This window comes from Chiloscyllium plagiosum, unplaced genomic scaffold, assembly GCF_037043375.1.
Source record: "Chiloscyllium plagiosum isolate Xiang-an unplaced genomic scaffold, Cpla_swu_hap1 HiC_scaffold_28, whole genome shotgun sequence".
Taxonomy (NCBI): domain Eukaryota; kingdom Metazoa; phylum Chordata; class Chondrichthyes; order Orectolobiformes; family Hemiscylliidae; genus Chiloscyllium; species Chiloscyllium plagiosum.
Genome location: NW_028270166.1, coordinates 23652517 through 23724605, shown reverse-complemented (window position 1 = coordinate 23724605; position 72089 = coordinate 23652517).

Sequence of the window (72089 nt, the reverse complement as noted above, 5' to 3'; positions counted from 1 at the left end):
AAAAACTTGCTAGCCTCTAGTTTATTTCGCCAGTTACCTTTAATTTGTATGGATAGGGTGCAGAGCCCAGGTCTTTTTTTTGGGATAGGTTTAAGCTGAGAGGGATAAGATTTAAAAGGGACCTAAGTGGTAACTTTTTCACACAGAAGGTGGTGCATGTATGGAATGAGCTGCCAGAGGAATTGGTGGAAACAAAAAACTGCAAATGCTGGAATCCAAAGTAGACTGGTAGAGCATAGCAAGCCAGGCAGCATCAGGAGGTGCAGAAGTCAATGTTTTGGGTGTAATCCTGCTTCAGGAAGTGGAGGAGGCTGGTACAATTACCACATTTAAAAGTAATCTGTATGGGTATATGAATAGGAAAGGTTTAGAGGGATATGGGCCAAATTCTGGCAAATGGGACTAGATTAATTTAGGATATCAGGTCAGCATGGAAGAGTTGGACTGAAGGGCCTGTTTTCATGCTGTACATCTCTCTGCCTTTATTACTCTATTTTGCCACCAGGAACAGTTTTATAAAAATCAGTCTAATCAATTTTTTTTATGAACTGAACAGCACTACTAAATCTACCCATAACTTTCTCTATGGAGAACACCCTCAGCTTTTCTACTTTCCCCACTTAACTAAAGGCCATATCCCTGGTGCTATGTAAATGTGGCTGTAGGAAGTTTTAATTGACAAGATATACACACTGATATGATATTTTTCAAAAGTTATGAATTCTAATGGATAAAGGTCCTCTTCAGTGACTTAATTTGCTAGTGCATATTTGAATGCCCCAGGTCCAAAGTCTTGACCACAAGCTGTGATATAATCAGATCTCAGCAGAAGTTAGCACTTTCAGTGAGCAAACGAGAAAAACAGAGAAACAAACTTTTTTTAAGAATTGAATTGACTTTGCATAATAATTTATTAAATTACTCACAACCACCAGATGTCTCAAAGTGCTTTCCAGAAAATGAAATACATTTTGTGTTGGAATCACTGTTGAAGTGTGGGAAATGTAGCAGTCAATAGGAAATGTGTGCACATAGGAATTAGAAATGACCAGGTAATCTGCTTTTGCGACATTGATGCTGGGATATTGCCAGGACACAGGATCTGCTGGGAAGGCAGTATAGCAGAGACTAATCCAATAGTTCCTTTTGCAATCATACAACTGGTTCTGGACCTCCACACACTACAACAGGGATGACTAGAGCAAAAGCTGCCATTAGCTGCATGCAGTCTGTAGAGGAAGGAGCAGCAGGGCAAGAGCCGTTGTATAAAAGGAGAGCTCTTTCTGGAAACAGAATCTACAAACTAGGTGCACCTATCTGCGAATTAGAGGGAACCATTATAAAGAGGATATCCTAATACCTTGTGTCTCATCTATGCCAGCAGCTGGACAAGAACCTGCAGCCACAGGGACTGGATTACAATTGTATCTGGCTAACCCAAAAGTTAAGATCTGCCCTTCATTTTTTAGGCAGTGGATTTTTTCATGGAGCTACTGTGGTATTTCAGCGATGGGGGAAAGGGGGTGACTGGCTGAGGAGGACATGTAGGAGTCAGGGAAAGCCTCTGAAGTGGAAGATGAAGGTTAGGATCCTGAGATGACTGTTAAACAGGGGAAAATGGGATAATGATTCACCGAGCCCAACCTTATGGTTTTCCCTCCCCCCCAGGGTCACTGAGCAGCATTAAGACATTTTTGTTCTTGTTATCATTTCACTTGCACAGTTGGCGGTCAGCCCTATACTTGCTGTGTTACACATTTCTCAATGATCAAGTACTTTTTCTCTTTGATTTATATCTGCAACAAAATGTTGACTTTGTTTTCCAAATGTGGTTCCAATGCCCTTACCTCTGCGAAAACTAAAAACTGTGCGCAAACTTTATCTTGCACCAATGTTAGCACTAAAGGTGCTGGAATACGGTGTGCACTCCCACTACCTTGCGCTTCTGCAAGTTTGTGCTGAAATGGTCCTTGCACCAAAGACATATGAGTGACATCAGGAAGTCCATTCCCTGGTGAATGCTACTGAGTTATCTCACATCCTGAGGCTGCTGTCTGGGCTTGTAACACACTCCTTCCAGAGTGTAAACAGCATTCACAATACGCTTGTGATGCCTGAATATCCTCACCAACAATGCTACCAGTACAGTGGGCTATGATGGTAGAATTTGTTCCCTCTATTTTGCTTGACACCTTGCATCAAGTTGCATCTGTGTTTTGGTCATTACCTACACCTTTAAATATTGTGATATGACTTTGAAAATACTGGATGGTCTGACATAAACTTGCAACCTTGTAAGGCTGACTCCCCATATCAGGACAATAAATCATAACAAAAACAATCTCAAAAGCTTTTCAAAATTGGAAAGGGCAACACATTGGTAATCTTCGCAAGACATTGCTGTCGGGGCAGTTTAAACTGAAATGGCAGAGAGATAGGAACCTATACAGGGAATAGAAGAAAGTGAAACAAGGGCTAAAACAAAAGACAGAATAAGAAATAGGCATAGAATTCAAGGGCAAGAATCAAACAGTTCCAGAGTGCAAAATAATATGAATGGGACTAAGATTGATTTAAAAAAAACAGGTCTTAAGACCTTTTAACTTAATGTGTGGAACATTTGCAATAAAGTGGATTAATTAGTTGAACAAATAGATATAAACAGGCGTAGTATAGTTGGGATTATGGACATGTGGCTGCAGGGTGATGAGGATGGGAACTGAATATCCAGGGGTATTCAGTTTTAAGGAAGGACAGTCAAAAAGAAAAAGAGGGTGTGGCTGCATTGCTTTGGATTGATTAGAACTATATTCACAGGAGTTTAGAAAAACATGGAGAGGATCTCATAGAAAGCTATAAAATTTTAACAGAAATAGGATAAATTCAGAAAAGATGTGCCTAACGACTGGAGAGTCCAGAGCCAAGGATTCCTGTTTAAAGATACTGGTAGGCCATCTAGGATTGAGATGAGGAAACATTTCTTCACCCAAAGAATGGTGAGCCTATGAAATTCTTTGTCACAGAAAGCGATTGAGGTTAATACTTCAAACAGAAGATAAATCTTTTGAAGGCGAGATAAATCTTTTGGAGGTGTTGGTGTTGGACTGGTGTGGAAAAAGTTAAAAATCACATAACACTAGGTTATAGTCCAACAGGTTTATTTGGAAGCACTAGCTTTTGGAGCGCTACTATAAATTCTGTGTCGTATGATCTTATACTCCACAACCACCTGATTAAGAAGCAGCGCTCCGAAAGTTGGTTCTTCCGAAAAAACCTGTTGGACTATAACCTGGTGTTGTGTAATTTTTAACTCTGAAGATTAGAAAGAGTGCAGGGGCATCCTTAAGAGGGAAATCAGGAGGGTAAAGAGGGGATATGAGCTAGCCTTGGCAGATAAGGTTAAGGTAAAGAGATTTTACAAGTACATTGAGAGAGAAAATACGGCTCCTTAAAGATCAACGAGGCTGTCTATGTGTTGAACTTCAGGAGATAGCAGAAATACTAAAGTAATATTTCGCTTCAGAGAAATGTTAGACATACTGTAGAGAAAGATGGGAATTAGAGAACTTGGGGAAATAAATATTGATGTTTTTAAAACAGTTCACGTTGCAGAAGAGGAAATGCTAGAGGTCTTCGAAAAGATATAGGTGGATAAATCTCTGGGACTTATCAAATGTATCCCATTGTGGGAAGTAAGAAGGAAATTGTGGGGCCTTGGCAGAAATATTTGTATCATCTATAACCACGGGTGAGTGCCGGAGAACTGGAAGGTGGCTAATGTTGTGTCTTTATTTTAAAAACGCTGTAAGGAGAAGCCTGGGAACTTTAGATCTGTGAGCATGTGGTGGGTACATTGTTGGAGGTGATTCTGAAAGATAGGATTTACATGCATTTGGAGAGTAAAAGGAATGATTAAAGATAGTATGGTTTTGTGTGAGGGAAATCATGTCTCACAAACTTGATTGAGTATTTTGAGGAAGTAAACAAAAACGATTGATGAGAGTAGAGCAGTAGATGTTGTTGAAATGAACTTTAGTTAAGCCTTTGACAAGGTTCCGCATGGTAGACTAGTTAGTAAAGTTAGATCACATGGGGTTCAGGGTGAGCTAGCCAATTAGATTAAAAATTGGCTTGACGATAGGAGCAAAGCGTAGTGGTGGAGGGTTTTTTTTTGGTCCAGCAGTCTTCCACAGCGATCGACGCTAGGTCCACTTTTGTTTGTCATTTATATAAATGATTTGGATGAGAATATAGAAGGCATGGTTAGTAAGTTTGCGGATGACACCAACATTTGTGGCATTGTAGACAGTGAAGAAGGTTATCTCAGCTTACAAAGAACCCTTGATCAATTGGATCAATAGGCTGAGAAGTGACAAATGGATTTAATTTGGATAAATGTGAGGTATTACATTCTGGTTAAAAAAAAGGCAGGATTTATATAATTAATGGACAGGCCCTGGATGGTATTGTAGAGACCTAGAGGTTTAGGTACATAATTCTTTGAAATTTATGTCACAAGTAGGCAGAGTAGTCAAGAAGGCATTTAGCACACTTGCCTTCATTACTCAGACCTTTATGTATAGGATTTGGGATGTCACACTAAGGTTGTACTAGACATTGATGCAGCATCTTCTGGAGTACTGTGTCCAATTCTGGTCATCCTGTTACAAAAAGATATTATTAAACTGGAACGAGTTCAGAAAAGATTTCATAGGAATGGATTTGCTGGGAATGGAGGGTTTGAGTTAATAATAAAAAAGGCTAGATAAGCTTGGACTCTTTTTCACTGGACCATAGGAAGTTGAGGGGGTGACCTTAGAGAGGTTTACAAAATCATGAGGGTTACAGATAAGGTGAATGATTCTCATCTTTTCCCGAGGGTGAGGGAGTTCAAAATGAGGGGGCATATGTTTAAGGTGAGAGGAGAAAGTTTTGAAAAGGACACGGGGGATGACTTTTTTACATAGAGAGTGGTTCACGTATGGAATGAAGCACTAAATGAAGAGGTGGATGTAGGTACAGTTACAACACTTAAAAGATATTTGGATAAGTACATGACTAGGAAAGGTTTGGAGGGATATGGGCCAAAAGCAGGCAAGTGGGGCTAGTTTAGTTTGAGAATATGGTTGGTGTGGACTAGTTGGACAGAAGTGTCTGTTTCCATGCTGTATGGTTCAATGATTCCATGACTTGAAGGTAGAAGACAGAGGGTAGTGTGAAGGGTTGCTTTTCGGATGGGAGGCTTGACACCAGTGGTGTGCAACAAGGATCGGTGCTGGGTCCACTACTTTTCATCATTTATATAAATGATTTGGATGTGAATATAGGAGGTATAGTTAGTAACTTTATAAATGACACCAAATTGGAAATGTAGTGGACAGCAAAGAAGATTACCTCAGAATACAATGGGACCTTGATCAGATGGGCCAATGGGCTGAGGAGTGGCAGATAGAGTTTAATTCAGATAAATGCGAGGTGCTGCATTTTGGAAAGACAAATAGGACAAGGACTTATACACTTAATGGTAAGATCCTGGGGAGTGTTGCTGAACAAAGAGACTTTAGAGTGCAGGTTCATAGTTCCTTGAAAAGTGGAGTTGCAGGTAGATATGACTGTGAAGAAGGCATTTGGCATGCTTTCTTTTATTGGACAGAGCATTGAATATAGGAGTTGGGAGGTCATGTACAGGACCTTAGTTAGATCACTTTTGGAATATTGTGTGCAATTCTAGTCTCCCTCCCACAGGAATGATGTTGTGAAACTTGAAAGGGTTCAGAAAAGATTTACAAGCATGTTGCCAGGGTTGGAGGATTTGAGCTATTGGGAGAGGCTGAATAGGCTGGGGCTGTTTTCTCTGGAGAGTCAGAGGCTGAGGGGTGACCTTATAGATGTTTATAAAATCATGAAGGGCATGGATAGGATAAATAGACAAAGTCTTTTCCCTGTGGTGGGGGAGTCCAGAACTAGACGGCATACGTTTAGGGTGAGAGGGGAAAGATTTAAGAGAGACCTTAGGGGAAAGTTTTTCATGCAGAGGGTGGTGCATGTATGGAATGAGCTGCCAGAGGAAGTGGTGGAGGTGAGTACAATTACAACATTTAAAAGGCATCTGGATGGGCATATGAATAGGAAAGGTTTAGAGGGAAATGGGCCAAATGCTGGCTAATTGGACTAGATTATGTTAGGATATTTGGTCAGCATGGAGGAGTTGGACCGAAGGGTCTGTTTCCATGTTTGTACATCTCTATGACTCTATGACCTGATATGGTTCTTAGGGCAAAAGTGATCAAAGTGTATGGGGAGAAAATGAGAATAGGACACTGAGACACATTGAATTGCAGTGCAGGCTTGAAGGGCTCAATAGCCTACTCCTGCCCTTAATTTCTATGTTTCCATTTACAATATATTGAATAGAATAGAAGAAGTAAATCTAAAATGCTATATAAAACAAAATCACAGCAATTCGATAAGAAAGCATGGCTTCATGCTAAGATGGACATTTAAGCTTTGGAATGTTTCTACGATGACCTTTTTTCACTCAGAAGGTGACCCAAAAAATGGAACAGTTAGAATTATGTTTTTAAGGTTCTTGGGTAGCAATGGTGATGGTGGGACAATATGGGCTATTACTGGGGAAAAGGATATGATTTAACTGAGATCAGTCAAGTAGCCTCATCTTGTGATCATGTTACTTAGCTGAACACCTTCAGTAAAATGTTAACTCAATTCACTGATAGTTTGGAGTTGTTTTTTTTCCCAAAAATATGTGGGATATAGTGATGGTAGATGTTCACTTTTTTTGAGAACTGTTTACGATAGAAAGACTTTTCAACACTCAGAGCAATTGACTAACCTTCTTTACTATATAGGAACTGTGATCGATGGAAGGACAGATCAGAGATTGGGCTGGAGGAGTATAACACCACTTCTCTGAATCCTATTGTCTTTAGCACAGTTCTTAACTTGGAGTGCCTCAGAAATTCATCTTTATTTAATCTCTTTGCATTGGCTTTTCAATGGTCTGCCTCAGTTATGCACTGAATAACACAACTGAGACATCTGACTTCTCTTTCAAGAGTATAAAGACTGTATAAATTGAAACAGCCATGGGGTGAATAAGTCTTTTATGTTCCCTCCAGGACTGATGTAAATGTCAGGATTACTCTGACTGGCCAGCTTTTTTTTATGTGTGTGAAATATGACTTTAAAATTTAATGAATTTTCAGCAACTTGAATAGTTAGTGGTCATAGAATCATACAGCATGGAAACAGGCCCTTTCGTCCAACTAGTCCACACCAGCCATGCAGTATTAAATATGAACATATAGGAGATTAGCTTTGAATGCATTTGAGTCTGGGAGCTTCTTCACTTCCTAGTCAGTAGGTTGGAAATTAAATCAAGCTATGCCTGAATGGCATTGTTTGCAATGAAATGAACCATGAGATGTGACCATCCTGACTATTCTATGGACAAACACCACAACCTATTGAACAGTGTTTCCAGCAGATAAAATTCTGCAGTTTTGGAAGCAGTTGCCTCTCTCATCCATCTGATCATGATAGATGTTTAACCCATGGTACATTAAAGTGCGTTGACATACCTGAGCTGCAGTAACATCTTCCAATAGTCATCTCAAGTCTCAGAGTTTTCTTACTAGCTATATAACAAACATTGGTTAGATACATAAATTATTGTAGTTGACTAACACCAATGCTCTGTCTGAAACTGGATTCTGAATAAAATTGAAGAGAAACTATTCCATTTCCAAGATTACTCTTTCTATATTTATCTCTTTGCTGAAACAACATACTTTCTCACTTGTTGAGCACATTTGAGCACTGATGAAGAGTCATCTAGACTCAAAACATTAGCTTGTTCTCTCTGTATGGATGCTGTCTGACCCACTGTAATTTCTTGACTTCAGTACAGATTCCAGCATCTGCCATAATTTGCCTATTTTTGTATCAACTCCATATAAAGGTTTTTCCTACAATTGGAATTATTACTATAATAAACCATCAATATCTTCAAGTATCACTGCATGGATTTGAATGGATGGGAAACACATACCTGCATAATCCTGCCCAATGGTTTCAGCATAATTATCTTCTGGTACATGCTCCAACTCCTTTCTCTGAGAAGTTAGTTTAATGAGAAGGATTGTTAACCTCTGGCAGAATAAAAGTTAAAAAAAATATCAAATATGGAAAAACCAGCAATGCAGCAAGATAGCCCTATGAAAACATACATTCATTTAAGGTGACGTTTAAAGGGAACCACAACTGCAGCTTGTCATGAAACTTCAAACTAACATGCTAAGTTGGAGTAGCAAGTACTTCCATTGTACAATTTAAATACCGTTGAGTTATTTTGTCTACTTTATAGTGAATATTAGTAGCTTATGCAGGCAAAAAGCATGGTGCCCAGTGTCAGTGTTTTATCTTAAACATATCATACTTAACCTATTACTCCAGCCACTAAATATTTAGTGGAAGGAATGTTAGGGCTTTTCACACAACCTGCAATGACCTTAGACCTGCATAGACCAGACATAAACATGAGCTACATCCAGGTCTGCAGTGCCCAACTGCTGTCTATTAGTAACTTTATTTGAACTGTTAAATTTGGAGCTGTTGGATATAGATTCATATTATCGATCTATTGACATACATTATTTTTGGTGAACCATTCTTGTTTAAAGATCTATTTTATTTTGCCTGAATCTTTTATAGCCTTTCATTCACCTGTACAGTTTTTTTCTGTTTTCTTATGGTTGCTGTCAATGTAGAACAACAAACTAATGCAGAGCATCATAAGTAGTGGGCTGGATCCTTTACGTGGTGTGAACCAGACATTAAGCTGTGATATGTTGTCTGGTCTTTTCTGATGAACAAAGTCAAACACTGGAGAACTTTTGCTTTTCCGTTTGTGCACAAAGTATCTGGATTTTCTGTAGCTTATATGACCCAAGGTGGCCCATGCACTTCATGGAAGATCAAGGCCAGGCATTTTCTGCTGAGGAGGTATCTGCTTCTGATTTCTTATAAAATTCATTCAGCTTTCTACATACTATCAGGACTGGAGTTCTGGAGCTGAAGGTCAAGGGTATGGGTTCAAGTAGGTTTGTGAGACTTTGTTGAGTATTTTCTCCTTGAGTCACTATAGTTTACAGAAGGTTATGGTTATTCTATATGTATCTTGAATTTGAGACAGTTTACCAGCACTGTGTGTGTATTTAATGTTACAACATGACTGGTAGTTCTTTACAGTTGTGCAAGCTGCACACACATTAACATTATCAGTTTGTTTGGTGTTATGTTTGTTTCATAGATTATAATGTGTTTTACTGTTTTCACTAAACTAACCCATAGAGTAATCAATCCCTGGTGAGTAATTGAATATTAGTTATTATTGTTAACGTGACATGGTGAACGACAGTGGAAAATATTGTTCACATGAGGCCTATCATGCTTGAACGCAGGTTAATCTGCAGGTCAAAGCATGGCCGACAGTCTTAATTTTGCTAAAGTGACAGAGATAACCCTGAATATCTTTAGTCATTACAGTGTCAGAGATTTTTAAAGGCACAGTTTGCTGGTAAACACATAAATGCTTACTAAGAAGCCAGTTTAACTCTTTTGAGAAAGGCAAGTGATCAGGGTCTGATCATGATTATTAACAAATATGGAATGTTCATACTGCGTTTTGTCAAAATGCCCATAAAATTCCCTAATTTAAATTGGAAAACAACAGACCTCCTAACAAAATTTAAACACTTTAAACAATGTTCAGAGCTAGGTAGGTAGATTTAGGTGTGTGCAATGCAGACAAGCAAGCCATTAAGATTTGCAAAAATTGAGAACTGGGGTCTACACAGACTTGACAAGTCAGGGTTAACAGTCATAGAGATAAAAGATACTCAAGTGATATGAACTACATTCAAAGATAATCAGCATCAGATTAAACTTCTGTATTCATCAACTAGAATTCATTTCATTGACACAGAAGCCAAAAGAATCCATGGACCATTTTCTGTAATTTCCCATTCTGTAATTTTTCAGATGGGAAGCTGGCAAATAGAATTATTGTATTGGTGATTGCACCCACTCACATGGAAGCTTCCAGAAAAGATTTTGCCAGCCAAACCAAAATCTTAAATAAAGTTGAGAAGTTACTGAAGTGTGAACGTAAGTACAAAGTGATCCTTATACGTCAATGTGGATTACATGTTCTAAGTACAAACACAACAGTTGACACAATTACTAGAATAGGAGAAAGTGAGGTCTGCAGATGTTGGAGATCAGAGCTGAGAATGTGTTGCTGGAAAAGCGCAGCAGGTCAGGCAGCATCCAGGGAACAGGAAAGAAGGGCTTATGCCCGAAACGTCGATTCTCCTGTTCCCTGGATGCTGCCTGACCTGCTGCGCTTTTCCAGCAACACATTTTCAGCCACAATTACTAGAATACCCAAACATAGCAAAAGCTATGGCGGGCGTGAATTCCTGCATGCATCTAAGGAAATGCCCAGCTTTCAATCAATTTTGCAAGGCATGTGGCAGAATTGGCCATTAACGGAGGCAGGACATTACAGCAAAGACTGATGCAGATACAAAGATCCGTACTCTCACCTATCGAGAGAAAGTGCAAGGAGTATCTTTCAGCTACAACAAAGAACATCTGGTATCCATCCAGAGGTATGCAGTGCAGTGATTGACAAACCAGAATCTGATGATATACACCATGAAACAAAGCGTAATGAACATGTTTCTCACAATCCCATGAGAAATATTAATATTATCACACCATTCAAAGTGTTCGCAAAATTTCAAATGTTCTTTTCCCAGAAAACTGCAGGCTCTTCATTATTAGCTAAGATTAACACAGAAGCAAGTGCCAATATCCTATCCCTCTGTAAATTCTAAAATATAAGTACTGCACAGTTATTCCTCCGTATGGGTAAGGGGTCCAGTTCTGAGAACCCTGCAGATGATGAAATTCATGAGTGTGATGCTTGATAAAAATACACATTAAAAATTATAGCTAAGTGAGTTTCCCCGCGATGTCGAAGTTCGTTGCCGTTCATGTTTATGATTTCATGGACATAGAGGATTCACTGTAGCCACAGCCATGGGAAACTATTACAAAATTTATGAACGTCAAATATTCAGTGTACAACAGTACACCATTCCCATATGCAGGATCAATAGTGCAGTGTACAAATACTATTAATCTGCTTGGACATTGTAGATGTTCTACCATCATTGGACCAGCAATTGCCAGTAAACTAGCATAGGAGAAAGTGAGGACTGCAGATGCTGGAGATCAGAGTCTAAAAGTGTGGTGCTGGAAAAGCACAACAGGTCAGGTCGCATCCAGGGAACAGGAAAATCGATGTTTCGGGCACCGCCTAACCATATAGTGGTCACCATCCATGGAATCATTCAGGCATCAGAGACACAACAGACCCTTCAGCAGACTATTCAAGTAACTTTTGAAGAACTAAATATGAAAGCGATTCAACACATTTCACTTACCTTTGATTTAGTGGAGATATGCTCTGCTGTGGAGAGAATTAAACCTCAAGAGAAAAACAATTGGCTCAGGGTATATCCAAAGTGGAGAAAACCGAACAATATTTGCAGTGCTCTTCACAATACAAGTCTCATTACCTTCTTGAGATCCTTTCTTTTCCCTATTGTCCATGTGTTTCCTGAACATTGACAGATATATTTCAGAATCTTATGGTAATAATTCTACTGTGTGTGTCTGTAACTTTAGCTTTGAAGTTATCCATTCCATTTTCTATAATCACTGCACACTTTATTTAGGACCCAGTCAATTGCCACTTTCCTTGGTAAAGCTTTAATAATTGAAATGGTGTTGCTTTCTATTTGAGATATGTGGTCTCCAATTTTCTTCTTCTGTTTCATAAACTCATCATTCTAAATTGTGATCAATTGTTTCCTGTGAGAGATACATGCTAACTCGATACTTCTGTGGAATACGGGGCATTGTTACTGAAACAAACATTATTGCCTGTCCCTCATTGCCACCTTATTGAGAAGGTGGTGGTGAGCTGCCTTCTTGAACTGCTGCTTTGTTTGGGGTATAGGTACACCTGTGGTGCTGCTAGGAAGTAATTTTCAGGAGTTTCACCCACAGTGAAGGAGTGGTAATATTGTTCCAAGTTGTGATGATATGTGACTTAGAGGAGAACTTACAGATGGTGGTGTTTCAATGTATCTCCTTCTCTTGCTCTCCAAGGTGGTGGAAGTCATGAATGTGGAAGATAATGTGTAAGGACTTGGTGAGTTTACTGCAGTGAATCTTGTACATAAAGTGCACTGTTGTACTGTGCTTTGCTGATGCAAGGACTGCATGTTGAAAGTTGTAGATGTGATGGCAATGAAGCAGGATGCTTTGTCCTGGATGATGTTCAGCTTCTTGAGAGTTGCTTGAATTACATTCATCCAGAGAAGTGATGAGTATTCCATCACACTTCTGACTTGTGCCTTATAGCTGGTGAATAGGCTCTGGGGAGATATTTGCTAGAGAATTTCTATCCTCTGACCGGCTCTCTGGCCACAGTATTTATACAGCTGGCACAGTTCAGCTTCTGGTCAAGGTAACCTTGTGAATGTTAGTGGTTGGTAATTCAGCAATGGTAATGCCACCAAATTTCAAAGTGGAATGAGTAAATACTCTCTTTTTGGAGATAGCCATTGTTTGATATTTGTATGTGCAGATGTTACTTGCCACTTGCTCGAGATTGAATGCTACAGGTTTTGCTGCATATAAAGGCTGACTTCTGCACTATCTGAAGACCTGCATGTGGGCTGAACATCGTGCAATCACCGGAGAACATTTTCATATATGACTTTGTGGTGGAGGGAAGGCAATTGATATTGCACTCAGTCACATGTTGCTTTGAGATCAAGTGCAGTCATTCTCATATCACCTCTGGAGTCCAGCTCTCTTGTCCACGTTTGGATCATAACTATAATGAGATTAGGGGGATTATTTGGCACTGTGAGAGCACACAATGCGAGCCAGTGAGCTAGTTATTGTTGAGTAAGTGCAGATAGCTCTGTCAATTAAACCTCCTATCACTCTGATGATCAAGAATGGACTGATAGGGCAACAAATAGCCAGGTTGGATTTGTCCGGATTTTTGCTAGGTAGATGTCTGTTTTTCATTTATACTGAAACAGCTTTGCTTGGTGTGTGGCTAGTTCTAGAGCACAAGTCTTCAGTACTACTTCCAGAATGTTGTTAGGGGCCATTGCCTTTACTGTATCAAGCACATTCAACTGTTTCTTGACATCATGTGGAGTGAGTTGAATTGTCGGAAGAATTGCATTGATAATGTTGTGAATCTCAGAAGGGAGGCCAAGATGGATTATCTAATTCGCATTTCTGGCCAAAGACTGCTGCAAATGCCTCAGTCTTGTCATTTACACTGATACATTGAGCTTCCCCATCATTGAGGATGGGAATATTTGTGAAGCATCCTCCTCCAGTGAACTTTTTCATTGGCCACTACTACTCATGACTAGATGTAGCAAGACAACTGAGCTTAGATCTGATCCGTTAGTTGTGGAATTGCTTCAACCTGTCTATCACTGGCTACTTACTCTGCTTCACAGGTAAATCTTCCCGTTGTGTAGCTTCACAAGGTTATAATTCAATTTTGAGCTATGCCTGGTGCTGCTGCTGGAATGCCCTTCTGCATTTTTCATTGAATTAGGTTTGATCACACAGCGTAATGTAAGTGATAGAATAGGCAATGTGCTAAGCCATAAAGTTACAGATTGATTTGAATACAATTCTGCTGCTGCTGGCTTATGAGTTTCTAGATATGTTCGAAATCTATCCTAGTTGGCTTGGTACTAATGCCACTGAACATTCAATATGAAGGTGGGACTATGTCTCCACAATGACTAAGTGGTGATCACTCCTTCCAGTACTGACATTAATTGGTGACAGGATAGTTTGCTGAGTGTTGTGACTATTACCTCCAGTGTGTATTTTACTTCATGTACCAATAGTTATATTGTCTCTCATAAAGAAACTAGGCATGGATATTGTGGTATTGAAGCATTCAACAGACATTTATTACAACCAAATATTGTACAAAAACATTACATTCAAAGCACATCAGTTGACATTGACTAAGTTATACAGTGGCTTGCTTTTACAGCATGTCATAATTCAGGTGATCCAAGTTAGGATGGTCACATGATATGATACAGCGGTGATGTCATTTGCATGTTTCTTAAAGATATATTGATGATGTTTCTCTTAAAAATGTATGACATACTGATCATGAGACATTGCACTTCAATGAAGGTAAAGTCAAATAGGGAGTTTTTCCTCTTGCTAGTTCCCTCACAAATTGCCTCATACCAAATCTAGCAGAGTTGCCCTTTAGGACTTGGCCAACTTGGTCAATAGTGGTACCACTTAACCCTTATGAGTGATAGGCATTGAAGCATCTCACCAGAATACATTTTGTGCATTTGCCACCCTCAGTGCTTCCTCTAAGTAATGTTTAACATAGAAAAGTATTGATTTATCACTAAAGGAGGGGTATTTTGTTTTGAAACATAAGCAAGAAATGTTGTTACCTATGTTTCAACTGATATCAAGACAATACATGAATCTAGATTCAATGTTGAGGATTGTCTTCTCTTAGCATACACCCAGCCTTGGTCACAACCATTTCTTTCTCATTTGCTAATCAACCTGTTCAGAGATGTTAGCACACACCCTCTGGAATAAGTGGGACTTGAAATCAGGCCTCATAATCTAGAGATAGAGCCAGTACCACTGCACCAGAAGAGTCCTTCACACCTAATTATCCCTCAATGAATATATAACCATCATCTGTTCCCAGTTCCAATTGGCCTCAGACATGCCTCTCAGAGCCTACCAGATATTAAGACTTTGCTGAGAAAGTGAAGGTAGTTAGCAAATGATTCATCGTTCAAAGGAAAACTTGGTTTTCCTCTCTAGTACTCATGCTTACAAGAATATTCAATGCAATATAGACATTTTTCCCCTCCTTTAACCTTTTCTGTCCTGTTTTTCTACTGCTTGTCATTCAAATTCATCACAGCATCGTCTACTTGATTTGCTCCACCTGATAGCTCTGCCAGTTGAAAAAACTCCATTCAAGACCATCTTTCTGTGAAACACATTGGTCCAACTTCTTTGAAGATCAGCATTCAATAGCTTGCTTTTGAAGTTCAAAATCCACACTCTGCAATCTATTTTAATTTGATTGCTAACTATGTTGGCCATACATAAACCTGGCTCTCTATATCTCTTGCAGATTATTGATAAACAAGTGCTTTGTAGATAGGTTTTGAACGTGAAATGCCACTGGCACAATTATTATTCTCCAATACCCCCTGTTTTCCCCCTCCCCAGCATACTCAACACCCACTTCACTATTTAGAGCATCAAAAATCTCTTCATACACAGCCTCATCAGCTGTCAAGCCATCTTCTTCTAATTGTGGTCTCTATTAAATGCAGACTTTGTCCCTCCAAGTTTTTGGTCAGTAGTCTGAAGCTGAGAATGCTCATCAAATATAGGAAGGGTAAAGGAATCATTGATTCCATTCTAGCCACAGGCACACAGGTTATTTATATTTTTAACATCCAACCTGAGTGCTTTTGTAAACTCATGTCACCTGTGTTACACTGAGTTCTGAATAAAACAGAGAAAAGCTATTCCTTTTTGCTAAGCCAACGTTTGTGACTTTATCTTTAGTTTCAGAAGAACATTTTCTAACTGACCACATGCAACTTAGCCACGATATGAAAACATTACCTTTATGTGTTGTACACATCTGAGCCAGGTTAATTTAAAGAATTCAAAGTTATCACAGCAATTAAAGCTATAGGTCAGGAGAATACAACTTAGAGGGCTTTTGTCCTGCAGTGGTAGTGTCCCTACCTCTGAGCCTGTAGGTCTGGATTCAAATCCCACCTACTCCAGAGATGTGTAGTTACACCTCTGAACAGGTTGATTAGAAAATATCTCCAAGTCCACTTTTGCATCCAAGATAATATCATGCACATGTCACCAGTATGACCATGGGACAAACATGGATTTCAGATCACATTTCCTGAGAATGGAATAGGATCACCACTGCTCACTTATTCATCACAAATACCTTTGTCTTTAATATTCAGTGATATTATCACTGGCCTGTTAATCCAGAGACCCAATTAATGTTCTGGGGACCTGGGTTCAAATTTCGCCACAGCAGATGGTAGAATTTTAATTCAATAAGAAAAAAAGTCTGGAATTAAGAGTCTAATAATCATCATGAATCTGTTGTCAATTGTTGAGGAAAAGCCCATCTGGTTCACTAATGTCCTTTGGGGATGAAAGTTGCCATCCATTCTTACCTGGTCTGGTCTGCATGTGACTCCAGAGTGTAGTTCACCCTTAACTCTGGGTACATTAGGGATGGACATTAAATGCAGCCTAGCCATGAATAAGACCATAAGGCATTAAGACCATAAGACATAGGAGTGGAAGTAAGGCCATTTGGCCCATCGAGTCCACTCCACCATTCAATCATGGCTGATGGGCATTTCAACTCCACTTACCCGCATTGTCTCCGTAGCCCTTAATTCCTTGTGACATCAAGAATTTATCAATCTCTGCCTTGAAGACATTTAGCGTCCCGGCCCCCACTGCACTCCGCGGCAATGAATTCCACAGGCCCACTACTCTCTGGCTGAAGAAATGTCTCCGCATTTCTGTTCTGAATTTACCCCCTCCAATTCTAAGGCTGTGTCCACGGGTCCTAGTCTCCTCGCCTAAAGGAAACAATTTCCTAGCGTCCACCCTTTCCAAGCCATGTATTATCTTGTAAGTTTCTATGAGGTCTCCCCTTAATCTTCTAAACTCCAATGAATACAATCCCAGGATCCTCAGCCGTTCCTCGTATGTTAGACCTACCATTCCAAAGATCATCCGTGTGAATCTCCGCTGGACACGCTCTAATGCCAGTATGTCCTTCCTGAGGTGTGGGGACCAAAACTGGACACAGTATCCCAAATGGGGCCTAACCAGAGCTTTATAAAGTCTCAGTAGCACAATGGTGCTTTTATATTCCAACCCTCTTGAGATAAATGACAACATTGCATTCGCTTTCTTAATCACGGATTCAACCTGCATGTTTACCTTTAGAGAATCTTCGACTAGCACTCCCAGATCCCTTTGTACTTTGGCTTTATGAATTTCCTCACCGTTTAAAAAGTAGTCCATGCTTGTATTCTTTTTTCCAAAGTGCAAGACCTCGCATTTGCTTACATTGAATTCCATCAGCCATTTCCTGGACCACTCTCCCAAACTGTCTAGATCCTTCTGTAGCCTCCCCACTTCCTCAGTACTCACTGCCTGTCCACCTAATTTTGTATCATTGGCAAACTTCGCTAGAATGCCCCCAGTCCCTTCATCCAGATCATTAATATATAACGTGAACAGCTGCGGCCCCAACACTGAACCCTGCGGGACACCGCTTGTCACCGGCTGCCATTCCGAGAAAGAACCTTTTATCCCAACTCTCTGCCTTCTGTCAGACGGCCAATCCTCAATCCATACCAGTAGCTCACCTCGAACACCATGGGCCCTCACCTTACTCAGCAGCCTCCCGTGTGGCACCTTATCAAAGGCCTTTTGAAAGTCTAGATAGACCACATCCACTGGATGATTAGTCTAACCTACTTGTCACCTCTTCAAAGAATTCCAACAGGTTTGTCAGGCACGACCTCCCCTTACTAAATCCATGATTCGGAGATGCCGGTGTTGGACTGGGGTGTACAAAGTTAAAAATCACACAACACCAGGTTATCGTCCAACAGGTTTAATTGGAAGCACACTAGCTTTCGGAGTGGACCTGATGAAGGAGCGTCGCTCCGAAAGCTAGTGTGCTTCCAATTAAACCTGTTGGACTATAACCTGGTGTTGTGTGATTTTTAACTTACTAAATCCATGTTGACTTGTTCTAATCCGACCCTGCTCTTCCAAGAATTTAGAAACCTCATCCTTAATGATGGATTCTAGAATTTTACCAACAACCAAGGTTAGACTAATTGGCCTTTAATTTTCCATCTTTTGCCTTGATCCGTTCTTGAACAAGGGGGTTACAACAGCGATCTTCCAATCATCCAGGGCTTTCCCTGACTCCAGTGACTTTTGAAAGAACTCAACCAACGCCTCCACTATTTCCTCAGCCACCTCCCTCTGAACTCTAGGATGTAGCCCATTGGAGCCCGGAGATTTATCAATTTTAAGACCTTTTAGTTTTTCTAGCACTTTCTCTTTTGTAATGGCAATCATACTCAACTCAGCCTCCTGACTCCCTTTAATTGTTGGGATATTACTCATGTCTTCCACTGTGAAGACTGATGCAAAGTACTTATTAAGTTCTCCAGCTATTTCCTTATCTCCCATCACTAGGCTTCCAGCATCAGTTTGAAGTGGCCCATTGTCTACTTTTGCCTGTCGTTTGTTTCTTATGTATTGAAAGAAACTTTTACTATCATTTCTAATATTACTGGCTAGCCTACCTTCATATTTGATCCTCTCCTTCCGTATTTCTCTCTTTGTTATCCTCTGTTTGTTTTTGTAGCCTTCCCAATCTTCTGATTTCCCAGTGCTCTTGGCCACTTAATAGGATCTCTCTTTTTCTTTAATACATTTCCTGACTTCCTTTGTCAGCCATGGCTGTCTCATCCCTCCGTGGATAATCTTTCTTTTCTTGGGGATGAACCTCTGTACAGTGTCCCCTTTTATACCCACAACCTCCTGCCATTTTTGCTCTATTGTCTTCCCCTCTAGGCTCTGCTTCCAGTCTATTTTCGTCAGTTCCTCTCTCATGCCCTCATAATTACCTTTATTTAACTGTAACACTATTACATCCAATTTTGCCTTCTCTCTTTCAAACTGCAGACTGAACTCTACCATATTATGATCACTGCTTCCTAAGTATTCCCTTACTTTAAGATTTTTTATAAAGTCTGGTTCATTACACAGCACTAGGTCCAGAATAGCCTGCTTCCTTGTGGGCTCCATGACAAGCTGTTTCAAAAAGCCATCCCGTAAGCATTCCATGAATTCCCTTTCTTTGGATCCACTGGCAACATTATTTACCCAGTCCACCTGCATATTGAAGTCTCCCATGATCACCGTGACCTTGCCTTTCTGACATGCCTTCTCTATTTCCCGGTACATGTTGTGCCCCTGGTCCTGACCACTGTTAGGAGGTCTGTACATAACTCCCATTATGTTTTTTTTGCCTTTGTGGTTCCTCAATTCCATCCACACAGACTCCACATCATCCGCGCTATGTCATTCAGTGCCATACATTTAATTTTGTTCTTAACTAACAAGGCAACCCCGCCGCCTCTGCCCGCCTCCCTGTCTTTTCGATAAGTTGAAAATCCTTGGATGTTTAACTGCCAGTCCTGACCCCACCGTAACCTCGTCTCTGTGATGCCTACCAAATCATAATCATTCACGATGATCTGTGCCATTAGTTCGTCTGCTTTGTTACGAATGCTATGAGCATTCAGGTAAAGTGCCTTAATGCTAACTTTCTTATCATTAGAGATATTGGAAGTCATAAGATGTCCTAAGTTATCCTTCCTTTTTGCTGCATTCCCAGTCTGCCTCAAGTTTAAATCCGCCTGCACACCTGCTATCCTGCTGCTTATCTTTCCATTTAAGTCCATACTCCCTGTTGCTTTCACTTTCCCTTCCCTCCAACTCAGAAGTTTAAAGTCCTACTGACCACCCTATTTATCCTCTTCGCTAGAACATTGGTACCTGATCGGTTCAGGTGGAGACCGTCCCAACGGTACAGTTCCCCCCGGTTCCAAAACTGATGCCAATGCCACATGAAGTGGAATCCCTCTTTCCCACACCAATCCCTTAGCCACCAATCCCTTAGTGTTTACTTCCCTAATTTTCTTATCCCTATGCCAATTGGCACGTGGCTCGGGCAGTAATCTGGAGATTATGACCTTTGAGGACCTGTACTTCAATTTCCTTCCTAGTGCTTGATAATCCCCAAACAGGTCCTCCACCCTAATGCCTATATCCTGTGAATGAATTGAAAAATCTGCTGCTTCATATACAATATATGTGATAAGTCCTTTCTTCTACACCCTAATCTTCAGATTTTTCCAAGAGATTAAATTGCCACAATTGCTTTGAAAGTTTAGGGCCAATAGCTGATATTATTGAATATGATCTGTTGCAACATTATTCATTCACCTACTGATATAGCAATTTACTTCATATAAGGTGAAATCACATGCAATCAAGTGTCTAATCCAGTTCATGTTCATTTGTACTTTGTCCTTCATGTATTGACCATTAGAATTCTCTAAGTTACCTCTGTAAATGCTTTATAGAAAGCTTTATAAAAGGCATCAGTCACTAGCAACAACTAGGTATCGTTCAAAATGTCATCAGGTTCTCTAAGCTCTGTAATTAAAAAAAGCACATTATCAAACAAATGTAAACCTTAATGTTTTATTCTTCACTAAATGTACTATGTCTCTTAGGCACCAAATAAATTGGAACAATTTAGATTGCTTTAAAAGGATAACCCATCCAATGAAAAAACAAGGACTAAGAAATTAATCAGCACTTGCACAATAGATAGTGCAGGATTTGTTTTTAATTTTAGCTCTAGCTCAGAGGAACTTTTGTGAAATAACACGACTCCTCATCTCTTTGTCAAAATGTATTGCTTCAAGTACATGCATAACTCAGTTCTCATTAGTTAAGAACTGATGCCAATCTCAACAGGATGGTGATGCTCTGATTAGGAGCTGTACTTTGTGAGTTCATCTCTTTGTGTAATTATTCAGGCAGTTTCACATTCAGCTTTTACAAATCTACATCGCCAGTATCCTGCTTGAAGCTGGACTCACAACAAAGGGAGACAATGTGAACTCATTCATTTTAATTCTTATCACCATTTGTCACTGGCACATATTTCCAACTAGAAAATCAATGAAGGCTAAATACATACTACAGGATGTTGCTGCTAGACTGGGCCTGTGGCAGGTGATGAGTAAACTAACAAGAGGAAAAACATATTTGCCTCTGTCCTCACTAGTCTACCTGTTGCAGATACATCTGTCTGTGACATTATTAGTAAGAGTGGTCACTGCACAGTCTTCATAGAAATACAGTCTTACCTTCACATTGAATATGCCCTTTTTCACGTTGTGTGGCACTACCAATGTGCTGAATGGGATGGATTTTGAACAGATTTAGCAACTCAAGACTAGGTACCCAAGAGGCACTTTGAGCCTTCAGGAGCTTTAGAGTTATATTCAATCACCATCTATAACATCATGACCCTACTCTACCATTGCCATCAAACCAAGGAATCAACCTTAGTTCAATGAAGATTGTAAGAGGGCCTGTTAGGAGTACAGCAGCCATACTTAAAAATGAGGTGTCAGTCCAGTGAAGTTAAAGTACAGCGGAATACAGTGTAATAAGCATGCAACAAAGAGAGTTAAATGATCCCACAACAATCAGATCAAATCTAAATCTAAAAACTCCTCGATATTTGACCTGGAAACTTGGTTACTGAATTTGGTAGCTGAAAAGTATGGTGCTGGAAAAGCACAACATATCAGGCAGCACTGGAGGAGCAAGAGTATCAATGTTTTGGGCAGGAATGTGGTGGGGTGGGGGTTTGAAGGAAAGGGGTGGCTGAGAGATAAATCGAAGGGTGGGGCTGGGGGCAAGGTAGCTGGGAAGGTGATAGGTAGATGCAGGTGGGGGTATTAGGTCAGAAGAGAAGGTGAAGAGGATAGGTGGGAAGGAAGATGGACAGGTAGGTCAGTTGAAGAGGTCGGTACTGAGTTAAATGGTTGGATCTGGGATGAGGTGGAGGGATGGGAGATGGGGAAACTGATGAATTCAACATTGATGCTGTGTATTTGGAGGGTCCCAAGGTAGAAGATGAGAAGTTCTTCCTCCAGACTTCGGGTGGATAGAATTTGGCGGTGGAGGAGGCCCAGGACTTGCATGTCCTTAGTGGAATGGGATATTTCAGGGAACAGCTCCAGGACACACACACCAAACAACCCCATCCCCTGTGGCTGACCACTTCAACGCTCCCTCCCACTCTACCAAGGACATGCAAGTCCTGGGCCTCCTCCAATGCCAAATCCTAGCCACCTGATGTTTGGGGAAGAACTCCTCATTTTCCACCTTGGGACCCTCCAATCACTAGTTTCCTCATCTCCTCTCCCCCCACCTCATCCCAGATCCAACCCTCCAACACAGCAGTGCCCTCTTCAACTGTCCTACCAGTCCTACTTCCTTCCCACCTATCCTCTTCAACCTCCTCTCTGACCTATCACCATCAACCCCCCAGCTGCGTCTACCGATCACCTTCCCATCCCCACCCTCCTATTTATCTCTCTGCCCCCTTCCCCCCTGCTCCCACCACATTCCTGATGAAGGGCTTATGCCCAAAACGTCGATTGTCCTGCTCCCCTGATGCTGCCTGACCTGCTGTGCTTTTCCAGTGCCACACTTTTGACTCTGATCTCCAGCATCTGGGGTCCTCACTCTCTCCTTTTCACTTTGGTAGAAAAGCAAACAGAAAGGTAGTGTAATTCTTAAACAGGGAGAGATTAGAGTTTGTGTGAAGATTTGTAGCTCGGGAGAGATTAGGAAGAGTTCACGCCTAAAGGGTGCTGGGTGTCCTTGATCTGAGTCATTAGGATGCAGGTACAGTAAACAATCAAGAAGACAAATGCTATTTTGACTCTCGTTGCAAAGGGATTTGAGCTCAGGAGTAAAAATGTCTTGCAGCAGTTACATAAAGTCTTCATGGAATCCTGTGTATAGCTTTGGTCTCCTTAGCCAAGAAATGGTGTACTTGCCATAAAGGGTGTGTGATGGAAGATAAGCAGACAGTTTCTTGTGATGACAGGATTGTCTTATGAGGAGAGATCGAAGAAACTGGGTCTGAATTCTTTAAATCTTTGATGAATGAGAGACGATTTGGTTGGAAATTACAAAGTTCTTATTATAATAGGGTGGATATGAATAGGATGTTTTACCCGGCTGTTGAGTCTAGCATCAGGAGACAGAGCCTCTGAATAAGGGACAGGCCATTTAAGACAGAGTTGAAGAGGAATCTTTTTCACTCAGAGCATTATGAATCTTTGGAATCTCTACCCCAGAATTAGGGAAGGTTAATATGTTCAAGCCAAAAATCAATATATGTCTAGTTATTAATGATATCGAAGGATATGGGGAAAATGGGGAGAAATGTGTAGAGGTAGATGATCAGGCATGCCCGAACTGAATAACAGTTATTTATTATATTCCTATACAGTCATGTTAGCAGCTCACAATCTTGGAGCTTTGAGTTAAAAAGACTTGCTGGAAAAACATGTTCGACATCTAACTAAGTTCCTTCCATATTATTTGTCCGTGATAATGAAATTTCTGTCCGATTTAGAGAGATGGAACCTTTCAGCCATTTTCTGTGCTGGGAGAAATGCAGATCATGTGCAGAGGAAAGGCAGTATGGATTGCATCTCTTTCTTAGCACCATTATTCACCATGAACTGATACACACAGGGTGCTCACAAGATTAAAAACAGCTTCGGGAGCACACAAATCACATCAGATCCTCCATTATTAAGCTGCGTCAGTTTCTTATGTCTTCTACAATCTTAAGATTGTGCAGCAAATGCACTTGTCAAAACAGCAAATAAGAAAGCTGGTATACAGAAACAAATGGAAAAAATAGCATTTATTCTAAAATATCAGCAATGTATGGAAGTATCTTTAATACAGTAAGACACTTAAAGGGTTTGAACGACTGGATAAACTGCTCAGTCTCAGTTTATAATGCCATTTTAAGCCAGTCAAGTGTGTTATAGCCTTGTAAAATGTTCCCAGCCATTTATTATTCTCTGTATAAAATGACACAAGTTTTAACTTATTGATTGCACAAAACACTGCAAAAAGCACTGCAATTGTTAAAGTCATTGTAGCAGCATTTTATTCAAGTCCATAAGTGGAGATAGCATGTTGAAGACAGAAAAAAATCATTGGAGAAAATAAACTACCTGATAATGCAGGTCTATTTCACAACTATTATAGCAGTTTAACAGCAAACCACACAATGGGCAGAATCTTATGGAAGGAGTCTCTGCCACTGGCTGGAGAACAGTGAAAGCCTTGCATTGTCTGTTTAATGAGATATCTATATTCTTGTTGCAGTCAGGCTAGTGTGGGCCTTCCTTCAGGATGCAAGTGGGCACTTGATTAAGGATCTCAAATGCACGAAGGACAACTGGGCTGTCCACACAACACACCCCATCTCAAAATCCTATACAGAGGAGGGCAAAGGTTTTTGTTCAGTGTGTACTGTATATTGCATGGCCCAGAGTGTTTGCTTAAACAAAAATAGTATTGTGTTATGTATAAGACTTTCCTGCCATCCCATGTCACATAGAGATTGAGTGCTGATGAGTTGGCATTATTTTTGCTGCTATTGTTGGGTCAATTGATTTGGATTCAGTATGTGATTGTGGGAGCCTGTGGTCAATCTGTGAATCTGTATAAGATTAGCCCAAAATAGGAAGGATAACAGTTGGGAAGGAATGAAGAGCAGGAAATATAAGATCTGGAAAAGAATAAGAGAGGAACAGATCAGAGAGAAGTTGGAAAGATAAGCTGGAGGAAAGCCAGATTGCAAATAACTTGCTTGTGACTTGATGATGCAGGATTTGGTAATGCTTTACCAGAACTCCGAGAGCAGATTAAGGCTACACCCTTCTAGTGAAACATACTGAGTAAACCCTCCCTTGCATAGTGTGAATTTGCTAATGCCAATAAACAGTTTTAGTAGATAGTACGAAAATATGATTTATCAAAGTTCTGACACACAGCTAGATACAGTAAAAGAACCCGCAGCAGCTAATCAATGCATTGCCTTGGCAACATACATTGCCAATAAAATACATGCTGTAATATTATTATCAGTATAATCTACTAAATGAAAGGTGCGAGTATCAGAATAGAAAATTGGGTAATGAACTGAATTAAAGCCTCCAGAGAGATTTATTTTCTTGGAGTTCATCCCAAAAGGGTCTAGGACAGAAATCAAATTTGTTTGGCCATTTTCCATCAAGTCCTTAATGTTTATTTTGTTGATTGAAATATAAATAAAGCAGCTGGTAATTATACTATTTTCTGATGTAGTGCCATATCTGATCTGACGTGCAGAGCCTACTCACAGAGAAGTTCTCTACTGGGGCCAGAACACAATTCTTTGCAAACTTTTCAAAGACAACGTTCTTTTCTTTTGATGGTTTGGTTTCATAGAGATACAGTGGAGCAATCAGGAATAAAGGAGAAAAGAAAGCAACATTGAGAATATCCATGAGGTATCCAGGTGAATTTCATAATGAAATTAATTGTTACAAACCAGGCTCCTCACACAGATAGCAAGGCTATATAAAATGAAACATAACCTTAATGTGCTAAAGAAGGGCTGAAAAAAACAGACTTAAAATGCTTGCGGCAATCAGCTGACCACAGGTTGAGCCAGCTCATGAAACTATTAATAGACAAGAACTAATCTGAACTGAAATTAACCTCAGTACCAAAAGCCATCAAAATTCATATCTTTATCTCCTGTTTGACTTAGAAATTTATGGACACGTTTTACATATTGGAATGAAAGACTTGTCTACAAATGATTCAGCTTATATAAAATAATAAAGCCAGAAATGGGAACGCACAAATGGGCTATATTTTAAGCAGCTGTTTTGGCAGAGTAACAGAGAGGGAAGAGAATATTTTGTAGCAGCAAAACTACAAGACTTGTGCTCTCCCAGCTTTCACTCAGCCTGCCAAAAGATAATGTGCATTGATAAAGCAAATTGGAGAAACATCCATCCAAATCTATCTGCAATATTTGTTCCTGCTGAGGATTCTAAACATCAATTAAACAACTATTGTTACATGACCAAATGTAACACGTCAGGGATTCAAATCAAAAGGTAACTTCATTATTAAGACAAGGAATGACACAGAAGCATCAGAATTTCCTTTGCTGATATCATAAATGGTAATTTGTAGACTTTTGATACATGAAAAGTTTATCCAACATTAATTCATAGAGTCATACAGCACAGAAACAGATCCTTCAGTCCAACCAGTCTATGCCGATCATAATCCCGAACAAAACTAGCCCACCTGTCCATGCTTGGCCCTTGAAACATTTGTTATTCATCTACTTATCTAAATGTCTTCTAAACATTGTAACTGTCCCCACATCCACCACTTCCTCTTCATTTTAACCATTTCTCTAAAATTCTGCACAGGATCAAACGGTTTTATATGAATAGAGTCAGATGAATGCTTTTTGGCTCATTAGACAATGTGTTTTAAATGGAATAATGGCTGCTGAAAATTCTTCATAAAAATGTAAAGTACATGCATCAAATGCACTTGAATTTTTTTCTGTTCAGAATATATGGTTGTTCACGACAGCACCACATAACATGTAAATCCCTCAGAGAATGCCTCTGAAGTGTTCTCACTTTCAGTTTGGTTGGGAATTTTCTCAAAACTGCTCCAGCCTTTCTGCTGTAGCTTAGCCAGATGTGTTTTATTTATGTGTGATGGATTATAATTATTAGGAAAGACTGATCAGACTAGAGTGATTTTCAATGGTAAAGAGATATCTGAATGGGATTTAATAGTGTTCCTTAAAGTGGACCAGGGAGATATAGACACGATGTTTCCATGACAGAATGCATGGCTAGGACCCACAACCATAAAATAGTCTTTACTAATTGCCATGGTGTGGAGGTGCTGGTGTTAGACTATAATCAGGTGCCATATGATTTTTGACTTTAATAATTACAATCAGGAATTAAGGAGAAACCTCCTTGTAAGGCAATCATTGAAATGGGGAATATGGAGCAGCTGTGTTGAATTGCCGAGCTAAGGAAAAGCTAGATACATGAGTATGAGATAAAGTAAATTAGAAAGAGCTGAATGGCCATTTTGTGCTGTAGGTTCTATGTCATTATATGTATATGTGGTGTCTGCAACACAAAGGGGTGATGTTACAGCTCAGAAGAAATTCTAGTCATTATTTCATTTCACTTCCCCTTCCTGGATTATCATTGGGTTCCATGAACAATGGTACTTTTGGTCTCATAATGTACAGTGTACAATCAACCTTCTCAGTCAACAGCAGGAAATACTAGTGGAGTATTATAAGGAAGGTAATGATCACTAAGCGGTTATTCTAAATTTCCCCTTTACCTCAGTATAAGGACCAGATCGATAGGAGTCTTCCCTTATCCCTGTTTCATTGAGTAACAAGTGATGGGACCCTTGCATACAATGAGAATCAGTAATTTCAGTCCTTTTCAGAATATTGGAACTACAAAATCCTGCAATAGTACAATGAATTTGCTTGCTTTATGTTTATAAGCTGATTTAAAAAATACAATTAACAGCTAGCACCGACAGTACAATTCTTATTTTCAGAGACACACCTTTCTGCTCCATTTCTGTTTCAATATTATGCAGCTGCACTTCAACATCCACACTATTGTGAAGTCACATCGTTGCCATTTAGATATTCAATATTGTTTGAGTGACCTTCTAAATGGGGTCATTGTGTCATATTTGCAGATTATGGCAGGTATGGATTTTACAACAGTGCATTAATATTGCAATAATTATAAATATTCACTGCTGATTAACTGCAAGCTGCAATCAATTATTATATCTAGAGTGTCTTTTAGCCCTTTCCCCTCTCAAATAAAATTATCATATCAGCTGGTTTGCCTCTCCCTGCTGGCCCATTTTTACAAATAAAACAATGTCATGAGTGCCGCTTAAGGCATTTTCAATGACATTGAGAGCTGCTTGCTGCTTTCTTTGAGTTTATCCAATTTTTTTCAGTTAAGTTGCAAACCATTAAACATTATCCTTAACATTCTTATTAGTCTGAGCTTGCTGGCTTACCTAAAATCTTTTATTTTCCATAAATTGAAAGTAGAATATCTGTCATGGTATCCCAGTGAGGGAAAATGATCATTCAGACAGTCTCCATTTTAATGGTTATTACTTGTGAGGAGATTGAACACTGAGGTATAAAAAACTGTCCAAACAAGGTGGCTGCCATCATTATTAGGCAATTAATAGCGAGCGCCTCATAAGGAATACATCTGAAAAATGATCAATTTTCCACTGTAAGTACTTACTACTAAACAATCTTAGTTAAGGTAAAAATACTGTATAACGTATTATCTTGAATTATCTTCAGTCATCACCTTTGTTAAATATGCCATAGAACATCTGAGGTCTTATTGTGATTTATTTAAAATGATCCCAACAATTCATCTCATTCTTAATCTGTGAAAAGGTGATCCTCACTTCATCAAAATAACATTGGCATTAAAACTGGAAAAGCCTGCCAAAATATTTGTTCCCCTTGCGCTTTTGTGAATAATTCATTGGAAAGATTAGTTTTTCACGGACATGTATCACTGCCATTATCATCAAGTGAGTCAGCCAGAATTTAGTTTGCTTTTGACCCTTTGTGGAAATGCAAGGAAGAAAATTGTTCATTTGTCTGCCTGGGCTGACTCCAGAACAGACGAACAAATGTCCTCCCATCTAATTTGAAGTAAAATCTAAACTGTTACAAACATTACCCTTCACCCTCACCCTCCAAATTAAATGATGAAGTGAAAACTTGGCTTTCTTCCAACTTTCCACTTCAGAAGTTGAATTGAGGTCAAATCTTAATAATCGATGCAAATACAGACAGAAATCTAACTTTCTTTTGAATACTCATAGGTCACCAGCATCGTTGTTCAAGAGACTTAAAAGCTACACAACTCCTGCCCCATTTTCTAATTTGTTCAATAAGGTGAAAACAATGACTGCAGATGCTGGAAACCAGATTTTGGATTAGTGGTGCTGGAAGAGCACAGCAGTTCAGGCAGCATCCAAGGAGCTTCGAAATCGACGTTTCGGGCAAAAGCCCTTCATCAGGAGTAAAGGCAGTGAGCCTGAAGCGTGGAGAGATAGGCTAGAGGAGGGTGGGGGTGGGGAGAAAGTAGCATAGAGTACAATGGGTGAGTGGGGGAGGGGATGAAGGTGATAGGTCAGGGAGGAGAGGGTGGAGTGGATAGGTGGAAAGGAGATAGGCAGGGTAGGACAAGTCCGGACAAGTCATGGGGACTGTGCTGAGCTGGAAGTTTAGAACCAGGGTGAGGTGGGATGAGGAAACTGTTAAAGTTCACATTGATGCCCTGGAGTTGAAGTGTTCCGAGGCGGAAGATGAGGCGTTCTTCCTCCAGGTGTCTGGTGGTGAGGGAGTGGCGGTGAAGGAGGCCCAGGACCTCCATGTCCTTGGCAGAGTGGGAGGGGGAGTTGAAACGTTGGGCCACAGGGCGGTGTGGTTGATTGGTGCGGGTGTCCCGGAGATGTTCCCTAAAGCGCTCTGCTAGGAGGCGCCCAGTCTCCCCAATGTAGAGGAGACCGCATCGGGAGCAACAGATACAATAAATGATATTAGTGGATGTGCAAGTAGAACTTTGATGGATGTGGAAGGCTCCTTTAGGGCCTTGGATAGAGGTGAGGGAGGAGGTGTGGGCGCAGGTTTTACAGTTCCTGCGGTGGCAGGGGAAAGTGCCAGGATGGGAGGGTGGTTGTAGGGGGGGTGGACCTGACCAGGTAGTCACAGAGGGAGCGGTCTTTGCGGAAGGCGGAAAGGGGTAGGGAGAGAAATATATTCCTGGTGGTGGGGTCTGTTTGGAGGTGGCGGAAATGTCGGCGGATGATTTGATTTATGCGAAGGTTGGTAGGGTGGAAGGTGAGCACCAGGGGCGTTCTGTCCTTGTTACGGTTGGAGGGGTGGGGTCTGAAGGCGGAGGTGTGGGATGTGGACGAGATGCGTTGGAGGGCATCTTTAACCATGTGGGAAGGGAAATTGCGGTCTCTAAAGAAGGAGGCCATCTGGTGTGTTCTGTGGTGGAACTGGTCCTCCTGGGAGCAGATACGGCGGAGGCGGAGGAATTGGGAATACGGGATGGCATTTTTGCAAGAGATAGGGTGGGAAGAGGTGGGACTGTGGGAGTCGGGAATACCCTCTCAAGCCCAAGGATGTTTAGCCTGCAAACCCCACATCTTCTTAAAAGCAAGCATAAGCCTCAATACATGGGAAGTGGAACGTTGAGGCCCCAAATTTACTATTGAGGCAGAGGAATGAAGTAGAAAGCCAAGTTCAAGGCACGTTGGAGAAGACTTGCTCAAAAAAAGTTTCTATCCAACTGCATGTCCAATTTTAGCTAGGTCTGAGTGAGGGGATCAGATCAAATCAGATCACTGACCATAAATTAACAAAGGGATATTGCTTAGGTTTAAAGATGTAGAAATAAAAGTACAACTTGAGGATGATAAGAAATTGAAGGTAGGTGTTAGTTCAAGGAGCTGTATTGATGTACAGAGGATGCTGTGTAGTGCAATTGTTTTTGAAATCCTTAAAGATGGTATGATTCTGAGGAGGTAGCTAAGGAATTTAAAATGGCTAGGCAAAATTTATCCAACAGATTAATGGTAGCCAAAATAGCAAAATGAATATATGAAAACATATATTCCATGAATGGTGTTGGAATAGATAAAAAGATACAAAGTTAAAGATCACACAACACCAGGTTATAATCTAATAGGTTTATGTGGAAGCAGTATCTTTCAGAGTGGTGCTCGTTCATCAGATGGTTCATTCCTGATGAAGGGCTTTTGCCCAAAACGTCGATTCTCCGCCTGCTTCTCGGATGCTGCCTGACCTGCTGTGCTTTTCCAGCACCACACTCTCAATCCTTAAACTATAGTATTGCACCCAGTTCTTGTTATTGACACAATAGAAACACTACACCTTAGTATGAGAGCAGATTAGGGAAACTTGGATGTTTCACAGATTACTGAGATGTGTAATTCTAAAACAATGTCTGCACTTGAATTATGTCTGAATCTGAGTCCAAAGATGTACAGGTTTGATGGATTTGGTCATGCTAAGTTGTCTGTAGTGTCCAGAGATGTGCAGAAGAGATGGATTAGCCATGGGAAATGCAGAGTTGTACAGATAGAGTGGAGGGCTAGGTTTGGGTGGGATCTTTGTTGGAGGGTCGTTGCAGACTTAATGGGCTGAGCGGCCTTTTCCTGCACTTCAGGGATTCTGTAATTCTGTGAATTTGGGCATTCAGCTCTGAAACTTGCTCTACCATTCAGTTAGAATGCTGTGGGTTTGTACCTTAACTCTATTTAGCCACTGAGATATATTAAAAACTCTCTCAATTTTAGTTTGAAGGCTCCAATTAACCCAGCCTCCATAAATCCATGATGCTTTGAGTAAAAGGTTGTCACGCAATATTACGCCCATTGAAAAATATTCAGCGTTTAGCTTTTTAACTTGTCACATAGCAACTGTAATGGTGTCACAATTGTTAGCCCTACTTTGCATATTTAACCACGGAATGTTAGCAGTGAGTATGCCGTCTATCATTGGCATAAAACAGAATTAAAGTAGTTCAAAAACTAAGACAGTTTCTAAAGAATAACAGATACCTTACAATCTAGTGTTAGGGTTCAGATGAATCTTTGTAAAACTGATTTAGCCACAACTAGAATATTGCTCAAATCTGAGCATTGCCCCCTTGGAAGGATGCAAAGACAATAGAAAAGGTGCAGAAATAAATTTCTAGAATAATAAACCTGAGGAACAAGGCTTCAGTTGTGACAATAGATTTGAGTAATTGAAGCTGCCCTCCTTGGAGAATAAAATGTTGAGAGAAGATTGAATAGAGTTGTGCAAGTTATGTGAAGCCTGGACAGAAGGATCCAGGTGGGCCGAAGGGCCTGTTGGTGGGTCAGAGGGCTTGTTCCTGTGCTATTCTAATTAGAGGACAAGCCCGGGAACAAAGGACTGAATGGTCTTGACTACGCTGTATCTGTGGGATGATTCTATGGTGGACATAAAGCACTCGGCTTTCACTCTTCACATTGATGATGTCATCCGGATTGGATTATTACTTTTAAAACATTCCCTGATGTCCATTAATCTAGATATAAATCATGTTTTTTTTACTGTATTCCTCACTTCCTAGCTACAGGCCAGTCTTGTGCCAGCATCACTGGGAGAAACAGAAGACACCATCGTAATGGCTTTCAAAACTCTCCCTGCCATTACTTGGAACAAATGGTTCACTGGAGTTCGAAATATTGAAATCCTATCGTTCAAACACTTCAATAGTTTAATTATGCGCGGCATACTCACGTCAGCCAATACTGCAGCCTGATTTATAATCATTAGATGAGGGTTTTACTGAATTAAAGCAGCATCATCCTCCAATGGTCCTTAATCACTTCTCGAGTGTTTCTCAAACTTTCTTCCTTTCTCTTTTAAAAGGGCGTTATAGATAAATAAGTAATTCTTAATTAATACACTGTTTGTGGTCATGGCATATCACAGGCTTTACATTATATCTCATGCATATTTCTATCAAGGCTTAGAAAATATAAACAAAGTGCACATTTGGAATTTACGGTTGGTGTTTGTGAAACTTACCAACAATAGCATCCGAATTTGCCACAGGATCTGGCTAACAGCAATCAATCTCTAAGTGACCTCAACTTGAATCTATAAAACAATTATAGCCATGCCCTTGAAGCTTTGGTTATGCACAGCTCCACTTTAACAGAAGTATATCCAGTATTGTGTGTTAAATGGTAAAGTGATCCAGTCCTTGGCACTAAAGCTAATCCTTTGATTTCCATGGGCACTTCTCTGGAAAGCCAATTAGATCTGATGTCATCTATTGATCGGTTAGCCATGTGGTTAGAATCAGGCATTAATTTCGCTACCTTTACTTTGACTTACAAATTAAAAGTCACCACAATTGACATAAGCAAGTCTGAATAGTTAATTGGTAGCATTTGTTTCTAAGTTAGTATTACTTTCTCTCAATAGAAGTAACTAAAGCTCACTATTTGAATAGCTTTGGAGATGGAGTTGATGGGAAGAGGAGAGGAAGCTGTGGTGGGGAGATTACCTGGACTGCCTGGAGATGTGAAGACAACTTAAATATAAATGAATACACCAGGGCTGATTTTTCAGGCTCACCATTATTTTGTCAGTGATGGCGTCGGCCTCCAACATGTGGAGAGGCTTCCAACTCAGTAAGGGAAAACCCCCTGAGGCAGATTGCGATGAGGAGGCCATTGGAGTTATTGGGTCTCTGCAACCCCAATAATTCTCCAGGAGGCCCTACCACATGATACTCTCCCCATTCTGCATTACCACTTTAAATTCATGTCTCCATGGAAGGCTTCACACTATGATACCCTCTCATCTTCCAACCTCAGCAACACCCACCTTTCCTCCTGGTCTTTCTAAACACCCAGAGACAGCATCAAGGACCCTCCCTCTATGTTTAAAAGGGTAGAGAGTGTTATTGTAGAACATAATATAGAACAGTACAGCACACCTGCAGGCCCTTCAGCCCACAGTTGTGCTGAACATGGCACCAAGTTAAACTAGTCCCTTCTGCCTGTACATAATCCTTATCACTCCATTCCTTATTTATTCATGTGCTTATCTAAAAGCCCCTTAAATGCTTCTATTGTATCTGCCTCCACCACTACCCCTGGCAGCATGTTCCAGGCATGTAACACTCACTGTGTAAAGAACTTGCCCTTCACACCTCCTTTGACTTTCCCCCTCTGACCTTAAATGCATGCCCTGTAGTATCAGACATTTCAATAGTCATGTGTCCCCAGTGAATGAGTATGAAATACAGAGGGCAGAAAGGGTTAGTAATGTGGGAGGATGAAGTGGGTGAGAGCCATTGAATGGACATGACGCATAGCAAAGTGAGAGGTGTAGTCTGTGGTGGGAAGCACTTGTAAGGACAGAGTTGGGTGAATGATGACCCTGTAAATGTGAAATAGCAGACAGAAATGATGGCATTTGCCCATGTGGAGAGTAGAAGATCATTGATCTTCTTCCTGTACTGCTGGTCATCGCATTTCACTAGGGAGACAGCACTGATTCGGCGTACAATCTCTGCCCAGGCTGGCTGGAAAAAGGACCACCTTTCTCTCCTCGTCATTCACCAACACCTCCAAGACCCTGGCTCCAAGCAGGGGGTGAGCTTTCTTATCCTCTGGACCAACCATTGAATGTACAGGCTAGAGTACCACAGAGTGGGAGGCAGTTCCAGGCTTGCAGGGTCTGGGGTGGTGTGCAGCTTCCCTTTAAACATGGCGCTGGAGCGGTGAAAGCTGGAGGGTTTCAGCAATGACAACCACTTCCAGCTCCTGCATGGTTCCCAGGGAAAGTTGCCTAAGAGTCCACTTGCACAATGGCTGAAGTGAAGAGTGAAAGATTGTGTGAGAAAAGTCACTGAGTCACCACAGACTGGGTAACATGAATCTTACTCCGTAAAACTCTTTAACAGAAAATGGGAAAATTCAGCTTGTAGAATCACAGCATAGAGACAGGCCATTCGGCCCAACTGGTCAGTGATGAGCAGAGATGGGTACTGCAGATGCTGGATATTAGAGTCAAGATTAGAGTGGTGCTGGAAAAGCACAACAGGTCAGGCAGTATCCAAGGAGCAGGAAAATCGATGTTTCGGGCAAAAGCCCTTCATCTGGAATGGTTCCTGATGAAGGGCTTTTGTCTGAAACATCGATTTTCCTGGTCCTCGGATGCTGTCTAGTCTGTGATGGTATTTGTGTACCATGCAAACCTCTCCCCACTTTCAACATTTATTCTATCATAGGATATGGGTATCACTAGCAGGCCATGCCTAGTTGCCCTTGAACAGAGTGTCTCACTCGGCCAGTTCAGTGTGCAGTTAAAAGTCAATCACATTGCTGTGGGTCTGAAAGCACACGTAGGCCAGTCCAGGCAAGGATGGCTGATTTCCTTGCCCAAAGGACATTAGTGATTGTTTCATGCTCACTATTAGTCAGGGTAGCTTTCAATTCCTCACGTATTAATTGAATTTTAATTCCACCACCAATTTGTTTGGACTTTAGCCTAGGCCTCTGGTGTATTAGTCCCAAAACATTACAACTGCACCACCACCATTTCCCTGTGCATTCTGTCATCACATCCCTGACTCCCTGATTCCCTAACATTTACATCAGATTTCCCTTTACATGTGTCAACACAACTTAGACATTCGGACCAATCTTTTAAATATGAAAAAAATCTTTCCTAAATTCTTTCTTTAATCTATTTGTGCCTGCCTCATATTTACGGCTCCTTGTTACTGACAAAGCAAACGCTTCCTACACCATTTTTATGAAATATAATTTAGAAAACATTTATTTGCTTTCACTTACAAACAAACAATCTGATGTGAATCTTATCAAATTTCATCCTGTACGCCAAGTGTCACAGTAATGAAAATTGTGCAGCATTTTCCTAGTGCCTCTCCCATAGCTGACAACAAAGGGTCAGAGACACCATTGTTAGAAAATATTTCTCAATGCCTTATTCCTAATAACAATAAAGATCTACAGCAGATGCAGTTGTTTCTAATACACATTTGATTGCAGAGAACATCTGTTCATATCAATAGATGCCAATTTTTAGTACAGATTTTTATTTTTTTCCATTTTTCATAAAATTAATCATGTTAAAACATTTCTGCTGCTATGAAGGAGCATGAACTTCTGAAGCAGTTCAGTAAACAATGACAAAAGGCATCATCTTATCTCTCATGTTATGTATTTTATTTTCTCTGATGTTAGAACAAAAGCAGGTTTGTGAAATATTTCTTTTATGCTCCTTTATATAGCTGGGTTTTTATGAGCCTTTGTCATCAGCTCATCCTCAATTGTCCCATTTTGAGCAGATTCCTCAGCTTCAATCTATTTTTTTGAAAAGAATCAGGGAAATTTAAGTTGAATTTTACCTCACATTTCAGGTTAGCTGTTCATGTTAAAACAATTCATAGAATGGCAAACTTGACAACTTCTAAAAACTAGAAATAGAGAATAAACATGTTGCAAAAAAATCTCAAGCCAGTGAATTATTGAAATCATGAAAGAAATGCAACGATAATTCAGTCTGCTTGTATCCAGTTTTTTTTTTCTCTGCAGCAGCCTGCACACTAATTCAATTTCCCCAAATCCCGATTTGCAGTCTTGTTTGACAGGGGTGGCACCTGAATCAGTGCAGTAAACAAAGCAACCCACAGGGCTTTAGGCAGCAGTACTGCTGGGGTAGCACAGGAGGATTGCTCCCACTGCTGCATCGATTTGCCCTTCATCTGTTTGAACAATGAATAGCTGTGTTGCCCTTTTGCTCCCTTATCTTCGCACTGCCTCTGTTAGCGATCCAGCTATAGTTACTTCAGAGACACAACCTCACCCTTGTTACTATAGTGATAACAACAAAGCTGAGGAAGTCACATTCCGTTTGATCTCTGCCTCGAAACGAGGGTGTTGCTAGCAGAGATCAGGATTGCAATGATTCTGACCTTGATTGGCTGATGCCAAGTCTTGGAACTTTAGTAAATAAAGTTGTGTCAGGCGATTTGTTGGTTAAGCTATTACTGATCACTAATGAGACAGGATGACAAGAACTAAGGACTGGTGGCCCGAGGGCTTTAGAAATGTTTTGCTGTAAAAACAATTAAGTACAGTGTTCTTACTTTTTCTTGGGTGCTTTCACTGTGCTATTTTTCTACAACTTGTTTGAATTTAGAATTTTCTTTTACAGATCCTAGATATTAATTTAACTCAGAGCTATTTCTGAATTTGCTGTATTGCGTAGGTACAGATTTAGCTACTCAGTGCACATCTCTCCTTGTTTTCAATTCCAGTGAAACAAGTGGAATAAAAACAGAAAGTGCTAGTGGACCTCAGCAGGTTCTGGGAATGTCTGCAGAAAGAGGAACAGTGATAATATCCCAGTCCAAATGACTCTTCTTTGGATAACAAATCTTGATTGCAACAGTAATACGCATGCAAAAGGTGTAAAATGTCTGGTCTAATTCTATACCTTAACCCATGATTAAAGTGATGCATATTGTGTCTTATTAAGGAAGCTCTACCGTTTTTCCTAACGATCTTCCCTTGAGATTTACTAGATGTTGCACACTATAAGTGAAATTTAGTTAAGATAACTGGAGTGGGGAAGATTGTGTGCAAGCATGGCATTTCAGGTGGGAAGCCCTGGTTCTGATTCCTGTTACAGCAAAACTGTCCCACATTAAGTCAATAGGAGGAAGAAGCTAAAGCAGGATATATGCCCCAAAATGACAAGGGGATAGTAATGCTCAATAATGAACTGTTTAAATCTAATTATCCCTCTGCCTGACAGGTTACAATGGTGGCTCCTTGTTCTTTTGCTTGTACTTTCGATGCATGCTCCTGATCTTTCATTACCTGGCTGAGAGGAGCTAGGCAAGTCCTTATGATCCGCTCCTGGTCCCGGACAAAGTAGCAATCACCAAGTCCAGGCAGTAGGCTGTGGAAGGGGTCATAGATCCCTGACCATCTTCTGTGGCTACACTCATGCCTGGGTGTCCTTAGAGAGGGAGAATGCAGTGACAACCAATACTGTCAAAGCTTTTAGAGACATGCGAGGACCATAGGGTTTGGAGTGTGCAATTCCCTTTCCATTTCCGTTTTAATTTCATCCCCTCTATGATAGCACTGTGGATTTAAGAGATGTATTTTGTCCTGGTTTTGTTATGAAGAAAGGTTGAAACAGAGGTGAAGAGCAATAGAGCCAATAGAGTAAACATCTTGTGAGGCCTAAGGTTTTTCTTTAAAGTGGGAACAATAGAAGCAGCCTGAATGGGTGGGGGCAAGCTCCCACAGACCCAGGATTTTTAGTTTTAGTTTTCAACAGTTCCTGGGGTCTGGATGTGGAAGCTCTTATTCCTCTCTCTGTTACAGCTGGGGTTTTCTTCCTGCTGCTGGAATTGCATGTGAGACAATCTATTTTTACCAAGTCTGTCTTTATGAGATGTTACTATACTGGAGCAATTAATTAGTAGTAGTTTATATATATGGTTCAACATTTCAATAGAGTTACAGCTAAGCCAGTTCTTTTTTTTTATTTTGCCCATATTTTAACTGTAGTGTAAAAATAATGTGCGATTTGCTTAAAATTGATAGTTTGACCAATCAAATTGCATTTGGAATGCAATGCCTTACACTTACCTTTAAAGTAAGAAAAAGTTAGGGTCGAAAATATTTTGAGGGGATTTGGTTTGGTCCATATCACCTCCCTCTTTTCCTACTCCCACTATACAGAGGAACCTCAATTATCCAAAAACCAATTATCCGAAAATCGAATTATCCGAAGGAGATCTCGAGGTCCCAATAGAAACACTACATCAAAGATGTGTTTCCAACAGTGATCGCATCTTTTGTTCACAGTGATTAAACAGGCACCGTCTCCAAATGACTGTCTGCCCGCCCTCTCTCTCTTCCCCCCCAAAACACTTCCCTTGGAGTTCTACACAGGGATGTACCCTAAACCCCCCACCACATAATCTCTCCAAGAAACAGCAGTCTTGTTGTCGGTATCCAGTCCGGCTGCCTCCGAGAAAGGGCAGTTGTGTAAGGGGTTGGTTGGGAAGGGGCGGGGGTGTTGGACGGGGTCTGAGGTGGGGTTGATGTTGGGGGAAGGGGACAGTGTTGGATTGGGTCAGGAGCAGATGGCTGTGTTGGACGGGATTGGGGTCAGGATTGGTGTTGGACATGGTCGAGAGCGGGGGACGGTGTTGGGGGCAGGGGGCAGTGTTGGAGGCAGGGGGTGGTGTTGGACGGGGTTGGGAGCGGGGCTGCGGGGCCTCACATGCTGTGTGCTGCTGCAGTCTCCTGAATGGGGAGCAGACATTAAAAACTCCGAGCCCCAGAGGAAAGGCATTTAATCAATTAACCAGATAATCGATTATCTGAACAAAATAGTGCCCGCCCATCACTTTTGGATAATCGAAGTTCCCCTGTATTTGTTCTTGTTGTTGCGCTGTCCCTAGTAGGTAGCGTTTGTTAATTGGTATTTTAATTAGAACTTGGAATTCCCACCCTAAGGCCATTGTGTGTCTACCTACAGTGCATGGCCTGCAGTTCTAAAAAGGTGTTCCCCACCTTCTCAAGGACAACTGGGGTCAGAGAGTAAATGCTGGCCAGCCAGCGGTGTCTATGTCCCACAAGTAAATAAAAAATAACCAACGACAAGGGTGATTTGGTGGTGGGTTATAAAAAAAATGAAGAATGTAATGGTGGCTTGGGGTTCTTGTGGTACAGTGATAGTGTCTGTACCTCTGGGCCAGGAGGCCTGGGTTCAAGTTTCAGTTACTCCAAAGGCGTGCAATAACATCTCTGAACAGGTTGATTGAAAATATCTATAAATATAGGTCGGGGTTCTGAGGTGAAAAATGAACAATGGTTGCAAGAGGTGACTTTCTGCTGAGAGGGGAAATATAGTCAGCCCTCTCACTTGTTTCTTCCTGATCTTTATCCCTCAGTTTGAAGTTCCTGACACACTATAGGTGCATCATTCCACTGGTCCCACACAAAAATTTGCATTTCGAGTCTTTTTTTAAACATTCTTTAGAAGACACGTTGGAATACAAAGTTCAAAATGTTGATAAGGATTCTGATCTGACATTATTATAGGAAAATACCATAATCTAAGACCCCAACTGCCTCCTTGGATGGATTTGAAAGATGCCACTATTTCAAAGAAGAGTAGAGAAGTTATTCCTGGCCAATAGTTATCCCTCAGTCAACATCACAAGACGTTTTAGTCATTATGGCACTGTTGCTTATGAGAGTTTGTTGAGCACACATTGACTGCTGCATCACTAACATAGCAATAGTGTCTACACCTCAAGGAGTGCTTCACTGGATGTAAGGGCTTTAGGACATAGAGCAATCCTGTGTAGTGCTAAATAAATGCAATGATAAGCAAGCAAAGAGAGGTGTGGGATCAGGCAATTTGAATGTCTTTGTGGGGCCAGCTGCATGTAAATTTGTTTTTATGCTTGCCTATTTGCCAGAGTTTGAAAAAAAGTAGTTCACAACTGTGAAGTGTTTGGATTTTCTGAGGATTTATATAAATGAGTGTCCCTTCATTACGTATTTCATTGCAACACTTAGTGTTTCTCTCTTCCTCTACTCCTTCACTGTGCTGACTGCTCTATTCCATTGCAATGCATGCTGTCCTGTAAAAATGGGCACACTGCCCATTCTTCATGGAGATCACTTACAAAATAAAATGCCCCATCACAGCTGGCAACTGGCATATTTACTCCTCCCACAGAGAATAGAAATGTGGGTGATTCTTTCTGACTATTTTCCAGCTACAATTTCTATCATTGCAATTCAATGGAAATTGTTCCTGTTTTCACGACCATGAGGTATAAAGGAAGGTGACAATTCTACTAGTTGATGTCCCTTCTCTGACATATCAGTCTCAAAGATCTGTGAGCCCATGAACCATGGCCTCATTACTGACCATTTAAAACCAACTGATCCTGATGATATTGTCCAATGTCTGAAGATTGAAATGAATATTTGGTGAAACCCTGTACCAGTATTGCTGCCTCACATGCATAAAGTTCATATTCGTGGGCACACTTCCACTCATTTCAATAGATAGAAAATCAAGTTTAGTGTGGCTGTACTGGTGATACAGGGTAAAATGTTCTCTTGTCACTAGATGGTCAATAATATGTATTTGAGGGTATATCAAAGTTTTGTGTCAATTAGAATCCCTACAGTGTGGAATTCAACCCACACTGACCCTACAAAGAGCATCCTACCCAGAACCTTCTCCCTACGTTGTCATCCCTGTACTTTGCCATGGCTAATCCATGGGCAATTTAACATCGCAAATCCACCTAATTTGCATATCTTTGGGCTGTGGGAGGAAACCTGAGCACCCAGAGGAAACCCATACAGACCCAGAGAGAAGGTGCAAACTGTACACAGGCAGTCGCACTCGGCTGGAATCGAATTCAGGTTCCTGACGCTGTGATACAGCAGCGCCAACCACTGAGCCACCATGTCGTCTTCTTCGTTATGGCTGGCGTATTAAGGTTGACATGCTAAATAAATCTTACGGTGAAATTGAATTAAGTTGTATTTTATTCTTATAATTTGTCTATCTACTCTGATCTACTCTATGCCAATTAAAACTTAATACATTAACAGTTAAAGGGTGAAGAACTACCTTCAGTACTTTGGTGTACAGTGCAGCATTGTAATCTCCAGGAACCAATAATCCACTCAAAGTTTCTCCTCCATCTCCCCGAAGGCACCTTTATCCCACGGACTAGATCTGAGGAAACAGGGCATCTCTTTCCTTTAATCTCCCTCCATTAACTGCTGCCTGACAGGTTGCAGTCCTCTTAATGATTGTGAGGAACCCGTGTTCTTTTGAAGCGGCCCTCTGCTACTTGTTTTGGTTTTTACTTCCCAAGAGAATATCTTGGCCTCAGCCTTCTATTATCATTGCCTTGTGGTCTTACTAAGCTGTACATGCTGCAGGTTCCATTGCAGTTTAACAAAATAAAGCAGAAAAAAAGTGCAAAACAGCCTCATTTCATTCAATACACACATGATGGAATGGTAATTGTGTGAAGCTAAATGTGTGATTTTGTGTAATTGCCTTCTGATTTGGATCAAGTCAGCTAAATATTACGTGATTTCAAGTAAAAATAAAACAGTATGTAAGGTTAATGTAGGATTAACCTGCAAGTCTTGGGAGAGGGTCCACTGCCCAATTCGGTGCCCATCCTCCCTCTGGTGCTAAGTAAACTTTTATTTCTACCTCCAATGTATAATGTTATAATTTTAACTTTCATTTCAACTATCTCCTCCAATTGCAATAGTTTATTTTCTCCTTTTAAATTGGATTAAGATCTAATTTGATTTGGTGTTAATATAGTGGGATGTTTCAGTGTATATTCTCTGAGGGGATGGTGGCATTGTAGTAATGTCAGATGAACTATAGGTTCCATTCACACACCAGCATCAAGGGAATTTAAATACAATTAAATAAACCTGTAATGGTTACCGTAGTTGATTTTAGAGGGTTTCGAGATCACAGTTACCTAACATAGGCAGGCGATGAATTGTAGCAACTTTCTGATAGTTTATTGAGTGTGTTTAGAAACAGTAGTTTAGATTAGTGGTACATTAGTTAATTAGAGAAAGGAAGTACACAGCCAGGACAGATGGGAATGCTTTCCAGGTCTGTACAATGGAGGAGCGGGGACCTGTTACCAATATCCAATGTAGAGATAGGGGTTAATTAATATGTAGATGAGCCTCTGAGGTGAGTTGTAATGAAGATATATACTGCATTTAAATTAACCCCTTTAGCCTGTTCTGACTATTGAGTCGATTTGATTACTCCACATTCCCCCCACCCACAAAAACTTTTCATTCTCTTCTTCATGAAGAATGTATTGACCCCTGCCTAAAAAATATTCAAAGAGTCTGTTTCCACAGACTTTTGAAGAAGTGGGTTCCAAAGATTGACAACTCTCCATGGGAGAAAAACAAATACTCCTCATTTCTGTTTTAGATGGGCACCCTTTGTTTTTTAAGAATTGTTAGATTCTTCCACAAGGGATTTTTCTTCCCCATATACAACCTGTCAAGTTCCCTCAGGGTATGATATGTTCCAACCATTATCAGCTCTTCTCCAGTGGATACAAGGCCAGCCTGTCTAACCTTTATTTATAAAATAATCCAACCATTGCATGTATTAGTCTAGTAACTTTGTCTACATTGCTTTCTACTCATTTACATATTTCCTAAAATAAGAAGTTATTTCGATCAGAGCTGACGGGCTGTCTAGTAACTGCTCTACTCCCACTATTCCATGGAGCACACCATAAAATAAAATACTTTTCCCACTTTCTAAGATGGCCAATTAAATCACTTATCCATATCAGGTATTAAGTAAATGAGTCCATCAACCAGGTTTACTCAATAAATGCAATAATTGATTTATTTGCAAAGCAAAACATATTCAATGAAGCTGCAATAACTAATTAAGGTTCATAGTCAGTAATAAAGAAGTATAAATGTTTATCCTTCTAACCACACAAAAAAGACTAGCGCATACTTCAGAAACAGAGAGAGAAATTATTTTTTCTCCTCAGAGGTTCACTTTAAAGAAAACACTTTCTGGCCATTAGGGTATTTCTTGAAAACAAAAAGCTCAGGGCAACAAAATGTTGCAAAGTCTGTTGCTGTGGTGTTCTGGCATGTGTAGTCAAGTCACTAATCAGGCACAGATGTCTCTGAGTCTTGGAAAATTCAGCTTACTGAGGAGATACAATATTGAGAAGTTCCTTCACCACTAAGAAATGCACATTCATAAAACATAGGAGCAGAAACGGAACATTCAGCTCCACCCATTCAATGAAATCAAGATTGGTCTGTTTGGAGTTCAACTTCCACATTTCCATCTACTTTGATTATTCTTACCTAAAAAAATTTAATCTACATCTGTCTTAAAAATATTTACTGGCCACTACATTCATCACCTTCGTAAGCACAGAGGTCCAAAGTTGAACAACTCTCTGAGAGGGAACAATACCCCTCATCTCTGTTCCAAAATGGTGACTCTTAATTTTAAAATGGTGCTGCTGAGTTCTGGGAGAAAGGGCGAACACTTCTGGGACACCCGGACCAACCAACCCAACCACCCCGTGGCTCAACACTTCAACTCCCCCTCCCACTCCACCAAGGACATGCAGGTCCTTGGACTCCTCCATCGCCAGACCACAGCAACACGACGGTTGGAGGAAGAGCGCCTCATCTTCCGCCTAGGAACCCTCCAACCACAAGGGATGAACTCAGATTTCTCCAGTTTCCTCATTTCCCCTCCCCCCACCTTGTCTCAGTCAAATCCCTCGAACTCAGCACCGCCTTCCTAACCTGCAATCTTCTTCCTGACCTCTCCGCCCCCACCCCACTCCGGCCTATCACCCTCACCTTGACCTCCTTCCACCTATCCCATTTCCAACACCCCTCCCCCAAGTCCCTCCTCCCTACCTTTTACCTTAGCCTGCTGGACACACCTTCCTCATTCCTGGAGAAGGGCTTATGCCCGAAACGTCGATTCTCCTGCTCCTTGGATGCTGCCTGACCTGCTGCGCTTTTCCAGCAACAAATTTTCAGCTCTGATCTCCAGCATCTGCAGTCCTCACTTTCTCCTCAAAGATTTTAACCTATTGCAAATCCTCTTGCAAGCATGCCTTCCTTGAAGAAGCTCTCCTCCTCCCTCTACAAGGATCTCAGTGAGTCCCTCTCTCACTGTACACCCCAGGTCATCTCCTCTGCGCAGAAGCTCTTCAGCCACATTCTCAAACAGACTCGCTACCACAGCCACATCTCCTTCCTCAGCACCTGCCTACGGAACCGACTGATCCCGCACGGACTCCGGACTACGTTCCGACCAACAAAATTTGGACCCAACCAGGACAGCCAGTCCCTACAACAAATCCGAAGCCTCCAGCAACAGACCTCCCTCCGGATCTTCCGCTCCACGCTTGCAGCCATGCGCCGCTACCTACATTCCCTGCAGTCAGCCCTTCCCCAGCTCAGGACAACACTCTCACAGACCTGCAAAGGACCTCTACTGTTCTTCATCCACAGAAGAATCCATACACTAAACAAACACTTCTTCCTAGCCATATCGGAAATTAAAGACTAAGTACCAAAAACTTTCATGTACTTACCCCCACACTCTGGGTTCCTCAACTATTCCAGAATCTTCCATCGGCCTGCGAAATCAGTCGTGCGCCATTAACCACGCGGCCGCTACAGCGCCCGCGGCAACAACCGCCGCCGCAGACCATGACGTCACTTCTGCCCCCACCGACCTCGCAGCCTCCGCGATCGCCGCCCAGACAACCGCCTCCACGATCGCCAGGAAGACCATCGCCGACAGATTCATGGCCTCCGCAGCTATCGGGAATAACACTGTTTCTGTCATCGCCACAGCCACTTCCGCCCCCTGGGTTGCTGTCGCCGCAGCCACTTCCGCCCCCAGTGACATCACTAGCCTGCATGACCACCACGCCGCATGTGTCTCGGCCCCCACGCTGATCTCCGTTACCACGCTTAACTCCACCCCCACGCTGATCTCTGTCACCATGCCTAACCCCGCCCCCACGCCAATCTCCGTCACCACGCCTAACCCCGCCCCCACACCGATCTCCGTCCCCGCCCCCCATGCCCAACTCTGTCCCCACGCCGATCTCCATCCCCGCCCCCACTCCCAGCTCCAGCCCCACACCAGGTCCTAGTTCCCAGCCCTGCCGTGTTTTCACCATCCCTCTAGAACTACCCCTCTCTGAGGATGAAAGATCAGTCCTCAGCAGAGGCCTCACCTTCATTCCCCTACGCTCCCGGATTAACCAGTTCAACACGCGGCGTGACATCGAACAATTCTTCCGCCGCCTTCGCCTCCGTGCCTACTTCTTCAACCAGGATTCCCGCCCACCCTCTGACAACCCCTTCTCCCGCCTCCAACACTCCCCATCCACCTGGACACCCCATGCTGGCCTCTTACTCGCCCTCGATCTTTTCATAGCCAACTGCCGCTGCGACATTAATCGCCTCAACTTCTCCCCCCCTCCCATTCCAACTTCTCACCCTCGGAACATGCAGCCTCCACTCCCTCCGTTCCAACCCCAACCTCACTATCAAACCGGCAGACAAGGGAGGCGCGGTAGTAGTTTGGCACACCGACCTTTACACCACTGAGGCTAAATGCCAGCTCGCGGACACCTCCTCCTACTGCCCCCTTGACCATGACCCCACCTCCCAGCACCAAACCATCATCTCCCAGACCATCCATAACCTCGTCACCTCAGGAGATCTCCCATCCACCGCCTCCAACCTCATAGTCCCACAACCCCGCACCGCCTGTTTCTACCTCCTGCCCAAAATCCACAAACCTGACTGCCCCGGCCGAACTCATCTCTGCATACCTCGACACGGTCCTGTTCCCCTTAGTCCAAGAACTCCCCACCCATGCCCTCCACCTCCTCCATGATTTTCGCTTCCCCAGTCCCCAACGCCTTATCTTCACCATGGACATCCAGTCCCTGTACACCTCCATCCCCCATCACGAAGGACTCAAAGCCCTCCGCTTCTTCCTTTCCCGCCGTACCAACCAGTACCCTTCCACAGGCACCATCCTTCGACTGACTGAACTGGTCCTTACTCTTAACAACTTCTCTTTCCAATCCTCCCACTTCCTCCAAACCAAAGGATTAGCCATGGGCACCAGCATGGGCCTCAGCTATGCCTGCCTCTTCATAGGATATGTGGAACAGTCCATCTTCCGCAGCTACATTGGCACCACCCCCCACCTTTTCCTCCGCTACATCGATGACTGTATCGGCGCTGCCTCGTGCTCCCACGAGGAGGTTGAACAGTTCATCCACTTTACCAACACCTTCCACCCCGACCTCAAATTCACCTGGACCATCTCAGACTCCTCCCTCCCCTTCCGAGACCTTTCCATTTCTATCTCGGGCGACGGAATCAACATGGACATTTACTATAAACCGATCGACTCCCACAGCTACCTAGACTACACCTCCTCCCACCCTGCCCCCTGTAAAAACGCCATCCCATATTCCCAATTCCTTCGTCTCCGCCACATCTGCTCCCAGGAGGACCAGTTCCAATACCATACAACCCAGATGGCCTGCTTCTTCAAAGACCGCAATTTCCCCACAGACGTGGTCGACGATGCCCTCCACCACATCTCCTCCACTTCCCGCTCCTCTGCCCTTGAGCCCCGCCCCTTCAACCGCCACCAGGACAGAACCCCACTGGTCCTCACCTACCACCCCACCAAACTCCATATACAGCGTATCATCCGCCGTCATTTCCGCCACCTCCAAATGGACCCCACCACCAGGAATATATTTCCCTCCCCTCCCCTATCAGCGTTCCAAAAAGACCATTCCCTCCGTGACTCCCTCGTCAGGTCCACACCCCCCCACCAACCCAACCTCCACTCCCGGCACCTTCTCCTGCAACCGCAAGAAATGCAAAACTTGCGCCCACACCTCCCCCCTTACTTCCCTCCAAGGCCCCAACGGATACTTCCATATCCACCACAAATTCACTTGCACCTCCACACACATCATTTATTGCATCCGCTGCACCCGATGTGGCCTCCTCTATATTGGGGAGACAGGCTGCCTACTTGCGGAACGTGTCACCTCTGGGACACTCGGACCAACCAACCCAACCACCCCGTGGCTCAACCCTTCAATTCCCCCTTCCACTCCACCAAGGACATGCAGGTCCTTGGACTCCTCCATCGCCAGACCATAGCAACATGATGGTTGGAGGAAGAGCGCCTCATCTTCCGCCTAGGAACCCTCCAAACACAAGGGATGAACTCAGATTTCTCCAGTTTCCTCATTTCCCCTCCCCCCACCTTGTCTCAGTCAAATCCCTCGAACTCAGCACTGCCTTCCTAACCTGCAATCTTCTTCCTGACCTCTCCGCCCCCACCCCACTCTGGCCTATCACCCTCACCTTGACCTCCTTCCACCTATCGCATTTCCAACGCCCCTCCCCCAAGTCCCTCCTCCCTACCTTTTATCTTAGCCTGCTGGGCACACCTTCCTCATTCCTGAAGAAGGGCTTATGCCCGAAACGTCGATTCTCCTGCTCTTTGGATGCTGCCTGACCTGCTGCGCTTTTCCGGCAACACATTTTCAGCTGTTGAGTTCTGGACTCACCCATGAGAAAGAACATCCTTTTCACATCCACCTTATCAAGACTATTCAGGGTCTTATACACCTCAATCAAGTCACCTCTCACTCTTTTAAATGTCAATGGAAACAAGTCCAGCCTCTCCAATCTATCCTCAGAAGACAATATGCTCTTTTAGGTATCAATCTAATAAACCTCTTCTGAATCACCTCTTACGCCTTTCCCTCTCTCTTTAAATAATGAGGCCAAAACTACGTGCACTGTTCTAGATATGATCTCACCAATTCCATATATAACTGAAGCATGACAATTTACTTTAATGATCAATTTCTCTCACAATAAAGGATGCTATTCCATTAGCTCCCTTGATTACATGCTGTACCTGAATACTAACTTGTTGTGACTCATGCATAGCAATATTTGGATTTCTGCAATCATTTTTTGTTTAAGTAATACACAGCTTCTTTATTCTTCTTGCCATAGTGAACAACTTCATATTTTCTCATATTATATGCATCATTTGCTATATTTTTGCCCACTCACTCAACCTGTCCATATCAATCTGAAAGCTTCTTATGTCTTCATAAGATACTTTTCTAACTATCTTTGTGTCATCTAAGTTTACCTACCATGCCTTCACTCCCCTTATCTAAGTAATTGATGTAAATTACAAAATGTTAAAGACAGAGCATTGATCCACTCATTGGTCTGCCATCAAGAAAATGACTCATTATTGCCTGCTCTCTGTTCCTTGGAGAAAGTGAGGACTGCAGATGCTGGAGATCAGAGTCGAGAGTGTGGTGCTGGAAAAGCACGGCAGGTCAGGCAGCTTCCGAGGAGCAGGAGAATCAATGTTTCGGGTATGTAAGCCCTTCCTGATGAAGGGCTTATGCCGAAACACTGATTCGCCTGCTCCTCAGATGGTGCCTGACCTGCTGTGCTTTTCCAGCACCACACGTTCAATTGGTCTCTGTTTCTTGTTCACAAGCCAACCTTCTCTCCATGCAATACCATAAAGTTTTATTTTCCACAATAAACTTTGATGTAACAACTTATCAAATGCCTTCCAAGTACATAATATGCCAGTTCATCTTTACTCCCAGTACATATTACTTCTTCAATAAACTTCAAAGAACTTAGTTGAACATTCACTAAACCATGTTAACTCTGTCCGATTACCTTAAACCTTTCCAAATGCCATGCCATAACATCATTTCATAACAGCTTCTAACATTTTCTCTATGATATTAAGCCAACTGCTTTCTGACTTCCTTCCTTTTTGAATAACAGAGTTGTATTCATTATTTTCTAATCGAATGAAACCTTCCCTGAATCTAGGGGACTTTATAAAATTAAATCCGACGTTTCAACTCCCTTACTAGCAACTTCTTTTCAGACCTGAGAATGAAGTTCAGCTGGATCCGGTCACTTGTCAACCTAAAGCTCCAGCACTTAGCTTGGTGACCTCAGTAGTTATGTGTTCACCTGCTAAGAAGTTGGGACCTGTATAGCACAGAACATGCTGCTCTGTAGCCTTATGGACATGTATAGACAGATCATAAATATTGTTTCAAACTAATCCAGAAGTCTGGCCTAAGCTCATAAGAAGACCCAAAGAACTGATACCTAGGACACCAACTTCCGATGTAAGGGTTTTAAAAAAAAAGTTATACGTTTCTCAAGCTAACAGTGGGAATAGGGAGAAAGTAAGCACTGTCAGAAACGTCAACTCTCCTGCTCCTCAGTTGCTGCCTGACCTACTGTGCTTTTCCAGACACTAATAGTCAGAATACCTCTGCTACATCAATTGCAGGGACTCACAATCACCTTCAACTCACCAACAAACCACATCTCTTTAATGAAGTAAAAATCTGAGCTGTCAACTATCAACTTGTACAAGAAGTATTTTTTCCCTTTTATTACCAGCTGTAGGATCAAATTGGGCTTGAATTATGTCAACTTATTACTTGAGGTTGTGTTCATGGCACACAATGTTAGTCAAGCTCTTTAATGCCAATATGGAAACAAATTTCACCCTGAATTGTAAATCATCCATTGCCATTTTATACTACACTGAGATGATGTGGTGTAATGTACACTCTCTGGAACAAGCCACTCAGAACGTCTACTAAAGTCAGTAAAACCTTCATACAATGCCTTCCCATATATGGAGACAGACTAGGGAAGCTGGTGAGAACACCACAATATTAGCGCTCACATTGCAAGGGGAGAATGAAACCTCCAAACACTGTGACAGGTGCCTTGATACCCTGCTGTACCTATGTACGAAATGATTTGTCTGGTTAACACACAAAACAAACTTTTCACTGGAGCTCAATACATAAGACAATTATAAATCACATCAAGTCAAATTATCTTGTTACTCAGCTTTTGATCCTATGGACCCAGGAAAGAATGTGAATAATTTCTATTTCTAATAACAGTGTAAAATAAACAATATAAGATTGCCATTGAAGTCAATAGCAACTAAAACTGGTAGAGAATACTAACTGGTGGCTTATCTCTTGTCCATTTTATTTCATCCATCCATATTAGACTTAACTCCAGTGAGTGTAATATTACTTAAAGCACTGGGGTGGTCCTCTCAAAAACTGTAAATGTGTATAACATTGAAAGGTTCTGAGGAAGGGTCACCAGACATGAAACACTAACTCTGATTTCTCTTCACAAATGCTGACAGACCTATTCAGCTTTTCCAGAAACTTCTGTTTTTGTTTAACATTGAAATGAGTAACAGAACAGTGAAATGAACAAATTTATCTCAAAATTGAATTTATTTGATGTATTTCCTTTAAATGGAGACCAATCTGCACACTGAAAGCCAATAAGTGATTGAATCTTGTCAGGAATTATCCATACAGCAGTTTGTCTTTTGAGATTTTTTTTGCAATAGCACCTCACACTGCAAGTAGCAATCTATGTTACAAAGTGATACATCTTCACCGATTCAACAAACCAGAGCATAGGTTATCAGGGATGATTTTAACCATGAGGGTAATTTGGAAGATGGTCACTCATGCATTCACATCATCCAAGATCACTAGCCAGCAGCCTGAGCCATTTTGAGCACTGGAGCTCATTTCCATCATCCCATTGAGTATTGTTCCAGTCGGAGAGGCCAAACTGAAAATATTCTTACTGACAAAGTAGGAGATAATCATGTGGAAGAGGTCAAGAAATGAAGGATGGTGGAGGAGATAATCGTCTTTGCTTTGTTCTTAGAATGTGCGCATCTCTGACAAAGCCAACATTTATTGTCCATTCTTGAGCAAGTGGTGGTGAACTACCTAAAACTGAAAGGCTTACTATGCCACTTCAGAGAGTAGTTAAAAACTGAATGGATCTGGAGTCACAGACACCAGGCAAGGACAGCAGAGATTCTCACCAAATGATATTAGTGAATCAGATAGCCTTTTAAAATGAATGGCTGGCTATATGATTATTTAAATTTAAATCCTTCCAGCTGCTGTAGTGGGATTTGAACACATGTCTCTAGAGCTTTGGTCCTAGCTACTGGCATCCTACTTCAGTAACATTACTCTGTGCTACAATCACCCAGCTGCCAGGGCCAAGAGGAATCTGCATTAGGGTAGTAACTGAATTGAATAACACATACAATTACAGCTTAATTGTTTTGTGACAAAAAATGTAGACACTAACAGTCATGACGCACTGAGCAAAGAAGAGGAGGTGAGATATCCAAACCTGACTTCTATTCAAAGATTAATAAATGAATCCCAAAATGGACATTTGATAAGACAGTGCTATTCATTGAGTGCACACATTACTAACCATAGTTTCTCTGAAAATATTTACTATGTATATCAACTTAGACCTCCGACCTATGCCCCTTGAAACGATATCCTCATTGTATATTGAATTTTAAAGCAATTCCATTTATTTAACTGTAATTCTTGATGACAAGGATCTGAAGGTGGTATTTTTAGAAACATTTTGGAAGGGTTGACAGACTGTTTTCCTATTCTGCAATCTCATTTATACTTGGCAACTTTGCACTACCCAGTAGCAATCTATGTAACCAATGGTACCTGCAGTACCATAACATGGCAGTTTTAGTGCTAACAATGTTAACCTGTGAATTCTCCAAGATAGGTGCTGTTTTCTTTAATATTTTATATTTTCAGCAGTATGTGAACTCCCTCTTTGCTTGCTTTCTAATTGTCTTTCAATAAGTTTGTACCCTGATGATGCTCGTGTTGAATTGTAACACCAACAGTATGATTAGTCAAGTATTCTCCACAACAAGGAGTCACCTGATGTCTGCCTGGTGTCTGACTGGCCATGGTTAATCAATCATTGACGTTGAAACGGTTCATTAATATTTGGGCTAAATCATCATTTGACCACATTGTTTGATCATAATTGATGTTATTAATCAATAAATAGTGCCACCACATTTCAGTCCTGAATATCTATGTGACCTATAGAAAAATCATAACACTATTATCAATATTAGAACAACTAAAACCAATCTGCTTCATATCTAAATGAGCTAAAATGAGACTATGAAATTACAGAAATGTAATTTTTCTGTATGGATTTGGTGAAGCATTTATTACACCCCTCTTGCTTACTTTTGAAGAAAATACCTTCAACATTTTCATTCTGCAATAACATCAATAAACAAAACGTAGGATTTCATTCCCATCACAATAGACGAGTTTATAACCAAGCATGGTTGGTTTGTAAGTCAGAAAATTCAAGGTGCAGTCATCATAAGTTGATGACCTACTGGCCATTTGCAGCTGCAAGCAGATGTCACATTTTATCCCAATTATATTCACCATCACAAAGATATGTTTGAGACACGTTCAACACTTCAGAGTGAAGCAAATGTTGAAAAGAACATACATTGGCACAAAGGAGTTGAATTTTACCGTTTATATTACATATCACCATTTCCATCTCACATTCCAATCAAAACCATTTTCTGATAAGTAACTATTAAAATAGTTGTTGCTGAAATCAGTATATACTCCATTCACCTGTCTAAAAACTCAGTTTGTTATTTATACATGGGCAGAGTCAATAAAACTTACTCCAGTATTCAACACTTTTGGGAAACTCCCCATTGGTCACAAGTTAAACTGTGAATCACTTGCCCAGCATGCTCCTGGTTTCAAGCAACATTAATACTAACATTCTCTGTCATTAGCCTTGCAACCTATCAACTATTTTCAAATCAAGTTTGCTCTTTCCTTGTGTGAGGCTCAGTTTGCTTAAATGCAAGTCAAGTTGTTGGGTTTCGCACTTACTCAGAAATAAGTATTCGCTTAAAAGGGATACAACTAACCCAAATGATAATAGTTTCCTCATCACCACAATCATTAACCCTCCACCACCAAATCTCAAAAGTTTGTCACTAAAATCTTCTATTATAAACCACTTTTTTCATTCCCTATCAAATCTCTATCAAAGTCAGTAAGTTCAATAAGATGAATTGCTGATAAAAGGGAAGACTTTCTTAGTCTGTAAAGTTTCCACAATGAGGTTTGCCTTATTCTATAATATCAAAATAATCTTTCCACTTAACAGATAGCCATATTCTAGTATTTGTTAAATATTTACTGTTTAGTTCAAAACAGCGATTGTGGAAATATGGTCCAATTGAGAGTTCTGAAATGCACTAACTAATGAAACTGGTAATGGCAACAAATAATTCACAAACAGCTAGGCAGCCATCTGTGGTATATCTCAAGGGAGTAAAAACCAAGTATCATCTTCAGATGAAGGAGTGTTCTGAGGGAGGGGATGTCATGCCATTTCCCTAGGCCACATCGACAAATTTCACTCATATTATAAAATCATACATGTTGTCCTTTTCAAACTGATACTTTGATTTTTTATTATTCTTGATAGTTGGATAGTAAAATAATTTAAAAAGAGAGATAGAGATGGTTAAAACATACAAGATACTCCATAGTAAGGGTTGAGGAGCTAGAAGGTGGAAAACTAAGGCATTACATTACCACGACCATGAAAAGGTGTCATTATAGTGTGACAAGTTTCCATAGCCAGTTTTCCTTATAAATGTAAACATCAGAACTCAAAATGGTCAATGTTCACAGAAGTAAACTCAGATATAAGATGCTAATAGGCTATCAGTATTGCTAAGTTTAATGTGCAATTACATCCAAGCCATAAAAATGCAGTTATTGAACGAATATGAATTGGTCAATGGTTTAAGGAACAAGTATACAAGTCCCTTGAGGAAAAATGGCATTGGAGCTTAGATTTGTCAGGAGCTAGTGATGCATTCTGTCCAGTTTTCTTTCCTGTTAATTTCCAATGAGAATTTAAATATTTACCTTACATAACACTTGTTCATTAACTGAAGAGGTGTATACTTCATTAAACTAATTTAATTAATAAAACTAAAGATGTGGGAGCCATTGGTAAAGAAAATATTTATTGCTTGTTGCCTTGAGAAGGTGATGAGTGTGCCTTCTTTTTAAACCTGTATATTTTCAAAGTACGATCAGTGGTAAGTTAAAAGATTTTGACCCAGTGATGGTGAAGAAATGTTTCCAATTCTGCATGGTGTGTGTATTGGAAAGGAAACTTGAGATGATGGTGTTTCTTATCTTCCTGAGTGGTAGAGACCAGAAGTAGTCTTAGAAGTTAAGAATTGGATGTTAGGAATGTATGAACACTTTGAGAGTAAGTGGACAAACAACTTGTTGCTATGTCTCCACTAAAGTTCTGTTCTTCATGCTTAACATGTGATGTAGGGTCATTAATGCTGATTGACTGCATTCTAGGAGGATTCAACACATGACACCTTGCCTCAACACGTGACTGCCATATCTTCCTTATTTAACTATTATCACAACCATTTGAGGGAAGTTTCTTGAAAAGCTGCCATTATTTTTCAACGTTCTCGTGATTTTGATGGGTTGCTCTCTGATATATCGTGGAAATCAATCTTTATTTCCTAGAAACCATAGGACAATTCTGGATGATTGCTTGCTGCCTAGGTTGGTTCACCTTCTAGCTCTCTTTCCTTCCCCACATGGTGAGAAACTTCCATCTTCTTGGCATTCACCTCAACATCATAACTGAAATGCAGAGGGATTTCTCAGGTAAATGAACTTGCATATTGATACATCAACACACTGTTCTGTTGCACCACCATCATATTACATTAATTCTATTAACAGTCTGTCTTGGGCTCATAAATTCACATTCACCCGACAGTGACCTCTGAGTACACACAGGCTCTGTTTTTAATTTAAGCAAGCATTTATTACTTAAATAACATTAAAACATGATCAAAGGGAAGTAATTAGCAGAATTCATTTAGGAAGGATCTGACGTTTAATTTTCTATTGAGGGAAAGGTATTCTGTCCAAACAAATTGGAACTTTGTAAATTAGTTCTCCATGTTTACTAGAGTCATGTCACTGAAATTGTGCTTCTGCCTGGCGTTAGCTTGTATGGACTATATTTAAAAGCCGTTAGCAATGTACCTTATTGATGGTCCCTGCGGGCCTTGTCAGCAAAGGCACTGCCTGGTAAATGTACGTTGATCAGAACTCCGCAGTTTCAAATCCTGAACTGTGCTGAGATAGCTGGTCCTAGGTCTTAGGTAGGGTGACAAAAATTATCTCAGGCCTCCATTTTCAAGCACCTATTTATTGACTGGTGACAACAGGATTGGAAAATCTGTATATATGAATATTGGATGGTGACAAGATTATCTTGGCTGTGATGCATCGATCACTGAAAATATTTGTTGATGAAGCCCACACAAGCATAACTGGAGTGAGATATCGGAGGCTGTTGCTACCTACAACAGTCAATGTCTTCAAGAGGGAATGGAAGAGAGAAAAATTAGGAAGGGCAAAATATTCCATTGACACATGTGGAAATAATATTGGCTTCAGAAAGCTACCTGAATGGGGTATAAAAAATAAATAGGCAGCAATTTTTGACAACCTCTTCAAGACTTTTCCACCAAAATTAGCTTTAGGTGTATAACGTATCTAATCAAATATTGTGATTTGATGCAAGTAGCAGTTTACTGAGTAGCCTACCATTTTCACATTAGAAATACATGTTGCTACTGCTATGCAGTCCAGGGTGGAGATCTTTCTAATCAATCTATTCAGAGATGTTCTTACACACCTCCAAAGCAGGTAGAACTTCAACACAGGACCCTCTGGCATAGAGGTAGCGACACTATCACTGCACCACACACATTCTTTATGGTGTGAAGTTGAGGGTAGAAATTAAATTTTAAACCAATGCCTTTACATGTTCAATTGATTGTGACAATTTAAAGGACTTGAGAATCTTGGAAAGTAAAATCCTTAAATAGTAGTAAACCAAGTCAATTCAAGTTATAAAAAAAATGAAACCTGCACTTTAGAAATAAGAACAACAAATATTTTGCTTGACCAGCACAAATTGCAGGTTGCATTTTGGGTACCCCAATTTAGAAATGTCATCAAAGCCATGATTATAAAGTGTGTAAGAAATTCACGAGGCTGATTCTCAGGAAAATTTGGCCCAGAAAGTATTTAGTTTAGTGAAGGTAAGTGTCATGATGATCTAAAATATTTACTATTAATCTGTGAATCTCATTGAGTAGAATAAAAGCCTTGAACTTTGGTTTGTGAGAAAACAATTAATATTGAGCTGAGACATTTCCAAATGACAGCTAAAATAACCTGATCTGAAATTGACAAGCTCAACAGACATTGTCCAGATCAACGTGGCTGAAACTATCTGAAATACCATGAAAAGGCTAACTTGAACACTAAAATTTATCATCTGAAACATATCATTCACAATAAGACCTTGAAATGTCTCTGGGAAAATAATTTGTGACATGTTTCTCTGGAACAAAGAATTATTCTCTGAAACTCATTACAAAGAAGAAGCTTGAAATGCACCCCACCCATGTCAAACAATAAGCACAGAACTTTGACAATGGACCATCAAACACTTTGTGGGAAATGGATTGGCCCTGTTGTGAGACAAAGATGATGTTTTGTTTCTCCCAGAAGATAATGAATCTGCAGAATTCTTTACCGCAAAGGTCCATTGAAGCTGGATAATTAAATATATTCAAGGGTGAGACAGACAAATTTTTATTTAATAAAGAAATTAAGGATTGTGGGGATAGGTGGAATCGAAGATGATCAGATTAGCCATTGCATGATATCCAGTAAAATTTAATCCCAAGTCTGACCATCCTTCCAGGCAATGATTACAGATTTTAATGTATTCTTCATCCTGTTCCTGGACATCTCCTATCTCCTACAATTTACTTTCAGTAGCTGGTAAATGTTTAGAGACTTCAGTACGTAGGCTTCAATCTCACCAATAAAGTCTAAATCTGCTTATTCCACTTGATGATGTCCTTGTGGATATATCTACTGTTATTGGGTACTTTCAGTAATTGAATGACACCTCTGATGATGATAGTGGTTAAATGTGAACTATTATTTCTTGTCCTCTATCGCCTGATTTTAATACCTGAGACAAGATACCTCACAAAAGTTTAAGTCATTAGATAAGTGCTCAACATGTTAGAAGTAGTATATTGGCACAGATAGAGAATTAGCTAATGGGCAGGGAAAATGATTGGGGATAAGTTTGGTGACCTGTGACTAGCGGTGTTCTGCAGGGATCAGTGCTGGGACTTCAGTTGTTTATAGAATGTATTAATGACTTGGAGGAAGGAAGTAAATGAACAGTTGCCAAATTTGCAGGTGACACAAAAATAGGTGGAAAGCCAAGTTGTGAGAGGGACACAGGCAATATAAAGAGAAATATTGACAGGTTACGTAAATGGCTAAGAAGTTGGCAAATGGAGTATATTGTGGAAAAATATGAAGTTGTTGATTTTGGAATGGAAAACAAAAAAAAAACTGCAGAAAGCTGTAAGATAAAGTGACTTGGTGGTACTGTGCACAATGCACAGAAAGCTAGCATACAGGTGCAGTGGTAATCAGGAATACTAATGGAATATTGACCCCTATTTCAAGGGGGTTGGAGTGTAAGAGTAGGGAAGTTTTATTGCAACTGTACAACGTGTTGATGAGAACAAACCTGAAGTTTCAGTCCACTTCTTTAAGAAAAAAAATCTTATTTCTGTGGAGACAGTTCAGAGATGATTCACGAGGATGATCCACAGTATAGAGGGATTGTCTTATGAGCAAAGATTAAACAGGTTGGGAGTCTACTCATTGGAGTTCAGAAGAATGAGAAGTGATCTCTTTGAGACATATAGGATTCTAAAGGAGCTTGACAGGGTAAATGGGAACATTGAAATTCAAAAACTAAATGTATTTCAGGGAGCTTTTGTTTTGGCAAAAGGTAAAATGTATGTGTAAATGGAACTTAAGAAATCTATCTCTTTGTTCTTGCTGTTTCCCAGCCTCTTAAAGGACAAAGAAGCTGATGATTACTCAAACTGGAGAAAACTATATAATCACTGAGAACTCCACTGCTGCCATTGATCGAAGAGGTCCCTAATCCGCCATAGTCTCAGGTTAAAGCTGAATACTTAAGAACACACCAAGAACAGTGAAGTGCAGATTATATCGTCTTTATTTTTGTACTGGATACCATCTCCTCTAACCATCAAACTTGTGTATGTATTTCATGTTTTTATTATTTTTCTTAGGGTTTACAAGTAATAAAATTGCTCTTCCATTGATTCAAAAAATGTCATCAGCTTCTTAACTGTATCTGGTGAAAAATTACCTGCATTTTTATTTAAATGAGGCATAGTTGCATGCCAAAAAGATTACTAAATATTTGTGACCAACTGATGTGTTTGAAAAGACAGGGTCCGATTCATCCCTTCTCACCTGGTCATAACACTTGTAAGTCTTAATCTGGACCTGCTGAATTCTGGCCAGAATTGTTGTTTTCAGAAGAGTAACCAATGATTTATGATTAGTTGTAATTTTGAACTGTAAGACCATCACATAATCTGAATGTTTGCTTCCAAAGCTTCTTTCTCATACATGATCCCAGTATTAATTCCATTACTCCCCTCACTGAACTTGATTTGTTTTGGTTTCTGGTCTCTCAAGAAAAATGGTAGCAAGCAGCCATTTTTGTTGTTGCCTTGTAAAAAAATCCTCATGTTTCTCATGACCGTAACATTTTAAATTAGGGATACATTTGAGAAACCTTCAGACAGCGTCTTATGTATGTAAAGGAATTGCTTACCTGCCAGAACTTACTTTAGTTGCGTACAGAGCATTCTAGTATAATGCATGTTTCATCAATATGAATTGGCCATAATGCGATTGACGAATTGTGGACACGGTTTGGATAATGCAAACTTCCTATTGAATGGGCATGGTGATTTTCTATAGTGAACGTCTATAGCGTAATTTTCTATAACAGTTTCCCATAGCGCGAGGTTGAAGAGGAATGTAACTGTCATGTTATACCAAAACTACGTGCAGTTTAATCTTTGCATACTCCTGTAAAAGGATTGCCTGTGTTTCTTCCCTACACAGATAGCTTTGAATTATAGAACCCCTACAATGTGGAATCAGACCATTTGGCCCAACAAGTCTGAACCGAGTCTCCGAAGAGTAACCCACCCAGACCCATCCCCCTGCCATATTATTCTACATTTACCCTTGACTAATGCACCGAACCTACACTATGGGCAACTTAGCATGGCCAATTCACCTAATCTGCACATCTTTAGATTATGGGAGGAAACCCATGCAGACACCGGGAGAATGTACAAACTCCACACCGACAGTCACCCGAGGCTGGAATTCAACCTGGGTCCCTGGCACTGTGAGATAGCAATGCTAACCATCGAGCCACTATGCTGTCTTTGTATTTTAGTTATTTTGGTTAAAAAAAATACTCTGCTCTCTAAACAAACAGAATTCTACTCAGTGGTAGTTTTAGCACAGGTGCAATGTCTTAAATCCAGCTCAACAAAACTTGAAGTTACCTGAAGCTTGTACATTATTATATACTACCGTACATCCAATTGATTGTGGTTAAGGGAATATTTGGACAGGAGCTCCTGTGGTAACTATACGCCAGTCACTTCTTGTACTCCAAGTGACCTTTGACCCCAGCTGACCCAGCTTAGCCCACTTTATATACTGCACTTGAAGTTCTTTGAAATAGCTATAGGGTCACTTTTCCATATATACGGGAATCTATGCTTTTCTGGAAGTTTTGCTGCCACATCTGTACTTTGAGTGCAGCACAGACAGCAGTTACATTACTATGTAAATTTTTCAACACTATTTCTTTACTAATGTGCATTTTTTTCAAGCTTTAATTAAAAAAAAACTTATTGACTTGATTCCATTTGTCTCCTATTAATTAAATCATGGATTCAATTTCTTTATCCGATAACGAGCAACATCTCAGATTTGACATGGTCTCAGTCCTGAGGTTGCCAGTTATGAGACTGCTTCTATGAAATATTTAAAATGAACCTCAGAAATCAAACTGAAAAGTACTTCCATACTAAGTCCTTTAGGACGACCCATAACCTGAGCATAATCTCGTTATGGAAAGGGCAAGTGTGTCCAAACTAAGGGAATTAACTCGGTCACTTCCTCTAGAGTTTTTATTTTATCTTTAAAGCAGGCTGACTTCACATATCCATGGTGTCATTAACTTGAAATAGCACAAGACTCTTCTGCCTCACAAACAAAGAAACTTTAATTTCCATCAATATTTCTAAGTACTTACAATTAAACAGTAATTATTTACAACAATACCAGCACTAGCAAGCAGTTACTTAGACTGGTGGGCATATTGAAATGGAATTTAATCCATGACTGAAATTGTAGACATTATTATAAATGAATGGAAGAATGCTTAATACACTTATGTAACATGCCTTTCTCTGATATTTTAGCTTTCTATGATATTGTAGCTGATTAGCGGACAGTAGAACAAGTGAACACAATGAGTGTTCAAGCACCATCAATAATTTCTAGGCTATGATCTTTAAAGTTCTGTCAGCTAATGAATCTCATTCTGGTGTTAATTCAGTTCCTTCACATCCAGTACTGCTATTGTTGAATCGAGGAGGAAAATGTAAATGGACCTCAAGTGATTTAATTACTAAGGTCAAACCATTTTGACAAAATCCAGCTGTGCAATCCCAGGACTCTGGGTGCATGTTCTATGAAATTGTAAACTGCTCTTTAATCTCAGGATATTTGTTTCCATTGAACAAAGTATCAACTGTTCTATAATCCTATTGCAGTACCACAACACTGTGTGCCAGTATTCTACAATTTCAGCTTAATGGGACAATATGCTAACTGTTGATTTCCATCGCAGCTGAGAATCAAGGAGATTCATGCCAACATTAAAAACAGTTATTAAAATAAGTTTATTGAGATACATTTTGAGGCACAGTGCCCAAATTTGAGCATTTGGTTTTCACTTTCCACTTACTTTTAAGCCATCTGCATTCACTTATTTTCAGTAGGGAGCTTGAAAGAACAGGTTACTGATGCCTCATAACACGCAGTATCCGTGACTATCTTTTGATTGCTGATGGAAAGCTCATTGTGGCCAGTGTATAAGTTATTTCTGGTAATAATGATTTAAACTGTAACGAACTATCAGAACTGTCATAGAAGGCTGGCATGTGCAGAAGAACTGTCACCTGTAAGATTTAACCATACAGAGCATCTCATACTTGTCTGTAAAACTGAAATACCTTTTCTGGAATGAAAGGGCATCACCAGGTTAATTTTGTTAATGTGCTCTGATGGCTGAAAATGCACGCATCAAGTTTGTTGAATGTGATTTCATGGAATATGGTTTGCAGGCTCATTCAGATTCTGCAATCTATTTCCTTTTTATCTCCAAGCCCTTCAGTTGTAACATCACAAAGTTCTATAAGCCCAACTGGTGGCAGCACTTACACACTTCCAAAGGTTTGTACTGATTTTGTCTTCAAGCAGATATATATTAAGATTTAGGTATATATGGATCTCTTTCCCTATCACTTATCATGCACAAGCTACCAAACAATATGGACAGTTGCCCAGTGGTATCCTGTCCACAAAAAGAAACAAATCCCATCCAGCCAATTACCCTCACATCCATCTACTCTCAACCATGATTGAAGGTGTCATCAATAGTGCTAACATGTGGCGCTCACTCAGCAAAAATCTGTTCACCTTAGGTTTACCACGGGAACTCAGTTTCTGATCTCATTACAGCCTTGGTCCAAACATGGGCAAAAGAATTGAATGCAAGAGGTGAGGTGAAAGTAATTGCCCTTAATATGAAAGTAGCATTTGACAGAGTGTAGCATCAGGGAATTTTAGTAAAATTGATGTTAATGTGCAACGGGCTAAGATTCTCCATTGGTTAGTGTTATACTTTGTGCAAAGGATGATGGTTGTGGTTGTTGGACTCCAAACATTTAAGTCCAGTATTATCTCAGGAGTTCCTCAGGGTAATCTCCTATGCTCAACTTCTTCAGCTGTTTTATCAATTACATTCCCTCCATCAAAAAGTAAGAAGGGATTCTACTTGTTTGTGATAGTATTATGTTCAGTACAACTCATCACACATCAGACACTGAAATTCGTTGAGTCACATTCAACAAGACCTGAACAATGTCCAGGATTGAGCTGTCAAGTGGCAAATAACATTGTATCACACAAGCAGTTTAAGCAATGACTGTCTCCAGAAGAGAGAATTTAACTGTTGTCCCTTTATGTTCAATGGCATTGCTGAATTCCCAACTAACAACATCCTGGGAGATCCCATTTATCAAGAACTGAACTGAACCAGCAATTTAAATACTGCAGTTAAAACAACAAGTCAAAGGCTTGGAATTCTATGGTGAATGAATGATCTCCTGACTCCCCAGAGTGTCTCCACAAGGCACAAGTCAGGAAGAAATGTTCCCCACTTGCCTTGAATAATGCTGCACCAAAAACACTCAGAAAGTTGGACATAATCCAAGCCAAAGCATCCACTTGATTGGAATCCTATCTACCACCTTGAAAATGCAATTCCTCCACATCTGACCTGTAGTGGCAGCAGTGTACAACACCAACAAGATGCACTGCAGTGATTCACCGAAGCTCCTTCAACAGCTTCTGATCTTTACCGCAGTGAAGGACAAAGATAGCAAACATATCAGAACACCACCAATTCCAAATGCTCTATCAAGTCACGCACCATCCTGACTTGAAGCTACATCACTTTCCTGCCACTTTAATTGCAGCAAAATCCCAAAATTCTCCTCTTAACAGCACTGTTGGGAGTAGCCACATCAAGCAGAATTTTAAGAATGCAACTCACCAGCACCTTCTCAAAAATAATTAGGGTTGGGCAATCAGTGATCTAACCACTGATACCTACATTCCATGAAAGCTATTTTTTATAAAGATAGTCAGACAAAATATGATCAATGTCCATTTTTCTCAAGAAGGATACTATTTAGGTCATATTTCTTCTTCAGGCACAGGTCTTCATGTAAGCATTCCTGGACCTTATAAGATGCATCATTATATCAATTCTGAGTGCCACATTATAAGAAGGATGGGAAGTCTTGTCAAAAATCCAAATTAAATTGACTAACAGGACAGCCATATTGAGAGATTTCAGTTAGGCAGAGAGACTAGGCTAGAATTGTTCTCCTGAAAGCAGTAAAGTTTAAGGGGAGATTTAATTGCCCTCTTTATAACCATTTTGATATAATAAATAAGGAAAAACACAATTTCCACTTGCTGAAGGGTCAGCAGTCAGAAGTAACAGATTTAAGATAACTGGCAAATGAACCAGGTAGTAGGTGAGCAATATTCATTTTGGGCATTGAGTTCATCCAATATTAACTTTTAAAGGGGGATTGGATGAATACTTGATCATTCAAAGAAATGGGACTAATTGGGTAGCCCTTTGAAAGAGCTGACATGGGCATGATGGGCCAAATAGTATCCTTCTGAACTGTACCATTCTAGGATTCTGCAAGGTAGAGGTACTCTATTACGGGCAACCTTTTAAGTCATTGATATTTTTAATTGTACGTAAATGTAAGACTATAACCTTGCATGTTTAATAGCATTCTTTCCATTTGGTCTTACCGCATTCTTATGCGTATACTTGATTGAGAGGCATCTGCAGTTCCCCTTATCTCCGGTCCTGTCCTCAGTACATGTCGGCAGATTCCTCTTCCCTTCCACTCCTAAGGTATCATCCTTGTCTGTGATGATAATCTGAGAGCTGCACTTTCCACTCTGAAGGTAAAAGGACAGTGAAACATTGAAACACACAGTGAACTGTTCAAAGAGACTGAATAAGAATGGTCTGAGAATTGTTGTTTTGTGTTCTAATATATTTCAGTTTCCAACATTATTACTTTGTTGACATTATTAGTTGAAACATTTAACATATAATATTCTCCTTAGGACTAAATGCATTTCCAACCCCACCATTGCCCCCAGTGAGGTTTATTATTCTCAGGTTCAAGCAATGTGGAGACTTTGTGATTCTGCCTGAGCTGGTCATTCAACATAGTACTGAAGGGTAAAATAAAACAAAGAATTGTGGATGCTGAAGATCTGTTAGAAACATAAAACTGAAATTGCTGGAGATGCTCAGTAGGTCTAGCCACATCTCAACAGTTAACTCTTCAATGACTTCAACTCACCAGTCAACAACATTTGGGGAATCATCTGAAGATCTTGTTGCTTGTTGTTTAAGCTTTCCTCATTGTTGCTTGGTGTCTCCTTGTGGTTCTTCAGCTTCATCTGAGAAAAAACACCACCCTCTGAGAACAGTATCTTCAATCCATGTTGTATTCTGTTCTATTTTGGGTCATTTGGGTTTTCATACAAGCTCAGGCCAGACTTAGTTATTGTTAGACAACCGTTATACTCTGTGCATGATTGTTAGGCTACAGAGCAGCATGCCCTCTACACTACAGGGTCTAACGTCTTAATACAGAAGTTACTAATACCAAAACATAACTACTAAGATGCTCACCTACATATTCATTAAATCCTGTCTCAGCAAAAGCCACACAGGAGAGCGAGAAATAGGGAATTGTAGAACAGATCAGTTTATATAAGGAAAATTTAACAATGCTTTTGAGTGACAAATGGATTTTTTTTAATGAAGAATATCAAACAATACTTCTATAACTTAAACATGGACTTGTTTCTGAACAGAACTCTTAGAGATAACTATACACAATACATGGTTGATTTTATGAGAATTAAGATTACACACTATGAAACAATTATGAATTACTATTAAATTAAGCTTGTCGTGGTTATTTTAAAATTTTCAGTATGGATACCGAAAGAGACAATACTGGCTGCTGGTGTTGCAATAACTCCCTCCAGCTGTGAATGAAGTAATCATGGAAGTTCAGTGCATTTTGTGACAGCAGCAGATTGGTGGCAGTGGTTTTAAGAGAGTCATCTCATTTTAGGGTTTATATGATGATAAGAGGCACCTCCAGCTTCACATCATGATCTTGCTTCAATTGCTGTTTGGTAATTGCTTCCAAGTATCTATTTAATCCTTTTCCTTTTTCAGGCTTCTCAGAAAGTACAAGGTGAAACACATTCTTATAAGAGAATAACTTGTTCCCCAATAAAGTAAAAACTTTTTATTAGGAGTATCATAGTAACAGGATTTCACTTTGTCATATATTTCATGTGTTTGTTTTTGTCATTGCAACATCTCTTGTGAATATGGCGAGCTAACCAAGATTCCGATGTACTTAGGATCGAGAGAAGCATCCTGCCTGAGGACAGTTCATACCAACTTATTTGGTAACATGAAATAAGCCCCAGTAGTAACTGAAAGGGAGTGGAACTGATCTTGCAAAAAATGATCGGAATGTCTTTGTTGGATTGCTTCCCAAAAATTACTCCCATTTCTCCAGGAAATACAGAGATCTCAGAAGGAGAAAGGAGGAGGTTGGGACTGGATTTTATGTCGTCCCCACAGTCCCTGCTAAAACTGGGGTTTAGACAAATAAGCCAATGATCCTTGTGACTGTCTCATGTGGTACCTGAGGGTAGTTCCTCTTCTTTGACTGTGTTCAAGAGGCTATTTGGTTGAAAGTGAAACAACCACCAGTGAATCTCAACAAGAAGAGGTTCTGTCTTAACAAGGAGAAGTTTCAGTGCATAATAGCAAACAGATCCAGTGAACAGCTTTTGTGACACACTGATAAGGTGCTTACCCTTGAGCCAGGAGGCCTGTGTTCAAACACCACCTGCTCCAGATGTGTGCAATAACATCTCTGAACAGGTCAATTAAAAAAATCTATATTGGCCAGTTAGGCATTGGGAGACATAGATGGTACACCTGTCCTCTTTGAGATCCAGAACTACACTTTTGATTTACCTACCCGGGACTATATGATCGTATCAGATTGGATGGAGCTTAGTGGAGCTCGTTGAATGGAGCAAACTCCAATATTAATCCTCTCAGAAGCAGCCTACAACAGTTTAACACAAGGAGAATATTAATTTCTTTAGGGTGATACTTTGGCTCCTATCGCAGTAAGAAATCCTGTCCTCATCTGCCGACATTTCCACCACCTCCAAAAAGACCCCACCACCAGGGATATATTTCCCTCCCCACCCCTTTCCGCCTTCCGCAAAGACCGTTCCCTCCGTGACTACCTGGTCAGGTCCACGCACCCCTACAACCCACCGTCCCATCCTGGCACTTTCCCCTGCCACCGCAGGAACTGTAAAACCTGTGCCCACACCTCCCCTCTCACCTCTATCCAAGGCCCTAAAGGAGCCTTCCACATCCATCAAAGTTTTACCTGCACACCCACTAATATCATTTATTGTATCCACTGCTCCCGATGCAGTCTCCTCTACATTGGGGAGACTGGGCGCCTCCTAGCAGAGCACTTTAGGGAACATCTCCGAGACACCTGCACCAATCAACCACACTGCCCCGTGGCCCAACATTTCAACTCCCCCTCCCACTCTGCCGAGGACATGGAGGTCCTGGGCCTCCTTCACCGCCACTCCCTCACCACCAGACGCCTGGAGGAAGAACGCCTCATCTTCCGCCTCGGAACACTTCAACCCCAGGGCATCAATGTGGACTTCAACAGCTTCCTCATTTCCCCTTCCCCCATCTCATCCTAGTTTCAAACTTCCAGCTCAGCACTGTCCCCATGACTTGTTCGGACTAGTCCGACCTGCCTAGCTCCTTTTCCACCTATCCACTCCACCCTCTCCTCCCTGACCTATCACCTTCATCTCCTCCCCCACTCACCCATTGTACTCTATGCTACTCTCTCCCCACCTCCACCTCCTCTAGCTTATCTCTCCATGCTTCAGGCTCACTGCCTTTATTCCTGATGAAGGGCTTTTGCCCGAAACGTCGATTTTGAAGCTCCTCGGATGCTGCCTGAACTGCTGTGCTCTTCCAGCACCACTGATACAGAATCTAGAGAGATACCAGGCAAACTGATTGGCCAGCAGCTCTGTAGCGCTAGTAGCACCAGCTGGGAGTGATGGCTGCTGCTGAGTTTCCAGGCAGGCCCACAAGGTTGGGGAGCCCAGGTATAAGTTTGGTTCTGAGGTTATAGTGAGGCGGATAGGGTAGGAAAAGGCAGGATTCATGAGGCAAGAGTTAGTGTCTTAAAGTGAGGATTGCTTTGAAAAGTACAGTGTACCTGATGGTCCCGGAGAACCTGCAAAGGTGGTCCAAAGGAGTGGGCATCATGCCAAACATATATATGCCCAACTTGTGTGGCTGCTCATGGGCCTATTAAAACCCATGCAGAGCAGTCTACTGGTCAGTTTGAAGTTTACTCAGCATTACCAGGATTTTAACACCAGTGAAGGGTAAGCTTTATCATGAAGGACTGTCCTTCTCAGCCTCTTGCCTGAGGTGAGGTAATCCTCAGGTTAAACTATCAGCAGCTGTCTTTCTCCCTAAGGAGAGAGCACCCCTATGGACTGGAAAGACACTGGTGACTTTACATCAACCTGACGAGATCATTCCTGCTGCACATTCACAAACTCATGAAAAACGCTAAGGGCAGTCACACCTAGTCTACAAAACTGCTCAGTCTAGGTCAGGTTACCCTGGAAATGTAAAGTAGTAGGTGAACCTAATTATTTCGCCATGTGACTATGCAGCAGCAACATGGTTTGCTATTAAGAAGATGCTGCCATCAAGCCAGAAAGACATTCTTCCCATAACACCAATGAGTCATGTGGCATATGAATTTGTGTTGTTTTGATGCCAGGTACATGAGCTGTGCATCCCAAGACTGATCCAGATAGTATCAAACAGGATATTTATTAGGCTGTTTGCAGCAAGCAAAGTACTCTATGTACCCAACCAGTTCTCATTTTCAAAACTCATAATATTAGGTGTGGTTATGCAATTGGACAACATTTGCTGGATAATCCTGTGCGTATTGTTCCCTTTAACCTTTCTTGCTGCTGTGCGGAACTCCAAGGACCATGCAGTGGTTGTGCAGCTTCGAGGGTCCATTGCCTGTGTGCGAGATGCTGACAACGAGTTGTCTGGTACATTTGTGTGTACTGGAAGCTACATATATTACTGCACAGGAGCCTTTCCTTTGTAGACTGCATGAACTTGCAAATGCATTGTGTCTGTTTCAACTCAGCAAAATAGATTTCAGCCATTCGCTGGCTCATTTCTCAGGGCAATACCATGACCAATCAAATTCAACTTCCTGGTTTGAAATCTAAAAAAAGCCTGGCAGTTAACAGTCAATCATCATTAACTACTGCATTTTCTATGGCAGTATCTCCACCAATCAGAGTACACTTGGCAATCAATCAGCACTTTCCTCTCGTACAATATTAATATTGATTTTCCCTTTTAATAGTATTTGTGTGAATTGTCCTGATAATGAAAGCTTCAACAGGATGTGCCTTTTTCCAACTATAGTCATTTTGTACAACCAAATGATTATTAGAATAATCTGTATTTTTAACTGGGTCATGGCAAATTTGATCATTGCATCAAACATATTTTTACGTAGTTGTATTTTGTGCCTTAGTCCCAATGAGTTTTTCTACACAGTGATGATATCGATGATCAGACATAAGGAAACAAGATTTATGAATATTGAAGTTGATTGGCTCACCGTGAACTGAATTTCCTTCACTGTTTACAGCCTACGATAATTTGGCAACTTGTCTACAGAGGAATTTGCCTTCGTATGTGCTGGTTTTCTAAAATCAGACTTATTGAAAGGGGAAGGTGAGCAAATTCTTGAAAAGAAACAACCTATTCATATTATGTGCTGTCGACAACTGTCAGGATCAATAATGCTTAATAAAATCATAGATCAAATTGATCTTATTCTAAAGAATGTACAGCATTTTATTTTTGCTGATCTTCTGGATTCTATGAAATTGAGTATGATTATTTTCCCGTGCTCTACTTCAATGGAGAAATGTGAAAGAAAATGGTTTGCATTTGCATAGCACCAGATCTCAGCACTTAGCATTCAATTAATTATTTTGACATTCCATAACTGTTGTAAGACAGGCAAGCATTGTGCATGCTTTTTCTGTATACGCCACCAATAATAATGAAATACCTGTTTGCAAGGATAACTCCTTGCATCTCCAACAATAGCACAGCTTCATGAACATCTACTCAAGGGACCATAACAAACAGCTGACCCTGATTTCTCTCCACAGATGCTGCCAGACCTGCCAAGCTTTTCCAGCAATTTCTGTTTTTGACTCAGACTGACAATCTCTCCTCATTGGACAGTCCTGCCATTCTTGATATTAGCCCAGTGAACCTCCTCTGCATACACTCCAAGACAACTATGTCCTTTCTTAGGCAGGGAGATCAAAACTGCATGCAATATTCCAGGTCTGGCATCACCGAGGCCCTGTATAACCATAGAAAGACATCCCTATTTCTGAATTGGAATTCTCTTGCAATAAAAGCCAATATATCATGTGCGTTCCTAATTGCTTGCTACACCGACCTGTCAACTTTCATCAGTTGGCATAAAAGGATGCCTAGATCCCTTTGTATATCCACACTTCTCAATATATCACCAGTTAAACAATAACTTTCCTTTCTGTTTTTCACACTGGAGTGTATAAGTTCACATTTAGCAACGTTGTATGACAACAACCATGTGTTTTCCCACACATGCAAGTTGTCTAAATCACATTGAAATCTCCTCGAGTCCTTCGCATGACTTACAATCCCACCTAATTTTGTATAGTTAGCAAACTCGGAAATGTTGCATTTGGTTACCTCTTTTGGTCATTTATATTTTTCATGAATAGCTGGAGCCCAAGCATTGATCGTTGCGGTACCACACTAGTCCCCGACTATCAATGTGAAAAAGATGCACTTATTCCCACAATCTATTTCCTGTCTGTCAACCACAATCCATATTAATATGTTACCTTTATTGCTTGTGCTTTAACTTTGCTCACTCATATCATATGAGGGACCTTATCAAAAGACTTCTGAAAATTCATTACATTCTTTATATATTTTACTAGTTGCTTCCTCAAAACGACTCCAATTGTTAGTCATGATTTCCCTTTCATAAATGGGGCAGCAAGGTGGCTCAATGGTTAGCACTGCTGCCTCACAGTGCCAGGGACCCGGATTTAATTCCCACAGCGGGTGACTGTGTGGAGTTTGTACATTCTCCCCGTGTTTGCATGGGTTTCCTCCGGGTGCCCCGGTTTCCTCCCACAAACCAAAGATGTGCAGGCCAGATGAATTGACCATGCTAAATTGCCCATAGTGATAGGTGCATTAGTCAGGGATAAATATAGATTAGAGGAATGGGTCTGGGTGGGTTACACTTTCGAGGGTCAGTGTGGACTTGTTGGGCCAAAGGGTCTGTAGGGAATCTAATCTAAACACATGTTGGCTTTGTCCTATGCTGCTAATAGCAAGTGTTCTGTTATATCTTTTATAATCAAATCATGCATTTTACTACTGACTGTCAGTTAGCTGGTCTATAATTCTTCATTTATTTCTCCCTCCCTTTTTAAATAATGGGGTTACATTTGCCAGCTTCCAATCTGCAGGAGCTGCTCCAGAATTTTGCAAGATGACTACCAATGCAATCAATATTTCCCGGGCCACTTCCTTTAGTCCTCTGGAATGGAGGTTATCAGACTTTAGTGAATTTAACCTCATTAACCTCCCTGGCACAATTTTCTTGCTAATGCTGATTTCCTTCAATTCCATGCTTTCACCATACTCTTGGTTGCCAAACATTTCTGGGAGGCTATTTGTGTCCTCTTTTGTAACACATAACCAAAGCGTGTGTTCAAATCTTTTGCGATGCATTTGTTCCCCATTATAATTTCCTGGCTTCTCACTATAAGGGACCTACATACGTCTGAATGAATCTTTTCCTCTTCACATATTTATAGAAATCTTTATGGTCAGTTTCTAAATTCCCCGTCATTTTACTCTCATGCTCAATTTCCCCTTCTTGATCAAACCTTTTGTCCTGTCTTACTGAATACTAACATTTTCCCAATCCTTAGGTTTGCTGCTTTTACTGGCAATTTTATATGCCTCCTCTTTGAATTTCGTAAAACCTATAATTTATTTTGTACGCCATGGTTGAACCACCTCTCCTCTTTAATTCTTGCACCAAACAAGAATACATAATTTTTGCAAGTCATTCACGTGTTCTTTAAATAGGAAGGTGGGAGGGGTGGCACAGTGACTCAGTGGTTAGCACTGCTGCCTCACAGTGCCATGGGGCTGGGTTCAATTCCAGCCTCAGGTGACAATCTGTGAGAAGTTTGCACGTTCCCCAAGTGTCTGCATGGGTTTGCTCTGGTTTCCACCCACAATCCAAAGATGTCCAAGTTAGGTGAATTGGCCATGCTAAATTGCCCCTAGTTTTCAGGGATATGTAAATTAGGTGTATTAGTCAGGGGTAAATATAGGATAATAGAGTAGGGGAATTGGTGAGGTGGGTTACTCTTCAGAGGGTCGGTGTGGACCTTTTGGGCTGAAGGGCATGTTTCCACACTGTAGGGATTCTAATTCTAACATCATAAACACATGGAACTGGGATTGACCCTGAATCTGATCCAAGACAACAAACCTCTCTAAGGATTCAGGGCACTAAAGTGTACTTTTCTCATTATTAAGAAAACACTTTCAACTATGTCTTTAAGCAGGTCTGATTGTTCTCATTCATCAAATGCATGGATAAGGAGAAT